Raw genomic sequence first — 69,011 nt, 5'->3', positions numbered from 1 at the left:
CTTACCTCGCCAAGTGGAAGCGCTTTGCCCTCTGGTGCGACCAGAGAGGTATCAACCCTTTCTCGGCCCCCATCCAAACTGTCCTCGACTACCTTTGGTACCTGAAAGGTCAAGGTCTTGCAATCTCGTCCCTCAGGGTGCACCTGGCAGCGCTGTCAGCATTTCGACCAGCTATAGGAGGTCGCTCGATCTTCTCCAACCCGATGGTATCACGATTCCTTAAAGGGTTAGACCGTCTCTACCCGCAGGTGCGTCCTCCTGCTCCGACATGGGATCTGAACCTGGTCCTCGCCCAGCTCATGGGCCCACCCTTCGAGCCCCTCGCTACGTGCTCTCTCCTCCATCTTACCTGGAAGGTGGCCTTCCTCGTGGCGATCACATCCGCCAGACGGGTCTCAGAGCTCCGCGCCCTGACGGCGGGTCCCCCGTATACCGTCTTCCACGGGGACAAGGTGCAGCTCCGACCACACCCGGCCTTCCTCCCCAAGGTGGTGTCGGCCTTCCATCTCAACCAGGAGATCTTCCTCCCGGTCTTCTTCCCGAAGCCGCATGCCTCGCCTCGGGAACAGCAGCTGCATACCCTCGACGTCCGCAGAGCACTCGCGTTCTACATCGACCGCACGAAGCCTTTTCGGCGTTCGTCCCAGCTGTTTGTGGCAATAGCTGACCGCATGAAAGGCGAGCCAGTTTCCTCGCAACGGATTTCTTTCTGGGTGACGTCCTGCATCAGAACGTGTTACGAGCTTGCTCGCGTTCCCCCGTGCCGACTCACCGCACACTCGACGAGGGCACACGCCTCATCGGCCGCTTTCCTGGCCCATGTCCCCATCCAGGACATCTGTAGAGCGGCCACCTGGTCTTCAGTCCATACCTTCGCGTCCCACTATGCGTTGGTGCACCAGTCTCGAGACGACGCAGCCTTCGGCTCTGCGGTATTACACTCCGCCACGTCTCATTCCGACCCCACCGCCTAGGTAAGGCTTGGGAATCACCTACATGGAATGGATAGGAGCAATCACTCGAAGAAGAAAAGACGGTTACTCACCTGTAGTAACTGGTGTTCTTCGAGATGTGTTGCTCCTATCCATTCCAATCCCGCCCTCCTTCCCCACTGTCGGAATAGCCGGCAAGAAGGAACTGAGGAGCGGACGGGCCGGCTGGGGTATATATCCGCCGCCATGGCGACGCCACTCCAGGGGGCGCCAGCCGGCCCGCCGGAGTTGCTAGGCTAAAAATGTTCCGAAGAGCCGTGCACGCGCAGCGCGCACACCTACATGGAATGGATAGGAGCAACACATCTCGAAGAACACCAGTTACTACAGGTGAGTAACCGTCTTTTCTGCGTCCTATTCTCTGCCCTCACCCAGCCAGCCATTCTCCCCCCCCACCAGGCCTGGATCAGAGCTGGTGCCCCGTAGAGGGGAAAGGCCACGTATCACTGTGTGGTGTTGCTGTGATCCCAATTTCAGGTGAGTCCTCCTGACCCAGGCTGGCTCTCACCTGTAATAGCCGCAGGACACCTCATGGCTCACGAAGCTGTATTTGTCCATCCGGGTGTGGTCTACCACGAAACTGGCCAGTTTGGAATGTGATCCGGCCAGCGCCACCTGGACATTAACTTTGGGCTTCACAGGCACATCCAGCCCCACCTTCCAGTCATTCTGCACCACGGACGCTGCTGACTCCATCATGCCCATCGCCGACTGCTGCACCGAGTCACTCAGCTTCCGGCCACACGAGACGTGGACCCGCCAGTCCACCACAGCCAGCGGCAGCCTCTGCCACTGCCCTCCCTGCAGTGGGTTCTGGCACAGGGTGCAGGTGCCGTCCTCGTGCTGCCAGAGGCTGCTGTCCACCAGATAGGCCCCCTTCCTGGCCATTGTGGTCACATCGATGCCCTCCCCAGCCAGGCTGTGCCTGGGCACGAAGGCCGTGTGCTTGTCACATTCATTTTCCGTGCTTGTGTGACAATGGGAGGAGGCCCCAGGGAAGATGAAGAGGAGGAGCGGGATGAAGGCACCAAAACTGGGCATGGCTGATGCGATAGGTACCCCCACCCTGGAGGGGCTGTCGGCTGCTGAACCCTCCTAGAGGGAGAGAGACAGAGAGATCCAGAATTAGTGACATCCACCAACCACCCACGACATCAGCCATATTTTATTGCACACCTACGAAAACTTTGGGCCTCATTTGCATGTTTGACTACAGATTACCTAATTTGCATCAATTCCCTCCCCTCTCTATTTCCCAGATGTTGTAATACCAGCACTAACTACGAGGAGGAGGTAGAGTTTCACATGCCCACTCTACAGCGCGCAATACCATGGGTCATTGCAATGCCTCAATGGGGCCACTAGAGGGAGGTGCCATGTGGACAGAGTCCTTGTGGCGGCTTTTATAGCCAGCGAGAGCAGCGGGAGCTTGGGTCACGCTTGGCGTGACTTGCTGCACCGTAGCAACTGCCGGGGCCCCCTTGTGGCCACGCTGAGTGGTGGATTTGGTCGTGTTTAACTACTGACGGAGGGTCATTTTCTGGGGTTTCTCATGGTCTGCATCAGCCCCAGCGTCTGGTGCTGGCAAGTTTGCACTGCGGCTGTCAGGGAAAGACAGCAGGAAATGCTACCGCCCCGGAACAGATCCTGGGGCCATCTAACCCTGTATCTTGCTCCATCCATTTTGTCCTGGATCACGCCCATGGGCCTATCTAGCCCAATATCCTTCCCCCTTCCTGCCACCAAGAGTAAACCCATAGAAATACAGAATCATAGACCTGGAAGGGACCTCAGGAGGTCGTCTAGTCCAGTCCCCTGCACTGTAGGCAGGACTAAGTATTGTCTAAACCATCCCTGACAGGGGTTTGACCAAACTGCTCTTAAAAATCCCCAGTGATGGAGATTCCACAACCTCCCTAGAGAATTTATTCCAGTGCTTAACCACCCTGACAGTTAGGAATTTTTTCCTAATGTCCAACCTAAACTGCCCTTGTTGCAATTTAAGCTCATTGCTTTTTGTTCTATTCGCAGAGGTTAAGAAGAACAATTTTTCTCCCTTCTCCTTCGAATAAACTTTCATGTACATTAAAACTGTTATGTTTCCCCGCTCAGTCTTCTCTTTTGCAGACTAAACAAACCCATTGTTTTCAATCTTCCCTCACAGCTCATGTTTTCTAGACTTTTCATCATTTTTGTTGCTCTTCTCTGCACTTTCTCCAATTTGTCCAAATCCTTCCTGAAATGTGGCATCCAGAACTGCACACAATACTCCAGTTGGGGCCTAATCAGTACGGAGTAGAGCAGAAGAATCACTTCTCGTGTCTTGCTTACAATGCTCCTGCTGATACAGCCCAGAATGATGTTTGCTTGTTTTGCAACAGCATTACACTGTTGACTCATATTTAGCTTGTGATCCACTCTGACCCCCAGATCCCTTTCTGCAGTTCTCCTTCCTAGGCAGCCATTTCCCATTGTGTGTGTGCAACTGATTGTTCCTGCCTAAGTGGAGCACTTTGCATTTCTCCTTACTGAATTTCATCCTAGTTACTTCAGACCATTTTTCCAGTTTGTCCACAGCATTTTGAATTTTCATCTTATCCTCCAAAGCACTTGCAACCCCCCTCCTAGCTTGGTATTGTCCGCAAACTTTATCAGTGTCCTCTCTATGACATGATCTACATCACTGGTGAAGATTTTGAACAGAACTGGACCCAGAACCGATCCCTGCGGGACCCCACTTGTTATGTCCTTCCAGCCTGACTGTGAACCACTGGTATCGACTCTCTGGGAACGATTTTCCAACCAGTTATGTACCCACCTTATAAAAGCTCCATTTCCCTAGTTTGTTTATGAGAAGGTCATTCAAGACAGTATCAAAGCCTTACCAAAACCTTACTAAAGGGACCATCTAGTGTGATATCCTGTTCTTTCTTCCGCCACAGATGCTTTGAGAACCTCACACTTCTCTGTGCGTCCACCACAGATGCTTTGAGAACCTCACAGCGTCCCCACCACAAGGGATGCTGTGTTAAAAGTAGGTTTCAATTGTGTTCTACTTGGGTTGGAGCTGTACAGCAATGCTGGCTGTGGGGCAAGAACGGCTGACAGCTCTGTATCCTGTCATGGTGGAGGCTCGGACTGGGAGGGGACAGTAAATGTTTGAACTCAGCCCAGCAGAACGAGGCAGGAAAAATTCACTTGAATATTGACTGCTGGGTTCTGCCCAGCCCCCAACCCCCTACAAGCTCATCCCTGGGCTTCCTTCCCCCGTGCTGCCCCACTGCTTTGTTGCCAATAGAAAATCAAACAGCCTGAAATTTCAAGATGCCCCTGATATGAAAGGTATCAACTACATCAATTAATTATCAAAAGCTGAGTGGCAGCGTGGTCTAAGGTGCCACAAGTACTCCTGTTCTGTTTGAGTTCTATTGTCGCTCTGGCAAGGGAGTGGGGTGAAGTGGGGTAGAGGATGGGGGGCAGGGAGTCAGGACTCCTGGGTTCTATTGTTGCTCTGGCAGGGGAGTGGGGTGAAGCGGGTTAGAGGATGGGGGGCAGGGAGTCAGGACTCCTGGGTTCTATTGTTGCTCTGGCAGGGGAGTGGGGTGAAGCGGGGTAGAGGATGGGGGGCAGGGAGTCAGGACTCCTGGGTTCTATTGTCACTCTGGCAGGGGAGTGGGATTGAGTGGGTTAGAGCAGGAGGGATTGGGGACCATGATCTAGGTTCGGGTCTGTGCAGCACCTGGTGTGACAGGGCCCCCAATCTCAATGGAGGGGGGGTCTGTCCAGGGCCCAGCATTAGGGGCCCCCGATCTCAATTGGGATGAGTTTGCGCAGCACCCAGAGCGACGGGATCCCTGATCTCGGTCAGGGACTGAGCAGCACCCGGCGCGATGGGGTCCCTGATCTCGGTCGGGGTCCGTGCAGCGCCCGGCGCGATGGGGTCCCTGATCTCGGTCGAGGTCTGTGCAGCACCCGGTGTGATGGGGGCCCTGATCTCGGTTGGCGTCTGAGCAGACCCACCCATCACTCACCTGCCTCTGGTATATTTCGGCTGAGGAATATTTTGGCTCTCAGGCCTGCCGGCGTCCCGGGCTGGGCTGTGTCTCTGCTGGGAGAGACGCGCTTTGAAGGTGGATCACAGCACCACAAAAGGTCTCCTGTGTTCTGAGTGTCTCAGCCGTCACCACGCTCCCCCCAGCGCTGAGCTCCTGCCCCCTTTACACCCCCAGCCACAGCCATTGGGCAGGAAGCTGTGGCCAGCAATTGTTCCACCTCTGTGGTGGATCAAACACACCTACTGTGGGTCTCGACCCAGAGTATGAGGAGCTAGAGAGGCTGAAAAGGAACACACAGTGAGACAAGCCCCTATTAACTGGGGCCAGAACTGCGTGCCTGGGGAGTGCACCCCATGCTGAGCCCCCCACCCTGCAGCACAGCACCTCCTAGTGCCACACTGGGGCCACCACCTCGTTTCCCAGGGACCCCACTCTAAATACAGAGAAACCCCATCAATAGCAATGGAGTCAGGCCAGGGTTCTGATCCCTGTGTAACATGTGGCAGAACATTCCGTGCCCGTATTGGCCTTACCAGCCATTTGCGGACACACCTTGGACAGCTCACAACCTGATAGATGTTAAGGTCTTCTTCGAAAACGATGGATGAACATCATCAAATCCAGAGCAAGCCCAATGCCCTGGCTCTGTGTCCAGAGTCCCACAGCCCCCAGAGCACCCCCTGTGCTGCCCCCATCAGGGGATTCTGCTCAGTAAATTTCCTAAATTTACATACACAAATGACACATGCGTCCATACAGGATAATCCTATTCAGAAAATCATGTCTTTTCCAATGACCCCTCACATGACTTCTCTTGTACAAAATGCATCATCATTGTGCCATAATCAGATCATCATAATATGACGATGACAAATATGGGGTGCAGTGTCCCAGCCCTGGGTCCAGCTAGGCCGGGATCCTATCCCAACCCCGCCACCCCTGATCAGACCCATGGTCCCATTTGGCCTGGTATCCTTCCCCCTCTGTGCCACCCTGGATTACACCCATGGACCCCTCAAGCCTGCTCTCCTGCCCCCGAGCAGATCGACGGGCCGATATAGCCTGGTAGTTTGCCCCTCCGTGTACTCTGATTCGGGAGGCAGGCCTGTGTCTCTGACATGCTGTTTGTGGGTCGCAGGGGCTGACATTGAAGATGTGAAACTCTCTTTGATCAAGCGCTGTTCACACCGGCCCTTATTGTCGGTAAAACTTCTTGTTCGAGGTGTTGTTTTTTTCACACCCTGGAACAACAAAAGTTTTACGCACAAAAGTGCTGTGTAGACAAAGCCAGAGTCATATAAGATTATAGACAGATACGAGGGCGTATGGGGATAGATAGATAGATAGATAGATAGAAGGGTGTATGGGGATAGATAGATACACATGATTGATCTGTAAATATGTTATGTGGACAGATAGCTAGAACTTCTTAACACATTAAACATTTCATATCTCTGGGGTCTAGGGCTGGGAGAAAGAAACAATTTAACAGATCTCACAGGGAAGCTTTCCACCTCTCCAGTGAGTGCTAATGGAAAAGGTTTAATGTTTGAGGTGAGGTGGGAGGCAGGAGCCCTGGGTTCTCTCCCGATGAGAAAGGCCCAGGTTTGGATGGAGACGCAGCTCTGACTGGCCCGACAGTGGGTGTGACATGGAGCTCTGGGGTCTCCTGCCACAACCCAATCACTGCTGTCGCAGGCACTGTCTCCCTGCCCCGGCGCCGAGTAGCTGCAGTGCGGGGAAGACTGTGGTCAGAACCGCTCTTCCTGCCACTAGAAACTCAGACGTGCGGCTCTAGCGCTGCCCGATGCTACAGCCTGAGTCACAGGGGCTACATGTGCCAGGCAGGGGGGGCCATGACTCTAGGGGAGGGGCTACGGGAATCCGGTCCCCGTTCTGCCACGTCCCCCAGGCCCCCTTGTCTCCTGGCCTCTGCTCCATGTTTCCACCCGACTGCTTCCCAGCGCTGGGATGGGCTACGTCCCAGCTCCGTACCGGTCTGGGCCGCGTGGCTCCCAGTATCCTGACCTCGGCCCCATGACCTTAGCGTTCAGCCCCTCGGAGCAGAGGTATATTACAGAGGGGACCATGCTGCACTGGGATCTCCTGCCTCCCAGCCCCATCTTGACCCGGACTTTGTGGCTCCTCACTTCCCGATCTGGGTTCTGGGATGTATTTTTCTACACGTACCCCCCTCCCCCACCACCACAACTGGTCCATGGTTCTATGAGGAGAGCAACACTACGAGATGCCTGCGTTGGCCCCCGTGTCTCATCCGTGTCACCATGTCCTTATCGCCCCCTTCATCTCGGCTCCACCACCTGCCATGGGGCTGCCACTTGTGCCCATCCCGCTGTCCCTGCCGGGGTGCTGGAGGAACTAGCTGATTCATGCTCTGCCTCTCCTAGCCCCAGGGCTCTGGGGTACGGGGATGGGCTGGGGCCACGGGGGCAGCAGGATGGAGGGGGGCCGTGCCAGCCAGGGCCTTGCTCTGAAGCCACTGGGTCTGTGGTGGGGCAGAAGGAGGCTGTGGAAAGATCCTCTCCTCTCCACCGTGCATCACAACCGCACTCCCACCGGCTCTCTCTCCACCTCTGCACCAGGATCCCAGCCTCCAGGCCAGGGGCAGGTCAGGAGCTCAGAGCCTCCTCCGCCCCCCCCCCCCCACCATACCTGCCATGCACTGTCAGAACTGACCTGCAAGATGCATTTTAGCTGATCAAGTGTTTGGGGGCTGCACGAGTCCAGGCTGCCACCTGCTGGAGGGAATCGGAGCTGCACCATTAGAGGAGAAGTATCAGAGGGGTAGCCGTGTTAGTCTGGTTCTGTAGAAGCAGCAAAGAATCCTGTGGCACCTTATAGACTAACAGACGTTTTGCAGCATGAGCTTTCGTGGGTGAATACCCACTTCTTCGGATGCAAGTGGTGGAAATTTCCTGGGGCAGGTATATATAAGCAAGCAAGAAGCAAGCTAGAGATAACGAGGTTAGATCAATCAGGGTGGATGAGGCCCTGTTCTAGCAGTTGAGGTGTGAAAACCAAGGGAGGAGAAACTGGTTCTGTAATTGGCAAGCCATTCACAGTCTTTGTTTAGTCCTGAGCTGATGGTGTCAAATTTGCAGATGAACTGAAGCTCAGCAGTTTCTCTTTGAAGTCTGGTCCTAAAGTTTTTTTGCTGTAGGATGGAGGAGAACTATTAGAGGAGAACTATTCCTCTAATTCCCCAGCCTGCGGAGCCAGCCATGTCGTGGGGTCAGATCGGAACCAGCGCCCCCTAGAGGGGAAACGCTCTGTGTCCCATTCCCCAGCCTCCTGAGGCGGCCAATCTCCCTGCCCCAGAGCCAGGTCAGAGCTGAATCTCCTTAGAGGGAAAATTTCTCTTATCCCCTCCTGGATCCCTTGGCAATAGCAGTGTCTTGCAAATATCAGCTGTGGGATATTAATGCCACCTAAGAACGCTGCCCATCTCCCTGTATCTCTTTCCCACCCACCCCACTCTGTGCCCAACGGAAGCCACTCCCTTTGGTTGGTGTTAGCCACCTTACACCAGATTCCCCATTGCAGCAAATCCATCCATTTATTTAGCTCCCTTGTCCAGCTCTGCCTTGCTCCTGCCCAGCCCAGAGCTCTCCCTTGTGTTCCCAAGCAGGTACTGCAACCGCTCATTTCTACTCTACATCTGGTTCCAGCCCCCTGAGGTTGGAAGAATGACAAGACTTGCTGCTTAGAAATTTGCTTTCACAAACATTTATTGAAGCAAGGAGATACATTTGCAAAGATCCAGAGAGCTGGAATCCTCCCAGAAGCAAATCATTTTGTGGTGGAGATGCAAAGCTGCATGGCAGTTTAACAGGCTGGATATATTTAACTTACAGTCAGTAGGGTTCAGAGTTAACCCTCATTACCAGTTAACAGCACCATGGAGCTATTAGTCTAGGCTCTCACAGATGCAAATAGGGGTGAGCCAGGAAGATACCTTAATCCCAGAATTAGGGGGAATTTTCCCTTTCCAGTGTGATCCCAATGCAGTGCCATCTCCCTGAGCCGGCTGACAGCCTGAACTGATAGCCCTGTGGCATGTCCTCGTGGGTGTTAACTCTGAATCCTACCAATGGCAAGTGATATAACATTATCTCTGTTGATCATCTGAGCATGGAACATCCAGCTGGATGGTGAGTGGGGCCTGCACTGTCAGGATAAGATAATTTACCCCAAAGCTGCTGGATAATTGTGGGTGGATGGATACGTGGGGTGAGGGATTATTTGCACTGCCAGCACATATTGGTTGACTGGATGTACTTGACATTGATTGGTTGGTTGGTTGCACTGGATACACATGTTGGTTAGATGTACCTAAGACATTAGTTGGGTGGATACACCAGATGCACTAGGTACATACACTGGTTGGTTGGCTGGATGGATGCATTGGATGCATTGGTTGGCAGGTTGCCTGGATATGCTAAATACATTTTTGATTGGCTGGTTACAGTGGACATCCTAAACACATTAATTGGCTGGCTGGCTTTTTACACTGGATGCTCTAGATAAATTCAGTGGTTGTTTGAATACACTGGATACATTCATTCATCGGTTGGTTTGTTGCATACCTTAGATGCACTAGATATATGCATTGGTTGGTTGGAGGGATGGATAGGGTGGATGCACTGCTACATTCTTTCATAGGTTGGTTGGATACATTGGATACACTAAATCCAGTTGGCAGTTTACTGATTGAATAGGTTAGATAAACTAAATGCAACAATTTGTTGGTTGGTTGGCTGGCAGTTGGCTGGATGGGGTGGGGGGGGGATAGGTTGGATGCAGTAGGTACATAGTTTGGTATGTTGGTTAGGTGGATACATTGGATGGCTGGAATCATTGGACACACTGGTCTGATGGATCCGGAATGGGCGGTTCATGGTGGGATGTTTTCCCAGAGGGAGCTGTGAGGATGATGGGCCCACAGGAGCAGAGAGTCTCTTATGGGCATTGGAGACACCGATTCCCGAGCAGGAGTGACAGCATGAAGCTCAGTAGCATCAGCAGAGTAGGAACTAGGAAATGCTCTGGGGGACAGGGAGTGCTAGTGACCAATGCACACCCACGCCCCTCTCCAATCCGGGGCTCACCAGAAGGCCTCCGCCTCTTTCCCCTTGGCTGTGCTCTGCTGCGGTGGCTGGGAGACATAGTCGAAGCAGCTCCGGCCCCCGAGGTGGGGCCCACAGCGCAGTCTGTACTGGAACCAGATGCGGCCGTGGTTCAGGTAGCAATCCTTCTGGTGGGGCCCCCCGGCCTCCAGCGGGATGTCGCAGCCTCCCAGCAGGTCATCGTTCCACTTGTTGTCCTCGTCCCAGACCTCTATGTGGATCTTGCTGGTGCTGGTGAGGTGGACAGTACTGAAGTCCAAATGGACGTTCCAGACGGGATTGTTGTTGTTCCAGATGGTGCCGGTCTGAATCTCCCGTCTCTCAAAGAAGACCTTGACGAAGGCATCCGTAGCGGTAACGTAGTCCCCCCACAGGCCACTGGCCTTCTTCACTGTCACCATCAGCTTCCCCAGGCCGCGCTCCCGCGAGCAGCACATGGTGTTGGTCATGGCATCCCCGGGGCAGACACAGGAGCAGGGGTCGTGGGCGCTGCGTTGAGTCCCCGGGGGGCAGCTTTGGGTGCAATTCCTCACCAGGGTCCTCTCAAGGATGTACTCACTGACTGCCCGCCTCAGCGCCTCCCGCTTTGGGTCGTCCTGCTGCACCAGGATGTGGATGGGGTGCAGCGAATAGGACACCAGGCCAGGGTTGCCTTTGAGACTCTCAATCCAGGTCGAGAAGACCTTGGCATCACTGCCAGAGAACAGCACATCAGTCGAGCTCTCTCCTCCCTCCACCTCCACGTGGCGCTCCCGATACGTCTCATGGAAGCTCCCCCGGACCTTCCCCTTCTTCTTCTCCTCCTCGCACTTGCTGTTCCCACCCTTGACAGAGCCCGCTCCGATACTCACACCCGCCTCCACGCTCAAGCAGTCCTTGATCTCGTCGTCAGTCAAGCTGCTCATTGCTGCTTCGCAGACCCTCACGGCCGTCACGTCCCGCGCCCGGCCCCCCAGCTGCAGCTGGGACATATAGTGGGTGCCGTAGTTGTTGATTAGCTGCTGGTACTCCACCTTCGATTTGCTGTCGTACTGATCCGGGAGGTTCTTCAGTGCCAGAGTGAAATGGCTGGTGAGCGGGGGCGTCTCGCTGACCCGGAACCTGGTCAGGGACACAAGGTGAGGAGTGAGCATGGCCTGGTGAGTCAGCTGAGATCATTAGCTCTGCATCCTAAGGCCCCAGACAACCCAGAAGAAAAGGTCTAAGCAGGTGGCTCCTAGTCAATGCAGCCACCCAGTTTGCTGAACCTCACAACCTTCCTGGGGATATGCCAGCTGCTCGATAGTTCTGACCACAGCAGGTCGCTGGGCTGTCCTGACACACAGGAGAAGAAAATCCCCCATAGCTGGCCAGCCCTGATGTCAGCTGGTGCCCCCTAGAGGGGAAAGGCCCCATGTCCCATTCCCCGCTTCCCTAAACCATCTAGTCTCCTGTCCTGGGGCCGGATGGGAACCAGGGCCCACTAGAGGGGAAGGGCCCTGTATCTCTGTGTGGCGTTGCTGTGATCCCAACTCCAGATGAGCCCTCCTGACCCAGGCTGGCTCTCACCTGTAATAGCCGCAGGACACCTCATGGCTCACAAAGCTGTATTTGTCCATCCGCGTGTGGTCTACCACGAAACTGGCCAGTTTGGAATGTGATCCAGCCAGAGCCACCTGGACATTAACCGTGGGCTTCACAGGCACGTCCAGCCCCACCTTCCAGTCGTTCTGCACCGGGGTTGCTGCCGACTCCATCATGCCCATCGCCGACTGCTGCACTGAGCCGCTCAGCTTCCGGCTGCACGAGATGTGGACTCGCCAGTCCACCGCAGCCAGCGGCAGCCTCTGCCACTGCTCTCCCTGCAGTGGGTTCCGACACAGGGTGCAGGTGCCGTCCTCGTGCTGCCAGAGGCTGCTGTTCACCAGATTGGCCCCCTTCTTGGCCATTGTGGTCACATCGATGCCCTTTCCTATCAAGCTGTGCCCGGGCATGAAGGCCGTGTGCTTCTCGCATTCATTGGCCGTGCCTGTGTGACAGTGGGAGGAGGCCCCCCGGAAGATGAAGAGGAGGAGCGGGATGAAGGCACCAAATGTGGGCATGGCTGATGCGATGGGTTGCCCCAAGGGGCCGTCGGCCTCTGAACCCTCCTAGAGGGAGAGACACAGAGAGATCCAGAATTAGTGACAATCCAGTGGCAGGCAGTTCCATTGGTTAGCTCTGTTGCAGAGACAGAGACATCCACTTACCATCCATGACATCAGCCATGTTCTATAGCACAACTACGAAAACTCTGGGCTCTAGGAACTCTGGTGCCATTACACAAATGACCTGGTGCCTCATTTGCATGTTTGACTACAGATTACCTAATATTCATCAATTCCCTCCAGTCTCTATTTCCCAGATGTTGTAATACCAGCACTAACTACGAGGAGGAGATATAGATTCACATGCCAACTCTACAGCGTGCAATATAATAATGGGTCATTGCAGTTCCTTAATGGGACCACTAGAGGGCGGTGCAATGTGGACACGTGGCTTAGAATTAGTGAGCCGAGGGAGTGGCTGGGTGTGGCCACTAGGGGGCACTGTGAACAGAATCCGTGGCTTGTACTTAGTGGGCTGATGCAGTGTCTGGGTCTGGCCATTAGGGGGCCAGTCCAAAGCCACACACAACCCGTGGCTTGCGAGTGGTGGCTTTCATAGCCAGCGAGAGCTGCGGGAGCTTGGGCCCAGGGCCGGTGCAACCATTTAGGCGACCTAGGCGGTCGCCTATGGCACCGGGATTTGGGGGGCGCTGGGATTTGGGGGAGCACCATTTTCTTCGGTGGCGACCATGGCGGCTGGATCTTCAGCCTCCCCGGTCGCCGCCGGCATTTAGGAGGAGGGAGCTGGGGCAGGGGAGGGCCGCCTGCAGCAAGTAAGAGGGGGGCGGCAGGCAGGGGAACTCCCCGCCCCAGCTCACCCCTGCTCCGCCTCCTCCCCGAGCACGCCGTGGCTGCTTCACCTCTCCCGCCTCCCAGGCTTGTGGCGCCAGTCAGCTTAGGCACCGCAAGCCTGGGAGGCGGGAGAGGTGAAGCAGCCACGGCGTGCTTGTGCGCGGAGCAGGGGTGAGCTGGGGTGGGGGGGGGGCGCCTCAGCGTGGATGGGGAAGCTGCTGCCTAGGGCGCAAAACATCCTTGCACTGGCCCTGCTTGGGCTACGTTTGGCGTGACTGGCCTCGCCGTAGCATCTGCCGGGGCCCCCTTGTGGTGGATTTGGTCATGTTTAACCGCTGACGGAGGGTCATTTTCTGGGGTTTCTCCTGGTCAGCATCAGCCCCAGCATCTGGTGCTGCCACCTTTACACTGAGGCGGTTGGGGGAAAACAGCAGGAAACCCTACTGCCCCGAACAGACCCTGGGCCCATCTCACCTGGTATCCTGCCCTCTCCCTTCTGCCCTGGATCAGGCCCATGGGCCCATCAAGCCCGGTATCCTGCCCCATCCCTGCCACCCGAGAACAGACCCATGGGCCCATATGCTCTGCTATCCTGTCCCCTTCCTTCCGCCCCAGATGCTTTGACCACCTCACCCGTCTCTGTGTGTCCCTCCCTGTACTAACCACAAGGGATGCTGTGTTAAAAATAGGTTTGAACTGTGTTCAGCTTGGCTTGGAGCTGTACGGCAATGCTGGCTGTGGGGCAGGAAAGGCTGACAGCTCTGCATCCTGTGACAGTAGCAGGCTCGGTCTGGGAGGGGACCGTAAATGTTTGAATTCACCCCAGCAGAACGAGGCAGGAAAAATGCACTTGAATATTGACTGCTGGGTTCTGCCCAGCCCCCAACCCCCTGCAAGCCGAGCCTTGGGGTTCCCTGCCTCCCCCCTGCTCTGGCAGAGCTCCTCAGTCCTGACCTGCTGCCCCACTGCTTTGATGCCAATAGAAACTCAAACAGCCTGAAATGCCAAGATGCCCCTGATATGAAAGGTATCAACTATGTCAATAAGCTGAGTAGCAACTTGGTGTAGTGGACAGAGCACAGGTTTGGGAGTCAGGACCCCTGGGTTCTATTGTCGCTCTGGCAGGGGAGTGGGGTGAAGTGGGGTAGAGGATGGGGGGGCAGGGAGTCAGGACTCCTGGGTTCTATTGTTGCTCTGGCAGGGGAGTGGGGTGAAGTGGGGTAGAGGATGGGGGGGGGGCAGGAAGTCAGGACTCCTGGGTTCTATTGTCGCACTGGGAGGGGAGTGGGATTGAGTGGGTTAGAGCAGGAGGGACTGGGGACCATGATCTAGGTTCACGTCTGTGCAGCACCCGGTGTGACAGGGCCCCCAGTCTCAATGTGGGGGGATCTGTGCAGTGCCCAGCATTAGGGGCCCCCGATCTCAGGTGGGATGGGTCTGTGCAGCACCCAGAGTGATGAGGTCCTCAGTCCCAGCCAGGGTTTGTTCTACACCCAGTGCGATGGGGCCCTGATCTCGGTCGGGGTCGGTGCAGCACCCGGCGCGATGGGGTCCCTGATCTCGGTCGGGGTCGGTGCAGCGCCTGGCGCGATGGGGCCCTGATCTCAGTCAGGGACTGAGCAGCACCCGGCGCGATGGGGTCCCTGATCTCGGTCGGGGTCGGTGCAGCGCCCGGCGCGATGGGGTCCCTGATCTCGGTCGGGGTCGGTGCAGCGCCCGGCCCGATGGGGTCCCTGATCTCGGTCGGGGTCGGTGCAGCGCCCGGCGCGATGGGGCCCTGATCTCGGTCGGAGTCCGTGCAGCGCCCGGCGCGATGGGGCCCTGATCTCGGTCGGGGTCCGTGCAGCGCCCGGCGCGATGGGGCCCTGATCTCGGTCGGGGTCCGTGCAGCGCCCGGCGCGATGGGGCCCTGATCTCGGTCGGGGTCCGTGCAGCGCCCGGCGCGAAGGGGTCCGGATCTCGGTCGGGGTCGGTGCAGCGCCCGGCGCGATGGGGTCCCTGATCTCGGTCGGGGTCTGTGCAGCGCCCGGCGCGATGGGGTCCCTGATCTCGGTCGGGGTCTGTGCAGCGCCCGGCGCGATGGGGTCCCTGATCTCGGTCGGGGTCGGTGCAGCGCCCGGCACGATGGGGTCCCTGATCTCGGTCGGGGTCGGTGCAGCGCCCGGCGCGATGGGGTCCCTGATCTCGGTCGGGGTCGGTGCAGCGCCCGGTGCGATGGGGCCCTGATCTCGGTCGGGGTCGGTGCAGCGCCCGGTGCGATGGGGTCCCTGATCTCAGCTGGGGTCTGAGCAGCCCCACCAATCACTCACCTGCCTCAGGAACTGGGCTGAGGAATATTTCGGCTCCGGGGCCTGTCGGCGTCCCGGGCTGGGCTGTGTCTCTGCTGGGAGAGACGCGCTTTGAAGGTGGATCACAGCACCACAAAAGGTCTCCTGCGTTCTCAGTGTCTCAGCCGTCACCACGCTCCCCCCAGCGCCGAGCTCCTGCCCCCTTTACACCCCCAGCCACAGCCATTGGGCAGGAAGCTGTGGCCAGCAATTGTTCCACCCCCGAGCTGGATCAAACGCGCCTCCTGTGGGTCTCGACCCAGAGTATGAGGAGCTAGAGAGGCTGCAAAGTAAACCCCAGTGAGAGAAACCCAGCACTGCCTGCCCGGGGAGAGTGTCCCCTATTGAGCCCTGAGCCTGCAGCAGAGAACCCCCTAGTGCCACACTGGGGCATTGGGGCCAGCACTGCCTGCCCGGGGAGAGCACCCCCTGCTGATCCCATGCTGCTCCCTGCAGCACAGCGCCCCCTAGTGCCGCACTGGGGCATTGGGGCCAGCACTGCCTGCGCGGGGAGAGCGCCGCCTGTTGAGCCCCCCCACCCTACAGCACAGCACCCCCTAGTGCCGCACTGGGGCCACCACTGAGTGCCTCCGGACCCCACCGTAAATGCAGAGAAACCCCTCCAATGCCAGTGGAGTCAGGCCAGGGTTCTGATCCCTGGGTAAATCCAGAGCAAGCCCAAGGCCCTGGCCCTGTGGGGCAGGCTGAGGGGGAGGTGAGGAAATTGGGCACGGGGTGGGGGGGGGAAGGAGGATGACCCTGGGTTGCCGTAGAGCAGGTTTGACGTGTCCTCCTCTCTTTCTGTTCTCCGTTTTGTCATATCCACCCTTCCATGCCCCGAGACCCCAACCCCAGAGTCCCACAGCCCCCCAATGCACCCCCCCCCATCAGGGGATTCTGCTCACTCCTTCACCCCCTGCTGGTAGGACCCCTACCCCCTGCATCCCCCTTATTCTTCCAGGGGTCACTCCCATTTCCTGCACCCCCATATGTTCCACCAGGGGTCTCCCTCACTCCATCCCAGCGTGCCCCCCCCATCTGCTTTTCTGTCTCCTTCCCACCCCAGGTCCAGCCCCCAGCACAAGACTCCTAGATTCTGGCCTGATTTGAGATGGGAGTGGGGTCTAGTGGGTTAGAGCAGGGGGGCTGGGAGCCAGGACTCCTGGGTTCTCTCCCTGGCTCCGGGAGGGGAGTGGGGTCTAGTGGGTTAGAGCAGGGGGCGCTGGGAGCCAGGACTCCTGGGTTCTCTCCCCAGCTCCGGGAGGGGAGTGGGGTCTTGGGATTAGAGCAGGGGGCGCTGGGAGCCAGGACTCCTGCGTTCTATCCCCGGCCCTGGGAGGGGAGTGGGGGCTGGTGGGTTAGAGCAGGGAGGGGCTGGGAGCCAGGACTCCTGGGTTCTCTCCCCGGCCCTGGGAGGGGAGTGGGGGCTGGTGGGTTAGAGCAGGGAGGGGCTGGGAGCCAGGACTCCTGGGTTCTCTCCCCGGCCCTGGGAGGGGAGTGGGGGCTGGTGGTTAGAGCAGAGAGGAGCTGGGAGCCAGGACTCCTGGGTTCTCTCCCTGGCCCTGGGAGGAGAGGAATCACAGCAAGTCCCGAGGCTACAAAAAGAGAGATTTATTTCATTGTCTTTTCACACCGGCACGAGGCCGATTTACAAAGAAGCTTTTGCCGGCGGTTACCACGAGCTTCCCTGAACTGCAGTTCAACCCTCTCGGCCCCACAAACCCGTCCAGCTCCCCTGCGCCCGCACGCCACGCCCAGCAGCCCATCAACCCATTGCTCTCACGGGTCGCTCCAATTCTCTCCAGCAGGGGGCAGCGCCGACCCCCTCGCCCCCCCACAGGTTTCTAGGCACGCGGACAGTGCATCACCAGTCAGCCATGCCCGATGGGGCGGGGCCTGGGAGTAGAGAGCCACGCCCCCTGGGAAAAGGAGGGGCCAGTACAGCCACACCCCCTGGAGAGGGAGGGGCATTGAACCACATGCTGCCCTCCTGTCATAATCTCCCCAGCCTCCTACCCCTCCCTAAAAGGAGCAGAGGGACAAAGGGAGGAGGCGGCCCACCTCCCTTGGGGAACAATAAGCAACCCCCTATGGGGGCTGAGGAGATGGAGAGGCGGGGGATGAGATTGGCAGATAGCCACGCCCTTAGAGGGAAGGGGAGGAGCCTGGGAGCACAGACCACACCCCCATGATGGCTGAGGAGGTAAGGAGCCCGAGGGGATCAGCAGGCTATGCCCACCTGCGGGGGGGGGTTACCAAAGAGCCACACCTCCCAGAAGGGGGAGGGGCCCCAGCGGCACACAGCCACGCCCCCTAAGGAGGGAGGGGCCCCAGCGGCACACAGCCACGCCCCCTAAGGAGGGAGGGGCTCAGGAGGACTGGCTCAGTCCTTCCGGCAGGCAGCCGTCAGGCCCGTCGGGGGGGTGGGCGGCCTCGGCAAGGGGTGGGCCGGGGGCGGGGCCGTGGGTGCGCAGGTGCTTGCGGAGGTCGGCGGCGCCGAGGAAGGCCTTGCCGCAGCGCTGGCAGCCGTGGGGCCGCACCCCGGAGTGGATGCGCTCGTGCTTGCGCAGGCCGGCGCGGTCGGAGAAGCCCTTGCCGCACTCGGGGCAGGGGAAGGGGCGCAGGCTGGGGTGGAGCCGCTCGTGCTTGCGCAGGTCGTAGGGCGAGGAGAAGGTCTCCCCGCATTCGGCACAAGTGAGCGCCCCGGGGGCCACCTCCGGGTGCTCCCCCCGCTGGTGGCGCCGCAACGCCGCAGCCTCGCCGAAGGCGGCCCCGCAGAGCCGGCAGATGTGCCGGGCCACAGCTCCCGCTTCCTCCTCCTCCTCCTCCTCCTCCTCCCCGCCCCGCCGCTCGCCGTGGGTCCGCTCGTGCTTGCGGAGGCTGGAGGAGACCACGAAGGTCTTGCCGCAGCGGCCGCACTTGAAGGGCCGCTCGCCCGAGTGCACCCGGTAGTGCTTGGTGAGGCTGGCCCGCTCGGCGAAGCTCTTCCCGCACTCCCCGCACTGGAACGGCCGCTCGCCCGAGTGCACCAGCTGGTGCCGCTTGAGATCCCAGGAGGCCACGAAGGTCTTGTCGCACTGCAGGCACTTGTAGGGCCGCTCGCCGGTGTGGATCCGCTGGTGCATGGCCAGGTCGGCCGGCTGGCGAAAAGCCTTGCTGCACTTGTCGCACTGGTACGGCTTGACGCCCTGGTGGGCCCGCTGGTGGCGCCGGAAGCTGGAGGGATCCGAGAACATGCGGCCGCACTGCGGGCAGAGGAACGGCTTCTCCCCGGAGTGGGTGCGCTGGTGGCTCTGGTAGGACGAGAGCTGGGTGAAGCCTTTGCCGCACTGGCCGCAGCAGTAGGGTTTCTGCTCCGCGTGGATGCGCTGGTGGCAGGTGAGCGAGGAGGAGCGGGAGAAGGCTTTGCCGCAGTCGGAGCACAGGAAGGGCTTCTCCCCGGTGTGGCTGCGCTCGTGGTTCTTCAGGTCCTTCAGCTCGGCGTAGGTCTTCTGGCAGGCGCTGCACTGGTAGGGGCGCAGGCCGGCGTGGATGCGCCGGTGCTTGCGGAAGACCGAGGGGTCGGCGAAGGCTTTGCCGCACTCGCCGCAGGTGTAGGGCTTCTCGCCCGTGTGGGCCCGCTGGTGGATCTTCAGCTTGGAGAGCGTGCCGTAGCCCTTGGCGCAGTGGGAGCAGCGGAAGGGCAGGTCGCCGGTGTGCCGGGCCATGTGGACGCGCAGGCACACCGGCTGCATGAAGGCCTTGCCGCACTCCTGGCAGATGAAGGGCTTCTCGCCCGTGTGGCTGCGTCCGTGGCTGCGCAGCTCCGGCGCCGTCTTGTAGGCCTTAGAGCACTGCAGGCACTGGAAGGGGCGCTCGGCCGAGTGGCTCAGCTGGTGCTTGTGCAGCTGCGAGCGGTCGGGGAACTCCTTGGTGCAGCTGGGGCAGGTGTGCTTGGCCGTGGCGGTGCCCCCGCCAGCGTGGCACTTGGCGTGGCGGAGCACCCGGGGCACGCTGGGGAAGGTCTTGCCACACGGCAGGCACTTGTAGCGCCGGCCGCACTTGGCATAGATGGCAGCCTCTTCTTTCTCCTCCTCTTCCTCCGAGTCACCCTCCAGCTTCACCACAATGCTCGCTTCCGGCTCCTCCATCTTTGCAGGGGAGGGACAGGGGGCTGCTCTCTGAAAGAGAAGGCAGGGCAGGGTTACAAGGAGGGGTCCGTAGTGAGATCAATCCCCCTTTGGATACGGTATGATGGCTGGGATGTGCATGAGGGAAAAATCCCACTACTTCCACCAATGTGTCCATTGAGCTGCCTACAGACTGAACTAGCACTGAATAATCCTGCTCTTGCTATGAGTGCAGCTGTTGGGCTCCCTATAGACTAAACTAGAAAGGTATAATCCCACCTCTAGCTGCTCTAGGGCTGCCTGTAGACTAAACTAGCAAAATATAATCCCACTGCTAACACCAATGGAGTCATACAGGAGGGGAAGGACAGACCAGCCATTAGGGCACTAACTGAAGGCTCAGGAGGTCTGGATTCATTACTCTGTCACAGATTCCTTGTGTGATCTTGGCGACATCACTTGTACTCTCTGGGCCTCAGTTTCCCCATTTGTAAAACGAGGTTAATAACAGTTCCTATGTCCCAGCGGGGCTGTGAGCATAAATAGCTAAAAGACTGTGAGGTGCTAAGATATTACGGCAATATGAGCCAAATAAGTATCTAAAAGAGGAAGACACTAAACCAGGAAAGTATAATTCCACCACTAGCCTGCACAGAACCTAGATTCAGATACTTATAATCCCATCAGCCCCTGCATGTAGAACAGGTCAATAGTTTATCATCCCACTACTGACACCAACGGGTCAACTGGGAGCACTCAAATGCTGCAGACAAAAGGGACATGGTTACACAGACGGCAGACCAGGTATTTATACACTCCCGTGGCTGCGAGTCTATTGTGTTCAAATGGAGAGCCAGACATTTGTTTTGCTACTCCAAGGAGCAATATCCTTAAAATCCAAGTAACATCATAGATCTGTTTTTCAAGGTCATCTATTTGCCTTTTCTTTTTCGGTCAAACACTGTAATGAGGCCACAAAAGGTCTCATGACTTTTGTAGGACCTACAATATTTCCGGATTTAGCCAGCCAGCAGAAGGTGCCCACATCGACGGGGCACGGTAATAGACAGAGGAGTCTCCTCTCAGCATCTTGGATTCTTTAACTAATGTCCTCTGCAGTTAAACTGAGTTTTAAAGATGCTCTGTACTGATGATAAAGCCCCAAGGTTTCCTGGGCACAAATCAATTTGCCAAAGGGCTCAGGGGCATTAAAGTTCCGAGCTCGGGTCTATTTCCACTTCGTGGCTTTTTGCCTCTCATCAGCCAGCCCTGCTATTTCCTGCTAATCTCAATGGACCCAGCCTTTCCTCCAATATCAGCGCCGATGTCTAGATTCCAAAGCCAGAAGGAACTATTGTGATCATCTAGTCTGACCTGGATAACACAGGCCAGAGAACACCCCCCTAGAATAATTCATCCATCCATCTTACTTTAAAAAGGGTCAGTGACAGAGAATCCACCATGACCCTCGATAAACTGTTCCAATGGCTAATTACCCTCCCCGTTAAAAATGTCCAGCTGCTTTCCAGTCTGAATTTGTCTCCAGCTTCCAGCCATTGGCTCACGGTAGACCTCCCTCTGCTAGCTCGAAGAGCCTGTTATTAAATATTTGTTCCCCGTGTAGATACTTGTAGACTGCAATCAAGTTGCCCCTGAACTTTCTCTTTGTTAAGACGAAGAGATTGAGCAATTTGAGTCTATCCCCAATAAGGCAGGTTTGCTAATCCTTTAATCTCAAGGCACTTTTCTGACCCCGTCTCCAATTTATCAACATCCTTCTTGAACGGTGGGCACCAGAGCTATAATAATAATAATAATAATAATAATTGGAGATATACCAATCTCCTAGAACTGGAAGGGATCTTGAAAGGTCATTGAGTCCAGCCCCCCTGCCTTCACTAGCAGGACCAATTTTTGCCCCAGATCCCTAAGTGGCCCCCTCAAGGATTGAACTCACAACCCTGGGTTTAGTAGGCCAATGCTCAAACCACTGAGCCATCCCTCAGGATTCCAGCAGAGGTCACCAGAGCTGGACACAGGATTCCGGCAGCGGTCGCACCGGGCCAAACAGAGGTAGAATAACCTCCCTCTTCCTATTCGAGATTCCCCTATCTATGCATCCCAGAACTGCATTAACTCTCTTGGCTACGGCAGGAGCTCCTGTTCCACTGAACAGGAAAGCAACATTTTTTCAGAGTCACTGCTTTCCAGGATGGAGTCCCCCCAACGTGGCAAGTAAAGCCCAAATTCTCTGTTCCTAGATGGATCCATTTACACTGAGCCGTATCAAAACACGTATTGTTTGCCTGAGCCCAGCTTACCAAGTGAGCCAGATCACTCCATATCAGTGACCTGGCCTCTTTATGATTTACCACTCCTCTAACGTTGGTGCTAGCTGCAAACCTGATCAGAGATAACTGTATGTTTTTTCGCAGGTCATTGATAAAAAATATTAACTAGCATAAGGCCAAGAACCGACTCCTGCAAGACCACGTTGGGACCACAACCGCTCAATGATGATTCCCCGTTTACAGTTACATTTGGAAACCTATCAGTTAGCCAGTTTTTAATCCACTTAATGGGGGCCGTGTAAATTGTATCGCACTCTAGTTTTTTTAATCCAACGTCGTATGGTACCATGTCAAATGCCTTACAGAAGTCTAAGGATGTTACATCAACACCATTACCTTTATCAACCAAATCTGTAATCTTATAAAAAAAAATCAAGTTAGTTTGACAGGAGCTATTTTCCGTAAATCCCTGGTGATCTGCATTAATTATATTACACTCCTTTCATGCTTTATTAATCCAGCCACTATCTTGCCCAGGATAATGTCAGGATTACCCGGATCATCCAGGTTACCCTTTTAAAAAAAACTGGCACTACATTAGCGGTCTTCTGTTCTTCTGGCACTTCCCCAGTGCTCCAAGACTTGCTGAAAAACCAACATTTCGAGACTGCAGAGGAAATGCAGACACTAGAGCCCCTTTGGTTTAGTAGCCCTGAGCAGGAGAAGCAAACAGGGAGTCAGGTGCACAGATTTCTTTGTTGCAACGAGCACGCAGACATGCAGCAAACATGGGGTGCGGGGCATGGATTGTTTAGTTGCACCGATGAGCAAAGCTAACCGGGTCTCTTTAGGACCAAGAATTGCAAGGGTTAGGGGGGCCAGAGACCTCGGACAGCCCCAGAGGGCAGCAGTTTGCAGGTATTTGCCATTCTGGAGAGTAGCATCCCCTCTCCCTCCGAGGAATTTTGTGCATCATTTCTTGCTTTGCATTGGACCTGCCGGGAGGCAGAAAGCAATTGCAAAGGGACTGTCTTTAGGACCGGAGGAGGCGAGACCGGTGCGCCGAGGGGGGGGGGGGGGAGTGTCATCCTGCAGAGACAGGGAAAGAACAGCGCAAGGAAGCAGAGATGGGCCGCATTTCTGCGTGGGTTTGCACGGCTCCAATTGCAAAGCAAAATGGCTGTAGCTAGGACCAGGGGAAGGTGGGAAATGCAACCCACAGGGGGCTAGTAGGTAGGACGGGACTGCCAAGGGGAACTCGCCTCTCTTTGTGCATTCGAGCTTGGAGGAAAATACCGAGCGGGGCGTCAGTTGCATATGTTGCAACACAAGCCAAGCAACATGGCCCGGGGGTGGGGGGGAGAAGAGAGATGTGCAAGGCGAGGCCTTTTGCAAAGGGAAAGCCCCCCTTCCAAAGCAATCATTGCATGGCTCCGCGCTTGCAAAATGGCTGGTTTTAGGACCAAGGGAGGAGACGCCGCCCCAAGGAGGCAATGCAAAGGAGAGAGATGCTGGAAAAGAGTATGCAAAAAAAAAAAAGGGAGGGGGGAAGAAGGGGGTATTCATCGTCTCCTTCTCCGCGCTGAAATATCGAGAGTTTGCAAACGAAAGTCGCCTCGCGAGCCGTGCAAAGGCAGCGAGGGCTCGCGGCAGGGCGCTGGCTCTTGTCGCTTGCAAAATGGTTCTCTCTAGGACCACGGGAGGAGACGCCCCCCCCCCCGCCTGCCGGGGAAGGGTTTGCAGCGAGGCTGCCCCAGCGTGCACCCGAGGCGGACAAGCCGCCTGGCCACCCAGGCTGTCTGCCGGGGCTGGCTGCGCCGGGCCGGCTACCGGGGCTGGTTGGCACCGGGCTGGCAAGGAGCAGGGCTGGTTGCAAAATGGCTGGGTCTAGGACCGGGGGGAGAGGCTCTCCCCTAGGAAGGGGGGGCAGTTTGCAAAGGAGATTTTGCCCCCCCAGGAGCTGGCGTGAATGCACGGTTCGGGCGGGCTTGCAATGGACTAACCTCCGCCTTACCTGGCTTCTGCCTCTCTTTTGCTGCTGCTGGAGCGGCTGTTCCCCACTCCCGGCTGGAGCGGAATGAGTCAGCCCCTAGGACCCTGAGGGAGGAGAAGACAACAGTAGAGGAGGGGGGGCGTGGGGGGGGGAGAAATGCAAAGTAAAGGAGCCGCTTAAAGGGATATTAACACCCCCCCTCCATAGCCCAGCAGGCCTCCTGCCCTGGGGGATTGATTGCCTCCAGGCTGGGGGGGCTGCTACACCCCCAGGGCCTGGCGGGTGGGGTGGAGGAGGGCAGTTGATGGCAAAGGTAGGAACCTTGCTTCCCGGTGGGCTGTTGGGGGGCGAGAAGAGGTTGGGAGGCGCACCGCAGGAAGTGTGGCACGCCATGCACAGCACGGAGGAGGGCGGGTGGGTGTGGCCATAACCGGAAGTGTGGCACGCAGATCATCCAATAGGAGAGGGGGTGGTGGTGGGGGTGGTACAAACTATCTTATAGGGGACACACCCCCAGCAAGGGGACTGACGGGGATATTGCACAGGGAGGGAGTGGGATAGAACCCAGGAGTCCTGGGTCCCAGCCGCTCTAACCACTAGACCCCACTCCCCTCCCAGAGCTGGGGAGAGAACCCAGGAGTCCTGACTCCCAGCCCCTCCTGCTCTCACGCACTAGACCCCCCCCCCCCACTCCAGTACCAGAGCTGGAGAGAGAACCCAGGAGTCCTGACTCCCAGCCCCTTCTGCTCTCACCCACTAGACTCCCTCCCTCCCTCCAGTCCCAGAGCTGGGGAGAGAACCCAGGAGTCCTGACTCCCAGCCTCTCCTGCTCTCACCCACTAGACCCCACTCCCCTCCCAGAGCTGGGGAGAGAACCCAGGAGTCCTGGCTCCCAGCCTCTCCTGCTCTCACCCACTAGACCCCACTCCCCAGTCCCGGAGCTGGGAGAGAACCCAGGAGTCCTGACACATTGAGGGGGAAGGATTTGACTGTATCATAACGCTGTTGGGGGGTGGGGGTCGGTTTTTCTCTGTGCCCTTTGGATGAAAGTTGCAGGGATTTGGCTTGGAGGCGGGGGGGGGGAGGGTAACTTGGCCCCAGGAGCAGCGTGTGGGGGACCCCTTTACAAGGGGCACCCCCGGAAGTGCAGCCCCATGCCCAGGCAGGGGGGGGCGGGCCTCTCGGGAAGCCTTTCCCCGCTGCACATTTCCTGTTTCCTAGCAACAAAAGGAAGTATTTGTTGTGCCCGAGCCTGGGTGACTCTTGCCGCCCCGGCCCCCCGGCGGAGGGGGCAGCAGGGCCTGGGGGGGGGGTTGCAGACGCCCCCCGCCCCCCCGCAGCAGGGCAGCGCCGGGGGCTACAGGGGCCGGGCCCCGCTCGCCGCGTGGGGCGGAGCAGCGCCGCCCCCACGGGCTGGGGGGCGAGAGTCCCACCCCCACGGGGGGGCCGCGGAGTTGCCTTGCCCGCCTGGAGCCCCCCCCCCGCAGGGAAACCAGCCCCCCGGCGGGCAGGTGTCTCGTCTCTTCCAGGGGAGCGGGGAGCCCCCCCCGGCGCGAGCCCCCCCCCCCGGCTCGGCCCCCCCCTGCGTTGGAAGAACGGGGGGTTCGCCCGGCCCGGGCGTTCCTGCCGCCACCGAACTGGGGTTCGCGCCCCCGGGGCTCTGCCTCCAGCCTCGCCGACCCCTGCGAGCGCCGCTCTCCAGCAGCTGCGGTGGGGGGGTCCCGCCCCGGGGATGTGGCGCCCGCCTCTCGGACACCCCCTGGATCCGGAGCCTCGGGGCTGGAGCCCCTGGGAGCGGCTGTAGCCAGCACGTCGGGGGACAGCAGCCGGGAGCGCCCCCCTTCCAGCCTGGATCCAGACCCCGCTGGGATCCAGCACTGAAGACTGAACTCCACCAAAAGTCTGTGCCGGCCCCTCCCCTGGGGGGATAAGGCACCCCGGGGAGCCCTGTAATTTTGGGGCTACACATTTCCTCTCTCCCTTGTACCCTGAAGATCCTGGGTTTGCCTCCGCGTCTGGCTGTCGCTTGGGGTGTGACTCCCTCCCTGGAAACTGCTTCAGCTCCCCTGCCCTGGCCTGGGTGTCGCCTCTGGGATGCTGTTCTGGACCCTGGAGGTAAGAGGCTGGTTTTGGGGGGTGCTGGGTTGTACTAGGGGGGGGTCAGGGCCCATCGGTGTCCTAAAGCCTCATGAAGTCTTTTAAAACACTTTTTCCTGTTGTGCTTATGAAGTGGGTGGAGATTGTTGTTCTCGTTTTATGAATGGATAAACCCTGGCGCAGAGACGGGGACTTGCCTGAGGTTGCAAAAGAAGTGTGTCTCAGAGCTGGGGACCCAGGAGTCCTGGCTCCCAGCCCCTCTCTGCTCTAACCCACTGGACCCCACTCCCCTCCCAGAGCTGGGGAGAGAACCCAGGAGTCCTGGCTCCCAGCCCCCTCTGCTCTAATCCACTAGACCCCACTCCCCTCCCAGAGCTGGGGAGTGAACCCAGGAGTCCTGGCTCCCAGCCCCCTCTGCTCTAATCCACTAGACCCCACTCCCCTTCCAAAGCCGGGGTTAAATCCCAGACGTCTTGCTAATTCCATCCTCCCTCCCTGCAATTTTAAATTAGATGCAATTGTTTCTCACCCTTCCTTAGCTAAAAATTGTGTGGAGTGGCTGTGTGTCCTATATGCCGTGTCCCGCCCTAGAAGCAGCTGCATTGCAATACAGGATGAGTAATCCCCAGGCAGCATCATTATGTGGCTGTTACCCATCTGACCCTCCCCAGAGTGGCAGCATCTCAGTGCCAGGCGAATCATCCCTGTGCTGCATTGCTGTGCAGCTGTTCCCCTGCTAGCCCACCCCAGAGGCAGCCGCATCTCAGCGTTGAGTGAAATGTATTATCCCCAAAAACACGCCTTAGCTGTCCTTTTCTCTCCCAAGGTTGTGGAGTGGCCTAATTTACCTGCTCGCTATGAGCACGATCAAGTCACGTTGGAGGCTAGAAACTTTGAAAGCCTGTTTTGTTTTTTTTTAAAAGGCTCCCAATTATAAAGAGTGACTGAATGGAAAACAGCCACCCACCCACACCCGCCGGTTGACCCGCCCTGAGAGATTGCTGTTTCTTTAGCAAACTGTGGGCCATTGACAACTCACAAGTCTTAAAGTTCCCCCAACAGATTGCGTGTCGTGCCGCCAAAAATTCTTCTCCGGGGCTTCCACTACTTATGCGTCATCTCCAGCCCATGGTGGTTTTTGCTTGTGGGGGCAGAAAACATCGATTGTTAATTTTGCCTTGTCACATAAATCCTGTGTGTTTGGTGCTGTCCCCTGCTAGAGGGAATCAGGGCCCCCAAGGTGTGTGTGTTTTCCCACCCTGATGTTTTGTTGATCTTTAACATGTGGAGCCTACTACAGGTGTTCAGAACCTCAGAAGTAATATATGGAGATAGGCCTATCTCACAGAGCTGGAAGGTCATTGAGCCCAGCCCCCTGCCTTCACTAGCAGCACCAAGTACTGATTTTGCCCCAGACCCCTAAGTGGCCCCTTCAAGGTTTGAACTCACAACCACTGGGCTATCCCTGCCCCCAAGAAATGGCTTGATGGTGCTCAGAAATAGGCCTGGGTGATGTTACATTTTTTTAGGGGCAAAGGTTGCAAATTAATCAAGTGGTTTTTTCCTCTGCTGCATCTGAGTTATATTAGCACTGTATTTACCTCTTTACAGGTGGCAATATGGAGTCATGCCCTTTTCTAATTACTGTAATTAAAGCAGTGTGCCTTAAGTTAGCCGTGCCCTAGTCGAGGTGAAGACACTTATTGCAGGTGTTAATGATAGCCTTACTAAACATGAGTTGGTATCTGTTTTCCCCATGTAATGATGGGGAAACTGAGGTGTGGGGAAAGGAATGACTTATCTTGTTTGGTCATAGAACATCAGGGTTGGAAGAGACCTTAGGAGGTCATCTAGCCCAACCTCCTGTTCAAAGCAGGACCCATCCCCCAGACAGATTTTTGTCCTAGGTCCCTAAGTGGCCCCCTCAAGGATTGAGCTCACAACCCTGGGTTTAGCAGGCCAATGCTCAAACCACTGAGCGATCCCTCCCCTGCTTGGGGGGTGAGTGACTCAGTGGTCAAAGACACAGAGTATAGAACTCAGGCGTCCTGACTCCCAAGCTCCACTAACCCCGAGAGCAGCAGTTCTCAGCCAGGGCTCTGAGGTCCCCCGGGAGGGGCTGCGAGGAGATTTCGGGGGATCCACCAAGCAGAGCCAGCATTAGAGTCACTGGGGCTCAGGGCAGAAAGCCGAAGCCCCACCACTCAGGGCTGAAGCAACGTTGCTTCACGGGGCTCTCTGTGGCGTGGGGCCTCGGGCAACTGCCCTATTTGCTACCCCCTAACGCCAGCCCTGGCTTTTATATGCAGAAAAACTGTTGTGGTGGCGCAGGTGAGCTGTGGAGTTTTTATAGCATGTTGGGTGGGGGCCTTAGAGAGAAAAAGGTTGAGAACCCCTGTACTGGAGTCCAGTCCCCTCTCAGGGCCAGCCATGGAACCCAGGAGTCCTGACTCCCAGCTGCCCCTCCCCCTGCCATGCACCCTAACCCACTAGACCCCATGCCGCTCCCAGAGCTGGGGATAGAACCCAGGAGTCCTGGTTCCTTTTGGGAGAGAACTGAGTGTTCGTGACAGTGAGGGGTGTAGATCCCTGACCGGGGCGCGCACAGTTCTGCCAGTGCCCCTCAGTCTCGTTCTGCAGACCCCTGCAATGCCAGCCCTGGGCTCCCCCGCCGCTCTGCTAGTGCCCCTCAGTCCTGCCCTGCAGCCCCAGGCTTTTCTTAAACCGAGTGCTCATCCAAAACATGACACGAGCGAGGAAGCCGGGGACGGAGGCCTGCTGACTGTTTCATTTGTAACCTGTGCTCGGCCTGGAGCTAGTCCGCAGCGGGGACAGCCTGGTTCCTTTGCGTCCCGGAGAGAGCTGTCCGTGACTGGTGGTCTGCCAGGCAGGCCGGCCGGCTTCGTTTTCCCTTCTCAGACACACTGAGACATCAGATGTTTGTCTTCAGTTTCTTACATGCTGTTTTATGTAGAACAAGACTCCTAGGTTCTATCCATAGCCCTGGGAGGGGAGTGGGGTCTAGTGGTTAGAGCAGAGGGTCTGGCAGCTAGGACTCCTGGGTTCTGTCCCCAGCCCTGGGAGGGGAGTGGGGTTGAGTCGGTTGGAGGAGGGCTGGGAACCAGGATTCCTGGGTTCTCTCCCTGGCTCTGCTGTGTGGCATTTGCTGTCTGATATCCTTCCACCCATCAGGGTATCAAACAGCATAGCCCAGGGTAACCCCGTCTGGTCCCCGTTTCTGTGCCTCCTTGGGCTTAGCTCCCCTGGTCTGGAGAGGATGAAGCCATGGGTCCGGCAGCAGCCGGATGTGAGCTTGTATGTACGACATTCATTTGGCGCCGTTTTAACCCCTCTTCCCTTGCTTGTGTCCCCACAGCTGCCGCCTTGGGATGCCATAAGGAGCCAGAGAAGGAGGAGGAAGAAGAAACAGGAGGGGATGCAGGCTCGTTGCGCCGGAAACGGAGCTTTCTGGGCTGCCGGCCCGGCCCTGTGAAGCCGGCGGAGACAGTGCCCTCCCGCCGTCCGATGTGAGCGATGGAAGAGCCCAGCTGCGAGCCGAGCCAGCCGCAGCGGGAGGAGCGGCCCTTCAAATGCGGGCAGTGCCAGCGTAGCTACCGCCACGCCGGCAGCCTGGTCAACCACCGGCGCACCCACGAGGTGGGACTCTTCACCTGCCTGCTGTGTCGCAAGGAGTTCTCCAACCCCATGGCCCTGAAGAATCACCTCCGCATCCACACCGAGGAGAGGCGCCACCGGTGCCCGGACTGCGGCCGCAGCTTCCGCATCGCCTCCCAGCTGGCCAGCCATCGCCATTCGGCCCATGGCCAGAAGAGGGAGGAGGACGGGGAGAACAACTTCCAGCAAGGGCAGGACTCCTCGTCGTCAGAGGCCGACGTTTTCCCTGCGCTAGAGGGCGGCGGCGCCGGGACGTTGCTGAGCAACCTGGAGAAATACATCGCCGAATCGGTGGTGCCGGCCGATTTCTCCCAGCTGGAATTCCCCGGCAAAGCGGAGGAAGGCCAGGAGGCCCCTGGCGTGCCGGCAGAGGAGCGGCGCTATAAATGCAACCAGTGCGATAAGGCCTACAAGCACGCGGGCAGCCTCACCAACCACAAGCAGAGCCACACCTTGGGCGTCTACCAGTGCGCCGTCTGCTTCAAGGAGTTCTCCAACCTCATGGCGCTCAAGAACCACTCCCGGCTGCACTCGGAGTACCGCCCCTACAAGTGCCCGGTGTGCTGCAAGGCTTTCCGCCTGCCCAGCGAGCTGCTGAGCCACCAGAAGGCCCACGAGAAAGCCCGGTGGGCCGGGAGAGCCCCCTCGGAGGGCTCGGAACACAGCGTCTCGGAGGAGGACTCCATTGAGACTTCGGCCAAGCTGGATATCTACCAGCCGCCGGCAGCTGCCTTCGGAGAGGGCACCCCCTGCAGTTTGAAGGACGGGGCGAAGGCTGGGGGCGGGGACCGGGGCAATCCGGATGGGGAGCTGTGCGTGAGGTGTGGGGGAAGCTTCGCCGATGAGGAAGAGCTGAGGAACCACAGCTGCCTCTACCCAGAGGAGGAGGAGGAGGAGGAAGAGGAGAAAGAGGATGGGGGTGGCTTGGCCCAACCCACGATGGATTCGGAGGGAGCCTGGGAGGCCAGCGGTAAGGACGGAGACCAAGCACGGCCCTACCGGTGCGGGGAGTGCGGCCGGACCTACCGCCATGCTGGCAGCCTCATCAACCACAAGAAAAGCCACCAGACGGGCGTCTACAGCTGCAACTTCTGCTGCAAGCAGCTCTTCAACCTGGCGGCCCTCAAGAACCACCTGCGGATACACCTCAAATCCAAGCCGGCCTCCCGGCCCGGCCTCCAGTACTCCTGCCCCCCGGCGCCCGAAGAGGCCGCTTGCCACCTCTACCAGAGCCCCGCAGAGCCAGCTGGTGGGGAGAGGGCCACGGAGCCGCCGGGCCGTGGGGAAGCAAGTGGAGGAGATGCTCTCAAAGAGGAGGAGACCGGTTGTGTGGAGGAGGAAGAGGACGGGGCATCAGAGGAGCGGCCTTACCGCTGCGGGGAGTGCGGCCGGACCTACCGGCACCGGGGTAGCCTGGTCAACCACCGGCACACCCACCGGACGGGCGTCTACCAGTGCTCCCTGTGCCCTAAGCAGTACTCCAACCTGATGGCCCTACGCAACCACGTCCGCATGCATTTCCGAGCGGCGCGCGGCAAGGAGCGGGGGAGTTACGCCTGCACCAGCTGCGGAGAGAGCTTTGAGGAGGAGGCAGAGTTCCAGTGGCACCAGCTGCGCCATGCAGCCGGGGATGCCGCCCCCTGCCCCCAGGAGGGGAAGGAGGAGGAGGAGGAACCGGGCAGTGTCCACACGCGGGAGGCGGCGCTGCTGCTGGCCATCAAGCGAGATGTGGAGGAATTGGAGGCGGCGGGGCCGGCGCCGGGGATGTCTCACATCTGTGGCTGCTGCGGGATGATCTTCCACGACCTGGGCAGTTTGCAGAGCCACGCCCTGGCGCACGGCGACGGGGAAAAAACTGGCACGGGAGAGGGTGAGGCGGAGCTGCCGGGCAGACGGGTGTACAGCTGTGAACTCTGTGGCAAGTCCTACCGCCACTCGGGCAGCCTGATCAACCACAAACAGACGCACCAGACGGGGGATTTTGAGTGCTCGCTCTGTGCCAAACGCTTCTCCAATGTGGCTGCCTTCAAGAGCCACTTACGTGGACACCAGAAGCCAAGGAAGGGCCGGGCGGAGGAGGAAGAGGAAGGGAGTGTGGCAGAGGCGGAGCCCAGAGATGCCCCTGACGGCACGATGCAGCCGGACGGAAGTGGAGATGTCGGGCGTGGTGGCCCGGAGAGTACCCGGGTTGGCGAGGAGGGGACGCTGGGCAAGGAGGAGTCCCAGCGGAGCTACAATCTGCGGGGAGGCAGCGCGGTGAACGGCTGGCAACACCCGAAAGAGGAGGAGGAGGCCGAAGCGTCACCGTCCAGCAGCCACAACTCTCAGCCCTACCCGTGCGAAATCCTCGACCACAAGCACAGCCAGCAGCTGGGCATATACCAGTGTTCTCTGTGCCCGAAGGAGTACTCAAACCTGGAGGCACTGAAGAGTCACTTCCGTGGCCATGCCACGGCCCAGCAGCCGGGCGCCAGCACCGAGGAACGTCCCTTCCTTTGCAGCCTCTGCGGCATGATCTTCCCAGGCGAGACGGACCTGCAGCACCACCATGGCCTGGCTCATGACAGGGAGGGGGAGCCTCGGGAAGGCAGCTTGGAGGCCGGCAAGGATGCCGCTTTCCCCGGGTTCCAGCAGGAGGCGGAGGGGCGCCCAGATGAGCGCGACGGGGAGGAAGAGATGCTCCTCTCCCATATCTGTGGCTACTGCGGGCAGACGTTTGACGACATGGCAAGCCTTGAAGAGCACAGCCTGGGCCACCGAGAGGAGAAGGAAGCGGCGCTGGCTGATACCACCATCCAGCTGCGGCTGGGACCGCGTCCGGAGCTGCCGGAAGAGCAGAAGTCCGGCCTGACGCCCCCAGACAGCCGTCCCTATGCCTGTAGGCAATGTGGGAAAACCTACCGGCACGGCGGCAGCCTGGTCAACCACAAGAAGACCCACCAGGTGGGAGATTACCAGTGTGGCGTCTGCTCTCGGCAGTACCCCAATCTGTCCGCCTACCGCAACCATCTCCGTAATCACCCCAAGTGTAAGCTGAATGACAGCCGGCCGCCCGGCAACGGGGACGGTGTAGGGAAGGAGACAGCGCTCCCGCACGGCAGGGAGGGAGGAGAGGCGGCTGCGGCCCCAGCTCCCGGAAAACAGGACCCAAGGGCCAGCGATGGCGAGGAGTGCAAGCTGCATGTGTGTGACGTCTGTGGGGAGCTGTGCCAGGGGGCAGCGGGGCTGGAGGCACACTGTGCCGCTCAGCACCCGGAGGAGGAGGAGGAGGAAGAGCTGGTCAGTGTTGCCGAGGAGGAGGGCGGCAGCGGCGGCAGTGGGGAGGAAGGTGCCGCATCAGAGCGCCCCTTCTGCTGCGAGCAGTGCGGCCGGAGCTACAAGCACGCGGGCAGCCTGATCAACCACAAGCAGACCCACAAGACGGGCCTCTTCCGCTGCGCCATCTGCCAGAAGCTCTTCTACAACCTCATGGCCCTGAAGAACCACAACCGCATCCACTTTGAGACCAAGCGCTACAAGTGCACCCAGTGCCCCAAGGCCTTCCGCCTCCAGAAGCAGCTTGCCAGCCACCAGCGTGTCCACCGCGAGAGGAGACCGCCACTGCCCGCCTCGTCCTCCAGAAAGTTGGCTCACGCCAAGAGAGCAGGCAAGGCCCACGCCGACAGTGGCGGGGTCTCGGAGCCGCCCGCTGCCTCCAAGAAGGACCCCGAGGAGCGGCCATACCGGTGTGAGCAATGTGGGCGGACCTACCGCCATGCCGGCAGCCTTCTCAACCACCGCAAGAGCCACAAGACCGGCCATTACTGCTGCCCCGTCTGCCCCCGGGCCTACCCTAACCTCATGGCCCTCAAGAACCACCAGCGCATCCACTTCGAGGTCAAGCGCCACCGCTGCCCCGACTGCGGCAAAGCCTTCAAATGGCAGAGGCAGCTGGTGAGGCACCAGCTGATCCATGCCCAGCGCCGGCCTCGTCCTGGCAGCAGGAGCTCCCCTGGCCGCCCCTTATTGGAGGGCAATAGCCTTGTCCGGAGCAAGACGGCACGAGAATGGCGGGCCGCCCGGAGGGAACAGGGCAGCAGCCACATTGACGCCTCAGGTGGCCACAGTGACGGTGGCCATCTTGGCACTACCTCAGGTGGCCATGTTGATGGTACCTCAGGCCCTCATGTTGACAGCAGCCATGTTGGCAGTGCATCAGTTGGTACCTCAGGTGGCCATGTTGGTGGTGCCTCAGGCAGCCATGTTGATAGCAGCTCTGTTGGCGGTACCTCAGGCAGCCATGTGGGCAGTGCATCAGTTGGTGCCTCAGGCGGCCATGTTGACACTGGCACCCAAACCCCAGTGGGTGTCACTCAGGTGCCCCTTGGCCCTTTCCAGTGCCCGGTCTGCCCCAAGCAATTTCCCACCCCATCAGCCCTCAAGAACCATGGCCGGGTCCACACTAAGAAGCGTTTTGAGTGCTCGGAGTGCGGCAAGGCCTACCGGGCCTCTCGGGACTTGGTCCAGCACCTGTGGCGGCACCAGGCCGAGGCAGAGGCTGGGTCCACTCCTGGCACCAACGGCCTGGTGGACCAGCGCCCCTACAAGTGCGACCGTTGCGAGCGGACGTACCGCCACGCTGGCAGCCTCCTCCACCACAAGAAGGTCCACACCACCGGTCTCTACCGCTGTCCCGCCTGCCTGAAGGAGTTCCACAACCTCCTGGCCCTCACCTACCACCTCCGCACCCACTCGGACAAGAAAGGCCGCCGCTGTCCGGACTGTGGCCAGGCCTTCCGGACTTCCAGCCGGCTGGCCAGCCATGCCAAGGCCTGCCACGGCCAGGCCGGCTACGCCAAAGCCAGCCACGCTGCCACAGGAGGGGCTCAGGGGCCTGAGGCGGGCTCCTGCCAGGACGCGGGGGTGGATGGCAGTGCCACTGCTGCCATGGGGCAAGTTAGCTGAGGGTCGTGCGAATGACTGTGCGAATGTGTGGGTGGGTGGGGGACGAGAGGGGATGGAGAGATGGAGGTGGGGAGTCAATGTCTATCGTTGTCCTAGCACCAAATCATTAGGAAGGGGAGGAATTTTCAGAGGCACAAATGGAGGTGGCTGGGAGAGGTGCCCAGTCTGCCAGTGGGAGAGAGGCAGTTTGTGGGTGCCATGGAACAATCAGTGAGGGAGGTTTTGGGGTGGACCCCAGTTCTCCAATGGGTGGGTGAGGGGAAGCGGTGTTCGTTTGATTCTCTGCTGCCTTTTGTGCCTCTGAGAACTTTCCCTTTAACCCTGTGTTACCTTGTTTCGGCCCCTAATTCAGGAGAGATCTTAAGCACCCGCTTTACTCTAAGCACGTGCTTAAATCCAATTGATTACAATCAAGTTTTTAATCAGCTTGGCCGTAATTCTCAATAGATTCCACTGAAATTGGTTCAGATGGGGCTTCAGTGATCTCCTGCACAGGAGCCTGAACGTTGTGGTTTTAAAAACAAAACCACACAACATGGGTGCCATGTTTTTATTTTGGTTTGGTTTGGTTTGGTTTTTCGACGTCTGTAGAATTTAATTTTCTGGTTTGTTTTGACCAATTCCCAGCTCCTTTTTAAATGGTGTCTGTTACTGGAGAAGAAGGACATTTTAAAAATTGCTTTCATTTGAAAAAATAATAATTTTGCCCCTAAAAATTGACACGTGGAAAAAAATCGTCTCCTTTTTTACCTCCCCCCCCCCCCAAAATTGGCTAAGATGCCCCCCTGCAAAAAGTCTAAATATATTTAATTTCAAATATCTGTAATTTAACAAAAACTTTTAAAAATAGACACATTTTGTCTGAGACTGTTTTTGTTGTGTTTTTTTTGGAAGAGGGAGAGAATTATAATTATATATGGAAATTTTAAATTTCCTCCTCAATCAGCAAAAGTTGGTCTTAAAACAAACAAACTTTTTTGTAAAAGAGGAAACAAAGTACTAAAAAGGCACACTTTTTGTACTGAGAGCAAATTGCCTTAATTATAATAATTTTCCTCCCAAAATAAAAACAAAAAAAAATTTTAAAAAGAGAAGTAAATTTCTGTATAAGGCAAAAAGGAAAATACAAATTTTAAACCCCCCGGAAAAGAATCAAATCTGAATTTTAAACCAACTTTTCCCTTGTGAACAACACACATTTGAAACCATTTGCTTAGAGACTCCTTTTGGGGGGGGGGGGGAAACAGCCCAGAAAACAGTACCAGTCTTTCAAGAGAGAAAAATGTTGGGGTGTTTTCAACTGAGGTATTGAATTGTGATCGTAGAAAAAATGTCCTCCTTCGTGGGTTGGGATAAAAGATAGTTATACCTCCCAGAAATAGTTATCACTGTGCTACTGATCCAAGATGTATGAATATTTTTTATTGTCCTCTGGTGCAGAATATGTAAGTGTATTGCAGAAATCCTGACGGTACTCAGATCTCTCTCATAAAGCAGTCTTCTCTTTTAGAAACGCCAACACTTAAATTTTTCCTGTGTTTGTCTCGGTACGTGGAACGGTTTTAAAAGAAGATTCTGCGCCCCCCCCCCCACTCCAACCACAAAACCAAAATCCCAGCCCCCTCCAATCTAACCCATTAGACTCCCCTCCCAGAGATGGGGATAGAACCCAGGAGTCCTGACTCCCAGCCCCTCTCCATCCCTCGCTCTAACCATTAGTCCTTGCTCCCCTCCTGGAACCTTGTTAATATTTAAGTGACCCTTGTTCTTCCCCCAGCTGTAATTTGGTGGCTCTGCTGTGTGGAATAAAAACCAATAAATCTGAGGGTTTCCTGCCCCTTTACATTCAGCTCTGTTATTTGTAAGTAGCTAAAGTTTGAGCTCCTTGCAGCGCTGATCTCTGGGCTCTATCCTGCCTTCGCCACAGACTAAGCTTAGACCCAGACTGGAGAATGCCCTGACTCAGTTTCCCCAGCCCTTTAGCTACCTACTTCCTGGTGGAGTAAAGCTTTTAAAGTAGCTAGCTTGATTGATCTGTGCCTGTACAGCATCTTGCACGGTGGTCCTGGCGCACAGCCGGGCTTCTCGGTGCTGTAGTGATAGAAATAATGGAAAGGCAGCATGCGGTAGACTCACTTCTGCCCCCTTGTGTGCTGCTGGTGGTGGCGGTACGTGAAAAGCAGTTTCCACCTATCTAATGAGACACAGATTGTTTTATGATGATGATTTTAAAATGTTGCTGCCCAGGAGAACTGAGCCTGGATTTGGGCCTCTGAATCTTGGGCGTCTCTTTCAAAACTCCTGCCGTCAATGATAAACCTGGTTTTATCTAATGGGAAGTGGAGACCAAGTCCTGCCCCCCGATAGCCCTTTATTGAGCCTTTGCACCCACTCACCAGCTGGCCCTGGGATTCCACCCAACCATCCACCTCGAGAGAGAGGGCTGGTTTGATACCCCCGTGCATCTGTGTGATCTGTGATACGCTTATAAATTCGGCAAAGCCCCGGTGCTTGTTTTATAAACAAGCATCTCGGCTTCCTGTTCGCTCTGTCTCTCTCTCTCTCTTCTGTTTTTCGTTTTGAAATACAGCCCAGCCCACACGATAGCAACGATATTTGCTCTCCGGATCCCAGCCGAGATTTCTCATTGCAAGGCAGGTCTTATAAAGGTGGCATTAAGTTTCTTAGGGTCTTGTCTAAACACGAAAAATATTGTTTTATATTCCATCCCTGTTGGAAAATTTTAGAAGGAAGCTAAATTAGTCTGTTTTTCATTTTTCAGGAGGGCTGGGGGGTTAACTTTCTGCTGAAAATTCATTTTTTTTTGGCAAAAGTTCTATTTTTTTTTTTAAAGCTGAAAACGGAATAGTTTTGATTTAGAAATGCTTCCGCAGTGCCTGCTGGGAGGTGTAGTTCAGGGCCCTCATCTTCCTCTTCTCTCTTATAGGCTGACCAGGAAGCCCAGCCTATATTTCCTATGATGCACCATGGTCGTTCCTCTGGACTTGCTGCAGTGTATCATGGGAATTGTAGTTTGATTACTTCAGGCTCTCCATTCTCCTGGCAGTCTGCACTCCCTGGTTGAATTATATTTCCCATGATGGAACACCTCTGCAAGATGGGAGAACATGGTGCATCGTGGGAGATGTAGACCACTCATGTAACATGGCTTCCGGAAGCAAATGAGAGCATGAGATGCCTGAGCTATACCTCCCATGATGCACACAGTCTCCAGTCTGGGAGAGGGAAGCAGTGCATCATGGGAGGCCCTGGCCATGGTGCATCATGGGAAAGGTAGTCCGATTTGAGCAGCGTGATCCATAGACGAGAATAGGGACATGAGGTAATGGACCTATGCCTCCCATGAGGCAGTGCTGGGCTCTCTCCAAATAGCAATATATATATATATATATATATAATTTTTTTGGACAACCACTTGAAAATTTCTGGGGAAAACTGATCCTTTTTTCTAAAAACCCAATTTTCTACCAAAAAAACCCCCAGTGCAGATGACACGTTTTCACCTGATGTAGTTAATATAGGAGTGTCCCCAGCATGGATGAAGTTGTACTGGCATAAAGATGCTTCTCCCAGTGTAGCTATTCTCGTACAGGAAGGGCATTAAGCTACACCAATACAAGACACATTTATACCAGTGTAACTGGCTCCATATTGGATTGTCCTGCTGGAACTATATCAGGGAAGAAATTGCCCCCTGACTGCCAAGGTAATACCAGGACAAAATTTGTAGCTGGACAAACAGCCCCTCTTAACCGAAACCCTCATCATTCTTTGATCGTCGCTTGTCTCAGAGCGGCTACTAGAAATATTTCTGCAGAGGGGATGAGAGGCGAAAGACATGGCGGCCTCAGCGTAGTTAGCTCTCCTTAGCTAAGTTTATCTGATCTAGTGGGGAAGGGGAATTTTCCCTTTAAAAAGTCTTCTTGCCTCCGAGCGCAGAGGTGGGTCCACTGCTCAAGTTGCTATCGAGTGCGTTGGGCTTTTATTTCCAGCCGATCGTTAGTGAAATTCGGGGACAAAGTTTGTATAAGAAGAAAATGTTGGTTAGACTTTTGTGTGCGGCGGGGGCGGCGTAGGGAAATGCGTTGTATTTAAGATGTTTTGTTTTTTATTAATTAACTAAAAATCTCACCGAGAAAAAACTCGACCCCACTCAGACCAGATCATTTTGTTGTTGTTACGTACTCGGTCAGAGTCTGAACCCGGGGGCTCCTGAAAGCACGGAGACAAAGGTCCTGCAGCTACGTTGGAAGCGTTTTGGTTTAGTTCTGTGGGCAACCTTTGTACCAGTATAATAATACCTAGCGCTTTCCAGCAGCGGCTCCCAACTCGCTTTGTGGAGGAGGTTGGTGGTGGTATCCCCATTTGGCAGAAGGGTAAACTGAGGCTGGCGTGTCACATCAGGCCACTGGCGGAGCTGGGAATAGAATCCAAGTCTGGCAGTAGACTGCTACAACCACTAGTCCCCCTGCCATACCTATATATACACACGTGTAGCAATCCCTACCTGCTTAAAAATCATGAGTTTTTATTTAAAAAAAAAAGTGAAGGGCCGGGGGGGTGGGAATCTTCATGTGCCTTGGGGGTAGGGGGGTCATTGTTTTGCCCCAAGGTTGAGAGCCAGCCCCACACCTTGTTAAAGCTCAGGTTCTTGTGAGTTAATCCCATGGACTCCTGGAGCTGGGCTGTGTGCAGGCCTCATGATTTAAACCTGCCCTGGGCTGTTTCCCTTTCTACAGTTCACAGTGTGCTCGAGTGGCGTTCGAGGGAGCTTAAAGTTAAGCAGAGACCTGATGGTTTGTGGGATCCCTGCCTGAAAGCAGCGGTGGCCTTGACTTCCTCTACTAGAACCTTTTTATCCTGTGTTTGTAATGGGGTAGGTCTACGCAGCCCCCCTCAAACACCCTTTGTTGTGCCAGATGCTGCATGGACACCCCCCCCCCCCCGACTAAGATCTAGGCCTCCACCCCAACCGAGATCCTGGCTTCTGTTGTGCCAGGTCTTGCACAGAGACAGCGCTGGGAGTCCAGAAAACAGGCCACTCTCAGTTTCCCCCACTGTAAAACAGACGCCTAGCAATTTGGAAGGATTTGCCCAACATCACAGGCAGTGAGGTATGGAACCCAGGAGCCCTCCCCTCTTCTGACCCACCAGACCCCACCCTCTCCCGGTGCCAGGGATAGTACCCAGGAGTCCTGGCACCCAGCCCCCTGCCTTAACAAGGCCCATCCCTCCCCTCTCGGATATCTCTTCCATTCAGCCCTGACTTCATGGCCCTCTCCTTTGCTTCCCAAAAGTCCAGTGTTAGGGCTCCCACGGCTTTGGGGGGACGCTTCCCGCCAAGCCCTGATGGGACCATTGTTAGCAGCTAGTGTGACCTGTATGGCACAGGCCGGAGACCCTCACTCCTGAGTCATTGCTGGTGGCTGGGGTAGGACATCTCTGCCCCCTTTTCTCTCATTACTCTCTTGCTGTCCATGGGTCTCTCTAGCCCCTTCCCCTGGAGCTGGAACGTGGATTTGCTTGGGTCCCCGCTGCCCCCGCCCAGTGGCTGGAATTACGTGTCTGTCTTGTCTCTTTCCCCACTGAACATTCTGCTCTCCTGGGGCGAGGATGCCTGTGGAAGGGCTAGTAGAGGAATACGAACCCGAACAACTTCCGCTGACTCTGTGGGAGCGACGGGAGTAGAGGTCACGGGGAACTAGTAATTAGTGCCCTGGCAAGATCTTTATTTGCAAAGCCAGGACCTCTTTGAATGCAAAGGGCATCAGACAGCGCAGGGGGGGCCTGGTGGGTGCTGCCCAGGAAGAAGGTGGAGCAGTGATTCTGAAGGCCAGATCCACCTCCCCCCGTGCCAGGGGCACTGTGTGTCCCCCATTCACCCCCACCATTCTATTTCTTTCTCTCTGGAAGATCAGTCATTCAGGTGTCAACAGTTTCAAGGTATGTGAGGCAGGAGCAGAACCCTGGTTTCAGGGGGAATAAACACCAAAAACCAAACACCAATGATGCAATCTCAACCTGATGAAAAACTGTTTTTTTGTGGGAGGCTGTATCTTGGGATCCCCTTGGTCAAATGATCCCAAAGTTGGACCATGAATCCTACCCATTCCCCCATGAGGCACCACACATTTCAGAGCAACCTGAGTAAACGTGAGGATTTTAGAGCAATTTGAAGAGTGGCCCTTCAAACAGAAAGCTGTTCTCCAACTTAACCATACCAGACCTGGCACTGCACTATAATACTTGAGGGACTGAGCAGTGCTGAGATGGGGGTGTTTTTAGGCTGGAAGGGGTTAATTTCTTCCATCAACTCGTTCTTTGATCTACAATTTCAGAGCTGGTTGAAATTAATGTCTTTGCTGGCCAGAAGCCAGGGGTTCTCTGTGTGTCTCCCATTTCTCCCTTCCGGATTTTCCAATTTGATCCAAGATTAGTAGGGTTCTGCCAACCGATGTCTAGAACGTTCCCTGAAATGTAGGAATTGAATGGATGGGGTGTTCAAAAGATACTGTGTTACCTCCCAACAAACAGATGTGACAGTGAGTGTCGAACCAACAATGTTACCTCCTACTGGAGACAGAGGCCCTGGTTTTCCACACACCCAGAGATGAATAAGCCAGGAAACCTTATTCACTCACCCCATTCTAGCTTGGTCCCTTCACCTCCAGCCAATGACCCATTCAGTGCAATTCACCAGAGAGCCACCAGCTATCAGGAAAAGCAAATTGGATGCTGCAGCCCAGATCCACCAACCCAATGGCTCACTGCCATTTGCCGATTTCCCTGTCCCTGTGTGTGGCTGGAGGATATGGATTCCAGCAGGAGGTGACTTATGGACCACCAGGGGTCAATGTGGGAGGGTCTCCAGATTTCTCCCAGAAGGCACCTGGGAAATGTTATAAACCACCCACCACCATCAGGGAAATGACCCTGCCATATTTCTACCTCTCGGTGGGAAGAAGCCCACGGTACAGCTATACTATAAGCATGGCTGGTAGTGTTCCCTGTAGCAAAGGTTGCCTGATATGTTCCATTATGATGCCCTGTTTTCAGCTGGGGACTGGAATGTGTCGTGAAGAAGAAGCTGGGAGGGGGGAGACTGGGACGGTGCAGGGACATATTAGAAGAGATGGGTCAGAACGGGTCAAGCTGGAAGATGGGTGGACAGATGGATCTATGACATGACCAATAAAGCACGCTTCCCTCAGAATCAGAGACAGAACCCCGAATTCCTGAGTTTCACCTGTCCTATGCTGTCAGCAAATAGCTATGAAACCCACTGGCAAAGTATGTCCCTCACTCACCTGTGGTGGCCGGTCCCCATGGAGGATGACAACCCATTACTGCTATCAGTTACTTGGTTAGATTAACCAGTAGAGATGTGTGCGGGGCATCTAAAGGTTCAAGGCCTGCTGGGGAGTTAGGGAGGTGTCAATATGATGTCACACAATGGAACTGTTTTGTTTTTCAATTTATTTTTTTTAAGCCTAGGCCAGGGTTCTCAAACTGGGGGTTGGGACCCTTCACGGGGTCGCAAGGTCATTACATAGGGGGTCACAAGCTGTCAACCTCCACCCCAAACCCCGCTTGCCTCCGGCATTTATAATGGTGTTAAATATATTAAACAGTATGTTTAACTTATTGGGGGGGGTCGCACTCAGAGGCTTGCGATGTGAAAGGGGTCGCCCTTTGGAAATCAAGGACCCTAATTTATAGATTCATAGATTCTAGGACTGGAAGGAACTTCGAGAATTAAAGACCGTATCATAATGCAGACAGGCAGCCTCTATTCCAGGTTAAAGGCCTCTCGAATGCTCTGCAGAGCCTGCTCCTTGGTTATTTTCTTCCACTCAGGGGGGAGATTGGCAGGCTGCACATTGTACTCTCTGGCAAACTGGTGATTGAACTTTGTGAATATGAACTTCCAATAATCGGAGGCGCTGATGCTGGGGTCCGGTTGGATGCACCAGGTGGGGTAGAATTGGCGATAATCTTTGTAGGGATGCCATTTAAATGCCGTGTTCAGGTTTTTAAATGATTTACTAGAAGCTACATCAGAGGAGCACAAAGAATACACAAGCCTGTCAGTTGTCTCATAACTGTAGCCCCCCAGCCCTTTAGGCCGATGCACTGATGCAAAATGCTGCTTGTGGTCGCTGCCTCCTGCTTCACAGGGGACTTTACAGAACGGACACTGCTTCCCACAGCCGAACACGTGCTTGAAGATCTCATCCTGGGGCTTGAACTGGAGCTGTGTGAAGACCATCTCCCCACCCAGCTCTTCCCATCCCAAGAGGATGCTTTCTTCCACCTGGGGGAGGAAGGTCTGGATGTCGGCTGAGAACTGCCTGACACTGGCTGTGTTTTTGAAGAGGATCACCTCCAAATTGTCCTTGGAGATGACCAGCTCTTTGCACATCACTTGGCAAAATTGCTCCAAGAACTCAGATATGGTGAGGGTGTCTTGGCACTCAGAGCTCTCCAGAGCGTCCCGGATTTTCTTCATTATCGTGGCTAGAACCATTCTCTCCAGTTCTCCCAAGCCCCCAGTCTCTCTGTAGTGGCTGATCAGACATGTCTGGATCCAGGCCTTTACAAACCCTTCATAGTTGCTGACGTATTTCATGTAGTTATTGAAGTCCATCTCCTCCAGCAGTTTCTTCTGCACAGTGAACTGGAAGAAGCTCCGGCTGCCATACTCGATGGACTCTCCACTGCTGAGAAAGTCGTCCACGATCTCAATCCCGAGTCTTTTCTTCATATATTCCCATAAAGCAGGTATCAAACACTGGTGGCTGAAATCAAAAGCTCTCTTCTGGCAGGCATCCTTCTCATAGTAAAGGTCTCTGAAGGTGGAGAAATACTGAGGTCTCAGCTCCTCCAGGCGACACTGAGGGTCGTTCTTCTTGAGAAAGTCTTCGTGCATCTTCTGGAAGGTGCTGGCCGCTTCCCCCAGGATGTGAAGCTTTAAATCGACTTCAAAGGAAGCACTGATGCGAATCTTCCCAGTGACGTTCTCCTGGAGCCTCTGGTTGATCATCCACAGCAATTCCCTGCAGTAGGTCTGGTCGTAATCCCCTTGGGAGTGGACCTTCTGCCCAACATACTTCCTACACTCCTCCATCAGGGACTTTGTGAACTCTTCCAATTCACGCGTACATTGCTGCGTTATAAACTCCACAGCTGCTTTGTGCCAAGCCAAGTCCAGATACTCCTTCTTCATGCAGAACGGTTTGCTTTGATAGGTCAACAAGCTCTGGGCTTTATGGAGCATCTGCTTGACCAAACTCCCTCTGTTCTCCAGGTCCTTGCACAGCTGGTAGTGGATGTCTTTATGAATTTGGCGTAGGGGTAAGCTCTCCAGTGGCAGCTCTGATAAGGTTTCCTTCCACATCTTGGCAAACTCCCTTTTCAGTTCATAGGGCTTTAGCGCCTTGTCCCTTTCCCTGCAGTCCCGCAAGAGCCCATCCACCTTCCCTTCAATGGTTTTCATGTACCTGGTCTGCAGTTGGTCTATCTTGCTCCGATCTTTCTGGATACGAATGGCCTCTTCAGACTTGCAGAGCAGATGGCTCTCCAGTTCGTGTCGGAGAAATGTCACGCTTCGGTGAAAGTCTTCTCTGTATTTCTCTACCAGGTGTAGATTTCCAGCTCCACTCTCAAAGTAGCTCTGAAGACTCTGCAGCATCTTCTGCTCCCCACTGTGCAGAATCTGGTGAATTTCCAGCCTTAGTTTCTCAAAGGTGCCTGGACCCAGATCATCTGGGGATTGGTTCTGGATGGTGGTTTCTGTTTTGGACATCCAGAGATGTATCTCCTTGCGGAAATCCCACTCCCACTCCGCGTACATCACAGACAGCTGAGTATAGGCTTCAGCAACCAGGCTGTTTCTGAAACTGAAGATGAAGTTCTCGTGTTTCACGGCGTTCCAGAGGCTCCTCACCCATTTGATGAACTGGGGAACGTTCTTGGAGGCTCTGCGAGGGGATCGGTGTCTCATAAATTCCAACAGATATTTCTTCAGCTCACACACGCTCTCGCTGTATCCCATATTCACTGGCGCCATGGGAGGGACTCCATGCCACAGCCCAGGGATGTACCAACTGTGCTTCTCCGGATCATAGTCCATGATGTCAGAAAATTTCATCACCCTGCTTTGTTTTTCCAACCTCGCTGCAGCTTTGGTCATTTCATCCAGCTGCTCCAGGAGGTGTTTCCTGTCCCTCATGTTTTGTTCATGCGCAGACACATCACTGACATTCTGATGCACAAACTGGCAGTTGGGTTTGTGCCCGATTTCCTCCATTCTCAGAAATGCATGGACCACAATTTGCAGAACATCCTTCATTTCGGTGGCGTTCTCCATGGCCATGTTAACGATGGTTATGTCACTCAGTCCAATCACCAGTGTGGCCAGCTCATTGTCGTGTTCATAACTGTCCTCCAGCTTGGCCAGTTCAGGGGCTTTCAGTCCTTCTGTGTCTATCACCAGGATGAAATCACAGCCCAGTTCCTGCTGAAAGTTCTCTGCCACTTTAATGAGGGACATGAAGGCTCCTCGCGTACATCGGCCACTGCTCACTGCAAACTGCAGGCCGAACATGGTGTTGAGGAGGGTGGATTTCCCAGTGCTCTGCACTCCCAGCACTGTTATAACCACCATTCTGGACCTTCCCCCCAGCTTGGCATGGAGCTCTGTCAGAACATCTGTCACCCATTGCAATGGGATGTTGGCTGCATCTCCATCAATCAGCTCCATGGGAAACCCTTCCAGCATCAGGTCAGCTGCTATGCCTGGGAGACAAACAAATTGTCTTTGGATGTTCCCCAAGTTCCTTTCTTTCACCATCGAGCATTCAGCCTCGTAAAATTGCCCCAACTCGCGCAGGAAATGCTCCACCCCTAAGGAGCTGGCAGAGATTAGTTCATCTAGTTCTGCCAGCTGTTGTGTGTCATCCCCTAGAGTGCGACATTTCTCTTTATACTCAGCCCGGAGGCTAGAGAGGTTCCCCCTGGCGATGTGATCCAGGTGGAACTTCATCCATTTCAGGAAGTGATGTTTCTCGGCTGGACACAGTTGTCCTATCCCACTAATAAATTTAACCATCCCACTGGTGAGGTCACACTGGTTCTGCTGCCTGCGTAGCTCCAACCACCTTTCTCTCAGCTGGGATCTATAGTCTTCCGGAGAGACGTCCCGTTGGCCTTTCATCCGGCACAGCTCTTTCTCCACTTTAGCCAAGTTCTTCCACAGATCCCCTTGGAGCCTCAGCATTTCCCTCTTGTACTTTGCCATGTCCTGTATTTCAGAGGTGATTTCTTGAACGTGCTCCAAGGCGGTCCAACATTCTCCATCATCTTCATCCACCTGGATCCCTAGCTCCCGCGCCGTCACAGCCATGTGTTGGATGCTTGTGCTCTTGGGAGAGGAGCTCATGATGCCCTGTAGGGTGGATCGCAGCTTTTTCACCAGCTCTGCACTGTTGTTGCTCTGCTCTTTCACCAGAAGTTGTGATTTTTTCATATCCAGCAGTGGGGCTAATATATTGAGGAATCCCAGCGTTTTCTTGGCTTTCCCAGCCTGACTGTTAAGGATGAAGTAGTATTTAGTGGCTGATCCCTGCAGAGATGATAACAGTGCATATTCTTTCTCACTGATGCTCTCAGTAACTATGAACACTGCTGAGGAGACCTCTGTTAAAAAGCTGAACTGCGGCCAGTGCGACTCAATGTCTCCCCGCAGGTTTGTAACTGCGATGGGCTCTGGGAAAAGATCCAAATTCTCCCTCCCAGCAGGAAAATACCAGGAAATCTCGACCAGCCCATCTGCGATTTCCCGAGGGACATTCCCAGAATCCATGTCGCGGTGAATAAAGAAATCGTGGTGCTGCTGGGAGGGGCTGAGAACCTCATTGAGGAGTTTGGACTTGGAGAAGCTGCAGCTCCCCAGCCGCACAAAGGAAATGGTTGGCATTGACGTGAGCACCAGGCTCTCCGCTCTGAACCCTCTGCTGTCTGCCAGGGAGTGCGGCCTCCACTTCCTCACAATGTCCCTCATGGCCCACAGCATTAGGGTGCACTTGGGGGTGTCGAGGGCGGGTAGCAGCAGAGGGAGGGCAAACTGGCACATGGACATTTTGGACAGGATCTCCTGCTGCAGGAAACTGTCTGAGCAAAGCAGCACGGCACAGAGAACATCAAGGGGATGTAGAGAGGCCCTAGACTTGTCTTCCCTTAGAGAAAACACATCCCCACTCACCCTACCCTCCTCATCCTCACTTGTGTCCTCATCAGATGTCCCCTGTCCAAGGCTTGTGCTTCTGGCTGTCCCGTTCAGAGCCATGAGCTTTCTCAGGAAGTGCCAAGGCAAATCTCCCAAGACGTAAGGAGTCCAGTCCTTCAGGCTTTCCGGGCTGATTTCCAGGAGATCCCTCAGCCTCAGTTTCCCATTTCTGAACTTCCTGAGTCTCAGCTTGGACAAGACGGTCTTCACGGCTCCTCTTCTCCCTGCAGATGTAATAGAAGGTGTCACCACCCGGGATGGCATCACAGCTCAGGGCCAGCTGCACCTTGGCCTCCTTTCAGTCTCACTTTTCCCAAGATTTAGGCCTCAGGCCTTCACCTCCCTGGGGTGGAATCTCCCCACGCTCCCACTCACAGACCAAGGAAATATCTACAGACCCCAGCTGTGATTTCTCTGGGCCTGAGCCGTGCAAGACGCAGCTCTAGGTGCTGAGACCAGTGTGTGAATACAGAGATGAACACCAGCCTTTTCCCAACGCCGGATCGTTTAATATCAACGGAGGGGACCAAAGTCTAAGGGCTGGACAGGAAACAGGAAGCAGGACTGACTCAGCTATGGGCGTGGAATACACTGAGCAGCCACTGTGGTGCTCTTGCTACCGGGCTTAAATAGGGACCTGTGAGCCCTTTGTCCAATCAGGGAACACAAGTCATTAGGGTGGGTTTATTGGGCCCAGCTGAGCTCACTGGGTTGCTAGGTGACCGTGCCCAGAGCCAGCTGGGTTCCTGAGACTGGAGAGTTGCCTGTGTTTCCATTGGCCCAGAAACAATTAATTTCCCCCCGGAATTTTCTTTCATGGAGGATTTTGCAATTTGGGGGATTTGTTCCAAATCGGGGGGGGAATCCCAAATTTAGAAATCTCAGAATCCTCCACAAAATGTACTTTCCATTCCCCGCCCAGCTCTCTAAATAGTATTTATAACACAATCCTGGCATCTTCCACATGCTTGACAGATGGACAATACACCCAAGGGTAGGCTGTAGCTTGGGTGCAGGTGTAAAGAGATGGAGACACTGGATGGAACAGTCACAGGAATGTGGAGAGCCCTAACTGACTCCCTCATTGGTCAACTCATCAAGTGGCCAAGGTTGGAATGGGTCATGGAGACCCAGCTCCTGTTTCACCACCAGGGCAGAGGGACCTGGGTTGGGAGAGGGGCAATGGGGGATGTTGTTTGGACTCTACCTGCATGAACTTTGTTGGGAGAGGTCTCTGGAACCTCAGTTCCACTCCTGTCCACAGACACAGAATCTTCTGGTGTCTCGGCTCTGCTCTTCTCCACCGACGCACCAGCTCCTGGTGTCTCAGCTCCATTCCTCTCCACTGATGAGGCAATTCCTGGTGACTCGGCTCTGCTCTCTGGCATGGAGACATCCAAGTCTGGGATCACTCCATCTAAGGATCCAGAAGAGAAGCCTGCTCAGATACCTTAGACCTTCCCACTAGCCCGTATCCCACAGTCCCATGTTAGGTGGGGTGAGGGTACTGGACTGACAGAGCATGAAGCAAGGCAGAGCCATGGAATGAGGGTTGTGTCTGCAGCCCAGACACCACGGTGATGGGAGCCCTGAACTGAAGCATTGGCATGGGAGCCAGCAAACAGAGCTGAAAACATGGGAATTTGTGTGGAAATTTGTAAGCTGAATTTCGGGGAGAGGGTGGGGTGTTCTGTCATTGTTTTGGTGTTTGTTTAGTTGGGTTTTTTCCTTTTGTTTTTGTTTTCCTTGACAGCAGCTTAGGCAGGAGGGCTATGACAGATACAGAGGCAGCACTGGTAGTGACCCAAGAAGTGGAAGAAATGGTGAAGATGACGGGATGTGGAAGTTGTGAGAGGTATGTTATCCTGGAGCGGGTACCCGAAGAGAGCTTCATTTGGATGAAGTGCTGCCTAACAGAGCTGATGGAAGAGACGATCTGAGGTTTGGAGATGCAGATGGATGCTATGGTGGAGTTTCAAAGGGGATTCGAGCAGATGATGGAGGGAAGGCAAGAGGAGGCTGAAAGGAAAAGTCAAGACTGGCAGGTGGAAGCTCAACTGGAGGGTAGGCTGCTGGATGAGGAAAGTGGCCACTGGAACCATGTGACTACAAGAGCTAGGTGGAGGAAAAGACCAGCTAGTGAAGGAGAAATAGAGCTCAGGACCAGGTTTCCTGAGTTGGAATATGAGAAGGGGCACAGCAGGCAGTAACAGAAGGTGGTAGAACAAGGATGAAGAGAAGAACTTGCTAGTCCTACATGAAGAGGGAAAGAGTCAACGGAGATTAGCCAGAATTCGGAGCCCCAGGAGGATAGAGGATGACTCTCCAAAGATTGCAAGAGCGAAGAAGAGACAAGAGGACTTGCAGCTAGAAAGAACAGGAAGAAGGCCAGAGCATCACACCAACATAAGGAAGAGGCAAGTCTACTAAGAAGAACAGACAGTCCTATCAGCTGAGCTGATCCTGAGAGCAGAGGGGTGTGCCCTATGCCAAGAGCTAAAATACAGGATGTGGACCTGAGACTGAAGAGTATCCTAATGGGAGCAGGAAAGAATCCACTGACTCTCCTTCACGTGGGAACAAATGATACGGCTAGATTCTCACTGGAATGCATCAAGGGTGACTATGCCAGGCTGGGGAAGACGTGTAAAGTAATGGAGGCTCAGGTGATCATCAGTGGGATTCTACCTGTCCCTAAAGAAGGAGACCAAAGGCGGGACAAGATTATGATGAGCAACAGATGGTTCAAGCAGTGGGATGTTTGGGGTGTTTGCCCACTGGGAGGCATTCACGGACAGAGGACTGTTCTCATGGGATGGACTCGACCTGAGTAGGGAGGGAAACAGACTTCTGGGATGGAGGTTGGCACATCTGATTAAAAGACCTCTGAACTAGGAACTCGGGGGAGTTGCTAAGGTAATCTCCATGTCTGATTCTAATATTGACCAGGAGGAAAATCAAGAAAGGGGAATACAGCAATGGACGAGGGAACAGCAGTGGGTAGGAGAATGGACATTAAGAGGAAAGCCAGTGCCAGTAACAATGATGCTAACAGGTAGGTGATACTGGCAGTAGAATGACTGTACCTATATCAGGTGAGGAATCTGTGCGAAGCCAAGGAATAACAACTAAAATGTGTGTACACCAATGCAAGGAGTCTGGGTAACAAAATGGAGGAACTTGAACTACTGGTAAAGGAAGTGAAAGCAGATATTATACGGATCACAGAAACATGGTAGACTAGTAGTCATGACTGGATTACGGGTACTAAAGGGTATGTGCTATCTCACAGATTTCTTCACCAAACCATCGCCGAACCTGCAAGAGATGATGCCATTTTAGATATGGCACTGGTGAATAGTCAGGCAACTCACATGACAGCTGGTTCGATCTTGGTTCGAGTTTAAACTAAATAAGCAAAAATAGGTCTGCAACTAGGGTCCTTGATTTCCAAAGGGCAAACGTTAAGAAATAAAGGGAATTAGTTAGGGAAGTGGGCTGAACCAAAGAACTCAAGGATCTGAATGTGAGGGAGGCTTGGAATTACTATCTGGAGCCTGCTTCCCAAGAAAAGGGGGAAAAATTGTAGGGAAGGATTGGAGACCTAGCTAGGGGAGAAAGCATCTGACACAGGTGATTAAGAGAAAGCAGAAAGCCTACAAGGAATGGAAGAGGGGATGGATCAGCAAGGGAACAGCTTAATCAGACTAAATTGGGATGGGTTTGGATAATCACCATCCAAAAATATTAAAGGAACTGGCACATGAAATTGCAAGCACAACTGCAAGGATTTTCAATGAATCTGTAAACTCAGGAGTCGTACCCTATGACTGGGGAATTGCTAAGGTAGTACCTAAGGGAAAAACACGTGAGCTAGGAAACTGTCAGTTAAACAAAACTTGTATGCAGGGTCTGGAACAAATTTTGAAAGAAAGCTGTTAAGGACAGAGACGTAAATGGTAATTGGGTTAAAATATACCATGGTTTTACAAAAGGTAGCACGTGCCAGACCAACCCGATCTCTTTATTTCAGATAACTGATTATCTAGACAAAGGAAATGCACTAGATCTAATCTACCTGGAATTCAGTAAGGCATTTGATACAGTTTCACGTGGGAAATTATTAGTTAAATTAGAGAAGATGGGGATTGATTTGAGAATTTAAAGTCGGATGAGGAACTGGTTAAAGGGGAGACTACAATGGGTGGTACTGAAAGGCGAATTGTTGGGCTGGAGGGAGGTTACTAGTGAAGTTCCTCAAGGATCGGTCTTGGGACCAATCTTATTAAACATTTTTATTAATGACCTTGGCAAAAGAGTGCTAATAAAATTTGGGCCTGACACAAAGTTGGGAGGTATTGCCACTCCGGGGGAGTACCAGAATATCATATAAGAAGATCTGGATGATGTTGAAAACTGGAAGCAAGGATTTTTTTCCCAGGGTCAGATTGGCAGAGACCCTGTTTTGTTTTGTTTTTGCCTTTCTCTGCAGCATGGAGCACAGATCACTTGCTGGTTTAAACTAGTGCAAATGGTGGATTTTCTGTAACATGAAGTCTTTAAATCATGATTTGAGGATGTCAGTAACTCAGGCAGAAGTTAAGGGTCTATTACAGGAGTGGGTGGGTGAGTTTCTGTGGCCTGCAATTTGCAGGAGATGAGACCTGATGATCTGATGATCCCTTCTGGCCTTAAAGTCTATGAGACATGTACAGCTAATTTCATTCCATTCATCACGGATCAAACCTCTAACCCTGTGTGGAACTGAACCAAACCAGGCCCAAATCCTTCCCAGAGGATCCCTCCAATCTTGCTTCCCAAATCTGTTCTCCTGAAATCCCATCCACCAAACTGCAGTAAGACTAGGACCCAGGAGCCCAGACTCTGTGTCCCCCTCCCTAACACTACAGACTCCCTTGCCTTAGGTGGGAATAGAACCCTGGAATCCTGATTCCCAGTCCCCGACTGCTGTATCCTACTAGCCCATAGTTTTCCCCTTCCATCCTTGAAGAGCTTCCAAGAGGTCTCAGTGGGATCTGAGGATAGACCCTACCTTCAATATTCCCTTTTCCTGCAGCGGTTTTTCCTTCTTCTCCATGGCTGGGGATATTTCCAGACCCTACAAAGCAAAACAAGTGAAAGTTTCTTAGCCTCACCTAGGAGCCTAAGAACTGGGCCATAGACTTTGTCTAGCCTAGGGCTTCAAGGGGCAGCCTTAGATTCTTGCTTCATCTCAGGAACCCCTTTGAGAACTGCAGGCTCCCTGGAGTTCTAGCTTAGCCCCTGCTGGAATGATAGAGGAGGAGCCAAGCTCGTAGCTGGAGCCACTGAAATTGATCTCAAGGTTTTAAGCAATGTGAAGTGGCTTCTGGTTGAGTTGACCTGGTTCAATGGAGCTAATTAGCGGAAGCACCTTTTTCCATCTCAGGATGTTCACAGGCAATCGTTTCCCTTTGGGTTCATGCAACCTTCTGCTCTTGCAAGGGTCCAAACACACAGGAACTAGACCTTTCCTGCATCTGAAATCTAGCACGGCTTTCCCCCGTCCCTCTCCATCCAGCCCCGAGGAGAACCCCCCAGAGATTCTGTGCCCAGTGCAGGACAACCATAAACACTTCTTAAGCATTGCCCTACAGGGCAAGTCTAGAGACCTGTCCTGTACCTTCGAAATCTGCTCTCTTGGAGGACACAGCAGCTGCATCCTTCTCTGAGGATCTGGCACCTCCTGGACTCTCTGGATCATTCTTTGAGGGTAAAGCAGTTCCTGGATTTTCAGGTTCATCCTTTATTGGGGTTGTTGCAGAATTTGGTGTCACCACTCCCTTCCCTGAGGACAACATGGTTTCTGGCTTCTCAGGTTCTTCCAGCTTCTCTGGATCATTCTTCTCTGAAGACGTGGCATCTTCTGAGTTCTGTGGATCAATCTCCCCTGACGATGGGCTACCATCTGGATTTCCTAGATCATTCTCCTCATGAGGTGGAGTGTTTTCTGGATTTTCTAGATCATTCTTCTCTAGGGATGTGGCACCTCCTGGGTTCTCTAGCTCATTTGTGCCCAAGGTTACAGCAGCTTCTGGGTTTTCTGCTTCGTTCTTCTCGGAGAATGCGCCACCTTCCAGACTCTCTGCATCATTTGTCTGAGTTACGCACCCTGCAAAGGGACAACAAATAGACACCTCATCAGTGCTTTACAGATTTCTTTGCAATTCCGGGAACTTCTTTGGACAAGAGAGATGTGTCTCCATGGCCCGCTAAAGCCCTTGGCCACTCCCCAGAGGCTGCTGGCTGCTGCCCTGCATGTTAGTTAGATCAGCAGTGAAGAAAAAGGTTAAAATAGTGAGAGAAATCCTGTGGTCTACAGCAAAAGGGCATTACACTGGAGGCTGACAAGTTTTTTAGGGCAAGGGTCAGAACGGGGATTTGGGGCTAAATCCTCAGGTTTCCAGTATGGCTGTCAATTAATCGCAGTTAACTCATGCGATTAACTCAAACAATTAATTGTGATTAGTTGCACTTATAACAATAGGATACCAACTGAAATGTATTAAATATTTTTGGATGTTTTTCTATGTTTTCAATATTGATTTCAATTACAACACAGAATACGAAGTGCACAGTGCTCACTTTTATATTATTATTTTTTATTACAAATATATGCACTTTAAAAATGATAAATAAAAGAAAGTATTTTTCAATTCACCTCATACAAGTAGAAGTGCAAACTCTTTATTGTGAAAGTGTAACTTACAAATGGAGATTTTTTTTTTTTTGGTTACATAACTGCACTCAAAAACAAAACTGTGTCAAACTTTAGAGCCTACAAGTCCACTCGGTTCTACTTCTTATTCTGACAATCACTACCTCTGGATTGGTAGTTGAAGCATGAAAGGACATATGAATCTTTAGCACATCTAGCACGTAAATATCTTGCAATGCCAGCTACAATAGTGCCATGTGAATACCTGTTCTCACTTTCAGGTGACATTGTAAACAAGAAGCAGGCAGCATTATCGCCTGCAAATTGTAACCAACCTTGTTTATCAGAGTAATTGGCTGAACAAGAAGTAGGACTGAGTGGACTCATAGGCTTTAAAGTTTTACATTGTTTTATTTTTGAATGCAGGTTTTTTTGTACATAATTCTACATTTGTAAGTTCAACTTTCATGGTAAAGAGATTGCACTACAGTACTTGTATTTTTCAATTCACCTCATACAATTTTTTTTGTTTTTTACAGTGCAAATATTTGTAATAAAAATAAATATAAAGTGAGCACTGTAGACTTTATATTCTTTGTTGTAAAGGAAAGTAGTTTATTTGACAATGTAGTAAATGTCCAAATATATTTAAAATAAATGGTATTCTATTGTTAACAGCACGATTAATCGCATGATTAATTGCGACTAAGTTTTTTAATCGCGATTAATTTTTTAAATTGCTCGACAGCCCTAATTTCAAGGAATGTTACAGACATGCTGAGGTTGATCTGTTAGGAAAGCCCCAGGCGGCTAAGCGGAAAAAAAAATAAAAAAGATAAAGCCGATCGGCTGCAGTTCGGCAGCACCTCAATCGCGCCGCTTCTTTCTTCTGTGGCAATTCGGCGGCGGGTTCTTCGCTCCCTCTCTTCCTTTTTGGCGGCACTTCGGCAGCAGCAGCTCAAAGAGGAAGAGAGGGACTTAGGGACCCGCCGCCGAATTGCTGCCGAAGACCCTGACGTGCCACCCCTTTCCATCGGCCGCCCCAAGCACCTGCTTCCTTCGCTGGTGCCTGGAGCCAGCCCTGCCCAGGAGACCTGACTCCTAGCCCCTGCCCCCTGCTCTAACCATTGGCCCAACCTGTCACCAATATGCAGCTACGTCGCTATATCTCCTGGCTACATTTTACATCTCTTCTATGGAATCCTGCCAAGAAGTGAAATGACTCAGAAAGCCCCAACTCACGGCGTCCTGGGGGCTGTAAATCCGGCGGGAAGTCTGGGAACAGGCTCTGCAGACACTCCAGGAACTGCTCACAGCCGCGCTCCCCCTTCCTCTGGATCTTTATCAGCAGCCTTCGGATCCTCTCCCTGGGCTCCGCAAGCTTCTCCAAGGCCTCGTACTCCTCCTCGGTGACTATCCCCAGCGAGGCCACTTCGTCCAAGACGGGGTCGGGGGTTGTGAGAAGGAGGGCGATGAGTCGCTCCCGGCCCTGGCGGATCGTCTCAAAGGCCATTAGGACCAGGTCCCCGGGGCTGGGCAAGGGATTTGGAGAGAAACAACTTCAGATTGTGTTTGTAACTCCCGAAAAATCACATGCAACTCATCCACTGCAGCACAGAGCCCTCTAGCACCGCACGGGGGTATTGGGACCAGCCCTGGCTGCCAGGGGAGAGCGCCCCCTACTGAGCCCTGCTCCCTGCAACACAGCGCCCCCTAGTGCCGCACTGGGGCATTGGGACCAGCCCTGGCTGCCAGGGGAGAGCGCCCCCTGCTGAGCCCTGCTCCCTGCAGCACAGCGCCCCCTAGTGCCGCACTGGGGCATTGGGGCCAGCCCTGGCTGCCAGAGGAGAGCGCCCCCTACTGAGGCCCTGCCTCGCTCCCTGAAGCCCAGCGCCCCCTAGTGCCACACTGGGGCAATGGGGCCAGCCCTGACCACCAAGGGAGAGTGCCCCCTGCTGAGCCCTGCTCCTTGCTCCCTGCAGCACAGCGCCCCCTAGCACTGCACTGGGGCATTGGGGCCAGCCCTGGCTGCCAGGGGAGAGCGCCCCTTACTGAGCCCTGCAGCACCGCGCCCCCTAGCGCCGCACTGGGGCATTGGGGCCAGCCCTGGCTGCCAGGGGAGAGCGCCTCTGTCCATAGGATAACATGGGGGTGAGGCTGGGGCGGGTCCCAGGCAGGAGGCTGGTTTTCCAGATGCTCCCTGCTGGGCACCCTCCCCAGCAGGGGCGGCTCTACCTTTTTGGCCGCCCCAAGCAGTCATGCGCGGGAGGAGCCCCGGAGCCGCTGGTCCCGCGTGGCTCGGCTGGACCTCCCGCAGCTGCGGACGGTTCGCGGGTCCGGCGGCTCCGCTTGAGCTGCCGCGGTCCAGCCGAGCCGCGGGACGAGCACCCCCTCCGCAGTCATGCCTGCGGCAGGTCCAGTCGTCCCGGGGCTCCGGTGGACCTCCCGCAGGCATGACTGCAGCAGGTCCCCCGGCCCAGCCTGCCGCCCCCCCCCTTGCAGGGGACGGGCCGCTCCTCGGCTCGCAGCGGCAGGATGAGCTGGGGCCCCAGCCTTTTCCCGCCCCCTAGATTTTGCTGCCCTAGGCACCAGCTTGTTTTGCTGGTGCCTAGAGCCGCCCCTGCTCCCCAGCCCACTCCCGGATCCCACAACCCCCTCCCTGGCCCCCTCCAGCCCCAGGGCCCTGCACCCCAGCGGGCACTGCTGGACGGAACTCACGGCTCAGGGGAAGAAGTGGCCCCTTCTCTCCCGCAGCCGGCTTGTGTCAGGCTCTGTTTAGACGGCCGGGTACCAAGGAAACGAAACTGAAAGCGGAGCTGGGCGCAGGCTGGAGCCGCTGACTGGTCCTGCCTTTCCCCCTGGGCTTCCCTCCCTCCAGCCGCTGCCAGCCTCCTGCCCCATGGGCTGAGCCCTCCTGCAGGGTGGGGCCCCCTCTCTGGATGGCCCTAGCGTGACCAGGTGTCCTGGTTTTATAGGGACACTCCAGATTTTTGTGTCTCTTTCTTATATAGGCTCCTATTACCCCCCCACCTCCTGTCCGGATTTTTCACATTTGCTGCCTGGTCACCCTAGATGGCCCCCTCCAGCCTGGGTGTCCTGGTGGAACAGCTGCTTCAGCCAGATGCAGTTCCCCAGCTCAGGGCAGGGGGACCCACCCGTGGGAATCCTCTGCCCGAGGCTACACAGGTGTGTGTGTGTTGGGGGGAGAGCAGGTGGGCTGGGGCAGAGGTTCTCAACCTTTTGTTGTTGGTGGCAGGCTCCTTGTCCAGTGCAGTGTCAATCAGCCACCCCCACCCCCAGCCGAGAAACCGATTGACAAAAGTAGATGTGGGCTTCATAGAAGCACTGACCCTTAGTGATGCTTTAAGACACAGACTAGAACAGCACTCACACGGGTCAGGGATACGGAGGTGCCTGCTTCTTACAGCAGAGCGTCTCTACTCTTGGTGTGATGGGTGACAAGCAAACGTGTAAATCGTTCTCCACTCCGGCAGAGAATGATGCTTCACCCATCTATGAATCTGTGGTGTTGGGAGAGGTCGCGACCCGTTCCGGGCTTCTGTAACCGTAACCGGGTCCGCCACAGCAACGTTGGCCCAAACTGGCAAGGTGTCTGTCCCTGAACCTTAACTGGCAGTGTGCGGGCACGGGCTAGTTGCAGCTATTTCACGGACTCCCTGTGCGGTCTCTAAGGGCCCCCTTGGCTCCGCGGACCCCAGTTTGAGAACGCCCATCTAGTGCCCTGGGGTCTGTTCAGCGCCGGGCATGATGGGCACCTGATCTTGGTCGGGGTCTGGGCAGCGCTCGACTGGAGGGGTCCCTGATCCTGGCTGGGGTCTCCATGCTGCCCCGATTGAAAAAAATGAATAACCCTAATGATTCCAAGCATCCTCACTGGGCTGCAGAGTTAAACTGTGGGGTTGAATCCCCCCTTCTTCCCTGCAGCAGTTCCCATTTCCCCTCCCCTGGTGCTTCCACTCCCACCCCCACTAGCATGATCAGCTGGGGAAGAGTGACAATTGCTATTGTTACATGTCATCATTAGACTCCAGAGTCAACATAGGTTGACACTATACATAGGAACACTCCTCACTTCCCTGTGTCAGCTCCCAGTTGCCTCCACCACACATGGGCTCCACTCCCACCCCTCTGCTGAGCCCGTCAGCAATGACAGAGTGAAAACTGATATTTTAAAGGGTTGTCATTAGGCTTCAGAATCAACAGGAGTTAAATTATAGACATGAATCCTTGTTCAGTGTCTCCACAGCAACTTCCAACTACCCCTCCCTGCATTGGTGTCACCCCCATGCCTTTCTCCTGCCTCATCGACCAAAATGATCAGCAATTCAATTTACACCGATGTGCCTGGTGACATCCTTAGTTTCAAGTGTGAACAATCCAATGGAGAGAAATGTGGCCAGGTCTCTGCTCAGAGCTACTGAGGTGCTGCAGAATCTAATTATGCCACACTGCCCTCAAAGAAACATCAGCCAGGCTGGGTGTTGGAGAGCAGGGGAGTTCTCTTGTGCTTATGGCCCGGGATCCCAGGACTCCTAGGTTCAATTCCCAACAACCTGTGTGACCATTGGCAAGTCATTGAATCATGCTGTGCCTCAGTTTCCCCTCCCTAACCTGGATCTGTCTTGTCTGTTTAGATTGTGAGTTATGCGGGTGAGGGCCTGGCTCCTACAGAGCTCAGGGCCCCCATTGTGTGTGTGCTGATCTCAGTGACCCCGGGGTAAATCCAGAGTGACCCCACTGATGCCAGTGGAGTCAGGGCTGGGTTCTGAGCTCAGTGACCCCAACAAACTGTGTCTTTCTTGCCAGCAGCGACTGAGGAATTTGCCCTCTATGTGCAATCGCCGAGCTGTGAGTCAGAAATCCTGCGCTTGCCCTTCTGCCTGCTTCTCCGCTGTCTGGCATCGCGATGCCCCGTCCCCTCCCGACGTCACAGGTGGGAGCGCTGTGTAGGGAAACCGAAGTGTGAATTGGAAATGTGTTATTCTCCCTTCACCCACTGGCCCTCTCTCACCATGTGCTGGCTCATTACAGCACCTCAAGTCACAGGCGCCAACTTTCCCTGGCGCCGGTGGGTGCTCACCCCCCCACACACTCCTGGCCCAGCCCCAACTCCACCTTTCCATGCCAGAGTTTGGTCCTGGCAGGCACCACCAGAATCGGAGACCTCCTGGACGATGACCAGGGGGATGGATGGATCCTCTGGCACTCGGCTGGCACATGGGGCTCTCCACCCGTTATACCTCCTGGCATGTACTCCAGGAAGTGAGGGCAGCCTTGTCACGTCTTGAGTTTTCCTTGAGTGGGTCCTGTGGGAGGGTGCTCCTCGCTCACCCCAGACCTAGTTATTGGGCTCCTGCCCTGCGAGAACCCCCGTCATGCGATCTGGCTTTGCAACCTGCAACCAGTTTGTTTCCGAACCGTGTCTAGGACACACCTATTGATGTTCGTGCTCCATACCTTTCATTTCCTCACACTTGTGTCCCAGCCTGATACCAAGTGGTGTGACCTCCTACCAACTGTGGACGGTGAGGAACCCCAGTGCGCCTGTAACGAGAGGCCGGGACTCGACGTGACCCACAGCCTTTCTGTGTATGGATCTAGCCCAACCCGCAGCCGTCTTGTATGTTCAGCCACCATAAATTGGAAACAAAAACTATAGAGTCAGGAGGATTCGGCTTTGATGTAGGTGGACAGATAGAAAATATGAATAAATATACATGGGGGTATGTCTAGCTCATAGAGCTGGAAGGGGTCTTGGGTCACTGAGTCCAGTCCCCTGCCTTCACTAGCAGGACCAAATACCATCCCTGACACTTTCGTTTTGTGTTTCCACAGATTCCTAAATGGCCCCCTCAAGGATTGAACTCACAACTCTGTATTTAGCAGGCCAGCGTGCAAACCACTGAGCTATCAGCTGCAGCATTACTAGCTCCATATTCACCAAGTCGGGAGACTGGACAAGCTAACCTTGCATGTCTGCAGCTTCTTCCTGATCATAAAAAGTATGAGGTTTCGCCATTGCCAGCGTACCCCACTAACGAAGCACAAAGACAAGTGGACCTTGAGAACTTTTCATTAACTCTGAAAAGCTAAGGAGTGGGCTGTGCTAGGCCTGTGAACCCCTGTAGAGTATAAATAATTGGTTGGAGTTTCTTGCCTAGCTGTGCTTTAAGTAAAAGAGTTGGTTAAGGCAAAGATAAGAGAGAGTCTCATTTTAACTATATAATGAGTCTCACGGAGTGTGGGGGAGTCAGGGCCCTGCACCCCCCATTCCTGCGATTCATCGTGACTCTCAGCCAGCCGGTAAAACAGAAGGTTTATTAGACAACAGGAACAGAGTCTCAAACAGAGTTTGTAGGTACAGTCAGGTCCATCTTGGGGGGGTGGGGAGCCCAGATCCAGATCCAGGTTCTGGGCCTCCTCCCCATCTCCCCAGCCAGCTCTCAACTGAGCCCCGCCCCCTCCAGCCCCTCCTCTGGCCTTTGTCTCTGGGCCAGGAGGCACCTGATCTCTTTGTTCTCCAACACCTTCAATTGGCACTTCATAGGGGAGGGGCCCAGGCCATCGGTTGCCAGGAGACAGGGTTTTGGCCATTCTCTGTGCAGAGGGCATCACCCTGCCCTCTAGGGCTCTGCAACAATCACACCCCCTAGTCCCACTTCAGAAATGCATAGGGGAAACTGAGGCACCCACACCGTATTCAGAGAAAACAAGAACATTCCCACTTCGTCAGGATGAGGGTCAGAAAACAAACTCACTGGAACCAACTCCAGGATGCAGCTCAAGACCAAAGGTGCTAGAACTTTTTAACCCCTGCACGACCAGACTGTGTAGAAGCCTAGACCACAGGACCACAGGCCATCGGGAGACAGCTGTCTGCTTTATTGGGAGCGGTGGGCAGAAGATGCTTTGGGTGAGGGCTCTGTTGATTTGTTGTTAATAAATACTTGTACATGCTTAAGGCTATTGACGGTGTGAAGGCTCTTCCACTGGGAAATGGCTTCGCAGACCTGCAGAGCCCTGAGTCCGCCAGGAATGGGGGTTTGCCCTGAGCCCAAGGACGGGTAGAGCCCTGAGCCCACGGAGGGGTAAAGTTGGGTCCCAGGAGGGCGTTTGGATCAAATTGCTTGAGTCTCACCCAGTGAAGAATAACAAAATACCCGAAGACGCGGCGCGACTGAAGGGCTCTCAGCCGCCAAAATGCCGCCGAAGACCCGGACCGCTGCCGGGTGAGTACAAGCACCGCAGCTCCCCCGAATCCTCAGGGCGGCCCTGGCGAGCCATGCGATCAAGGCAGCCTAGGGACAGCTGCCAGTCATTTGTCAAGTTAACTGTTAGTCCAGGAAATGAAACTGGAGGCTTCTCAATTGCCGCGAGGGGTGGTTAAAGATCATTTGGCATTACAGGGCTTGGCGTCGGAAGCAGAGTTAACAGACCACCTTGAGAGACAGAAGCTGGGACTTGGTCGCAAGGGAGTGGAGAAAAAAAGCGTTTCCAAGTGAAAAACGGAGAGTGAGCGGGTTAAGATCTAGAATTAATGCGTCGACAGGTGGAGTTGCCCAGGAACAGTTAACTGCAGCCTGAATGTCAACCCTGTCATCCATGTAGGGTGACCAGACAGCAAGTGTGAGAAATCGGGACGGGGGTGGGGGGTAATAGGAGCCTATATAAGAAAAAGCCCCAAATATCGGGACTGTCCCTATAAAATCGGGACATCTGGTCACCCTACATCCATTGACATACAAACCAAAGCAACAGCCGCTGGGGGAACAAATTCAGGGTTTGCAAGAGCCGGTGACAACCCTCACTTTCTTCCCAGACCCTGGATAAAAACTAGGGGTAAACCCAGGGAGCCCCATTCTTCCTTCAGAGCTAACTACATCTTCTTCTTCCTTCCCTCACCTTGTTTCGCTCATATCCTGGGCTCAACCGGACTCCAGCGATGGCAAAGAACTACAGATGGGACCATCACGGTGCTGTTACACCGACTGCATAAACCTTCCTCTGTTACACGTGTTTCCTGCAGAATCCCGTGGATTTGGTAGTAACCAAACGAGATCTGCTTGGGTCTGTATTGAATTTTCTTTTATAGCATCTCGCTTAGCAGAGCAGAGAGAGACCTTTTGTTTTCTACTTAGGATAACGGGACAAGCAGAATGATGGTCCATTCCCCCCCGTGGCTGGCTGATACTTGTAAATTATTTTTTTTAAAGTCTCTATGTTGTAATATTTTATTTAAGTTGGAACGATTGTCTTTTTTTATCTTTCAAAAGACAAAAAATGAGGGTTTTGTTTCGGGTTTGTTTTTCTTTAGGTCAGACTGTGCTGGACTTTCAGATCTAAGAAAATTAATTTCAAAGAAAAAGCAGTGGCTGTTTTTTGTTTAAAACAAACCCATAACTACGTGGGAGATGGCCTGTAGGGGTGAAGGGAGGGTTGTGGGAAAATATAGGGATGAATCCTGATCTCAGTGACCCCGGTGTAAATCTGGAGTGACCCGGATTCAAGTCACTAGAAGCGGGTCAATGAATTCCATCATGGAGTGTTTTAGCTAGAAATTACTATCCCAAATTGTTTGAGGATGTGTGTGAACTGTCTGGGGAAGGGGACATGAGGGGACATGACCCCTCCGGTGGGTGTTGGCTCCAATCTGGCCCCAGGGCAGGGGGCTGGCTGGCTGGCTCAGGAGGGGCAGGGAATGGGACAGGGCCCTTTCCCCTGTAGAGGGCGCCGGCTCCTTGTACTTAGAATTTCCCCGCCCCCCCCCCATTGTCCTCCACATCCAAGACTTTCCGCATTTCCAGCCAATTGGCAGGGGGCTCCCCTACCCACAATGCTTTGCAGCCAGCCTACAGTGTGAGTAGTTCGGTCAATGTCCCCGGGCCCTGCATGTCAAAGCGATGACCGGCCAGGGGTGCAGTAGAACAAGGCCAGCGTAAGATCCTTTGCTCCCCTGCAGGGCTAATTACCCAGGTGCTGAGGATGTGAATGGCTGGGAGGGGCAGTGGGGGGCAGGGGTTTGAGGCTGGGAGTCAGGACTCCTGGGTTCTATCTCCAGCCCTGGGAGGAGAGTGGGGGCTAATGGGTTGGAGCAGAAGGGGCTGGCTCAGTGCCAGGGCTCTCGGGTTCTGTCCTTGGCTCTGGGATTTGGGCTAATGCATTAGAGCCGGGGGCTTAGAAGCCAGATCTCCTGGGTTCTAGCCTGGGCTCCGGGAAGGGAGTGGGGGCTGGTGGTTAGAACAGGGGGTGCTGGGAGCCAGGACTCCTAGATTCTATCTCTGGCTCTACCACAGATGCCGTGTGTGATCAGAGAGGGCACTGCATCTCTCTGGGCCTCAGTTTCCCCATGTATAAAATGGAGACGATAGAACTTTGTCTGTTTAGACTGTGAGCTGGTTGGGGCAGGGTCTGGTTTCCAGATACACCTGTGCAGCACTAGGCATAACTGGAGCCCTGATCACCCCTCCCCTCCGTCAATCATCTTTAGGCAGAGCCCACCCCAGTGCTGAAAACAGGGGGAGCCCTGGCCATCTGTGTGTGTGTAGGTCTCTTCACCCCATGGGGACCCCTCTGAGTTGACCCCAGGCTGCCTGATGCACCCCCCTTTACAGAGTCCAAGCACCCCAAGGTCCGAGGCAGGGCGTGTTGGGGGGCTGAGATCCAAGTGCCAAGACTCAGCTACCCTCTGGATCTGCCAAGGCAGGGGCTACTTCTCCATCAGGGTTATGCCCCTGTGACAACGGTAGGGGGAGAGCTCAGCTGGGGCCTCTGCAACCCCATGCCAGGGGCTCTGTGTGTCCCCCCCATTCCTCCTCACCATTCTATTTCTTTCTCTCTGGAAGATCAGTCATTCAGGTGTCAACATTTTCAGGGTATTTGGGGCAGGAGCAGAACCCTAGTTTCAGGAAAATAACCACCCAAAACCAAATATCAATGGTGCACTCTCTCATCATGACAAAACACTGTTTTTTTGGAGAGGGTTGTATCTCAAGATCGCTTTGGTCAACTGACCTCACATTTGGACCATTCATCCCACCCCGTTCCCCCACAAGGCACAGCAAATTTCAAAGCAATCTGATTAAAGGTGAGGATTTTAGAGCACTTTGAAGAGTGGCCCTTCAAACAGAAAGCTGTTCTCCAACTTAACCATAGCAGAGTTGGCACAGCACTATAATATTTGGGGGATTGAGCATCGTTGAGATGGGGAGGAGGGTGGTGGTAGGCTGGAAGTGGTTAATTTCTGCCATCAACTGGTTCTTTGATCTACAGATAATTCCAGAGACGGTTGAAGTTGATGGCTCTGCTGACCAGAAGCCAGGGACTCTATCTCCCATTTCTCCCTTCCAGGTTTTCTAATTTTCCCCCACACCAGTAGGGTTCTGCCCATCAATGCCTGGAACATTCCTGGAAATGTAGGAATTGATCAGCAGGGGTGTTCAAAAGATATCATGTTACCTCCCAACATCCAGCCAGCCAGGCCTGAGGGTGAGTTTAGAGCCTCACTGCATTCAGCCAACAACGTTACCTCCTGCCAGAGACAGATGCCCTGGTCCACCCTGCACCCAGAGCTGGATACACCAGGGAAACCTTTATTGATACCCACCACCATTCCAGCTTGGTTGTTCGACCACCAGCCAATGACCCACCTAGGGTGACCAGACAGCAAGTGTGAAAAATCGGGATGGGGTGGAGGGTAACAGGAGCCTATATATGAAAAAGACCCCAAAATCGGGACTATCCCTATAAAATCGGGACATCTGGTCACCCTAGACCCACCCAATGCAACTCAACAGAGAGCCAACAGCCATAAGGAGGAGCAAACTGGATGCCGCCCCTGGATCCACCAACCCAACAGCTCAGGACCTTGGGGCCACTTGCTGATTTCGCTGCCCCCCCATGCACAAGCGGGAGGATCGGGATTTCGGCAGGAAGTGGCTCATGACCCAGCAGGGGGCAACGTGGGTGTGGGATTCTTTAGATTTGTCCCACAAGGCACCTGGGATATATAATAAATGACCCACCTACCATCAGGGAAAGGACTGTAGCCAAGTATAGAATATAGTACTTTGAGCTGATGTAAACGAGACTGGGGCCAGGCTGAATAATCAAAAATACAGAGAAACCGGAGAATGGGAAAGTGCGAGGCTGCAGCGCCATCTAGCGGCCACAGGAGAGATTGCCCCCTTCTGGACCTGTGCGCACTGGTTCTCCGGTTAACATGGAGAGCCGGATAATGGCGGGTCAGATAAACAGGGTTCTACTGTATAGGCAGGGCTGCTAGCACTCCCAGGCGTTCAGGCTGATTGACACTTCCATTTATAAAGCTCTATTTTCAGCTGGGGACTTGGTGATGTAGCAAAGGAGAAGCTGGTAGTGGGGAGACTGGGGATGGTGTGGGGACATGTTAGAAGGAACGGGTCAAAGGGGGTCAAGATGGGGGGGAGGGAAATGGACAGATCGGTCTATGACAGGACCGCCAGAGCAAACTCCGCTCCGAACCAGGGACAGAAACCAGCAGTCCTGGGTCCCACCATTCCTCTACTTCAGCAAATATCTATGAAATCCACTGGCAAAATGTGTCCCTCGCTCCCCTCCTGCTGGCCAGTCCCCAGGGAGAATGACAACTTACTAGTGCTATCAGTTACTTGGTTAGCTTAACCGGTGGAGGTGTGTGCGGGGGATTGAAATGTTCAAGGCCTGCTGGGGAGCTATAGAGGCGTCAATATGATGCCACACAATGGAATTGCTTTGTTTTTCCATTTATTTTTTTAAACCTAGGCAATTACATACAAAGAACTACATTAAAGGAGCCTTCAGGTGGCAAATTCAAGCCCTGGGAAGTTACAAAATGGCAGGGTTAAGGCTGATGGTGCCCTGTTGTGAAGTTAAAGACTGTATCATAATGCAGAGAGCCAGCCTCTATTCCATGTTAAAGGCCTCTCGGATGCTCTGCAGAGCCTGCTCCTTGGTTATTTTCTTCCATTCTATGGGGAGGTCGGCAGGCTCTGCATTGTACTTTTTGGCAAAGTGGTGATTGAACTTTCTGAATATGAACTTCCAATAATCAGAGGCGCTGATGCTGGGGTCCGGTTGGATGCGCCAGGTGGGGTAGAATTGGCGATAATCTTTGTAGGGATGCCATTGGAAGGCTGTGTGCAGATTTCTAAATACCATTGAAGAAACCACGTCAGAGGAGCATAAAGAATATGTAAGTCTCTTGCTTATCTCATCCTTGCATCTCCCCAGCCCTTGAGGCCGATGCACTGATGCAAAATGCTCCTTGTGGTCGCTGCCTCCTGCTTCACAGGGGACTTTACAGAACGGACACTGCTTCCCACAGCCGAACACTCGCTTGAAGATCTCATCCTGGGGCTTGAACTGGAGCTGTGTGAAGACCATCTCCCCGCTCAGCTCTTCCCACTCTGAGAGGATGCTTTCTTCCACCTGGGCAAGGAAGGTCTGGATGTCGACTGAGAACTGCCTGATGCTGGCTGTGTTCTTGAAGAGGATCACCTCCAAATTGTCCTTGGAGAGGACCAGCTCCTTGCACATCGCTTGGCAGAAATGGTCCAGGAATTCAGAGACGGTGAGGGCATCTTTGTGCTCAGAACTCTCCAGAGCATCCCGGATTTTCTTCATTATTGTGGCTAGAACTGCTTTCTCCAGCTCCCTCAAGCCCCCAGTCTCTCTGTAGTGATCAAACAGGCGTGTCTGGATCCAGGATTTGACAAACTCCTCATAGTTACTGATGTATTTCACATAGTTATTGAAGTCCATCTCCTCCAGCAGCTTCTTCTGCACGGTGAACTGGAAGAAGCTCCGGCTGCCGTACTCAATGGACTCTCCACTGCTGAGAAAGTCGTCCACTATCTCAATCCCGAGTCTTTTCTTCATATATTCCCACAGGGCGGGTTTCAGACACCGGTCACAGAAATCAAAAGCTCTCTTCTGGCAGGCATCCTTCTCATAGTAAAGGTCTCTGAAGGTGGAGAAATACTGAGGTCTCAGCTCCTCCAAGCGACGCTGAGGGTCGTTCTTCTGGAGAAAGGCTTCGTGCATCTTCTGGAAGGCGCTGGCTGCTTCCCCCAGGATGTGAAGCTTCAAGTCGACTTCGAAAGAAGCGCTGGTGCACATCTTCCCAGCGACTTTCTGCTGGAGCCTCTCATTGATCATCCACAGCAATTCCCCGCAGTAGGTCTGGTCGTAATCCCCTTGGGAGTGGACCTTCTGCCCAATGTACCTCCTACACTCCTCCACCAGGGCCTTTGTGAACTCTTCCAATTCACGTGAACATTGCTGCGTTATAAACTCCACAGCTGCTTTGTACCAAGCCAAGTCCAGATACTCCTTCTTCATGCAGAACGGTTTGCTTTGATAGGTCAACAAGTTCTGGGCTTTATGGAGCATCTGCTTGACCAAACTCCCTCTGTTCTCCAGGTCCTTGCACAGCTGGTAGTGGATGTCTTTATGAATTTGGCGTAGGGGTAAGCTCTCCAATGGCAGCTCCGCTAAGGTTTCCTTCCACATCTTGGCAAACTCCCTTTCCAGTTCCTTGGGCTTTAGCGCCTTGTCCCTCTCCCTGCAGTCCCGCAAGAGCCCATCCACCTTCCCTTCAATGGTTTTCATGTACCTGGTCTGCAGTTGGTCTATCTTGCTCCGACCTTTCTGGATACGAATGGCCTCTTCAGACTTGCAGAGCAGATGGCTCTCCAGTTCGTGTCGGAGAAATGTCACGCTTCGGTGAAAGTCTTCTCTGTATTTCTCTACCAGGTGTAGATTTCCAGCTCCACTCTCAAAGTAGCTCTGAAGACTCTGCAGCATCTTCTGCTCCCCACTGTGCAGCATCTGGTGAATTTCCACCCTTAGTTTCTCAAAGGTGCCTGGACCTAGATCATCTGGGGATTGGTTCTGGATGGTGGTTTCTGCTTTGGACATCCAGAGATGCATCTCCTTGCGGAAATCCCACTCCCACTCTGCATACATCACAGAAAGCTGGGTATAGGCCTCAGCCACCAGGCTGTTTCTGAAACTGAAGATGAAGTTCTCGTGTTTCACAGCATTCCAGAGGCTTCCCACCCACTCAATGAACTGGGGAACGTTCTTGGGGGCTCTGCGAGGTGATAGATTCCTCATGAATTCAAACAGGTATTTCTTCAGTTCACACACGCTCTCGCTGTATCCCATATTCACTGGCGCCATGGGAGGGACTCCATGCCACAGCCCAGGGATGTACCAACTATGTTTCTCCGGATCATAGTCCATGATGTCAGAAAATTTCATCTCCCTGCTTTGTTTTTCCATCCTCGCTGCAGCTTTGGTCATTTCATCCAGCTGCTCCAGTAGGTGCTTCCTGTCCCTCATGTTTTGTTCATGCGCAGACACATCACTGACATTCTGATGCACAAACTGGCAGTTGGGTTTGTGCCCGATTTCCTCCATTCTGAGAAATGCATGGACCACAATTTGCAGAACATCTTTCATTTCGGTGGCGTTCTCCATGGCCATGTTAACAATGGTTATGTCACTCAGTCCAATCACCAGTGTGGCCAGCTCATTGTCATGTTCATAACTGTCCTCCAGCTTGGCCAGTTCAGGAGCTTTCAGTCCTTCTGTGTCTATCACCAGGATGAAATCACAGCCCAGTTCCTGCTGAAAGTTCTCTGCCACTTTAATGAGGGACATGAAGGCTCCTCGCGTACATCGGCCACTGCTTACTGCAAACTGCAGGCCGAACATGGTGTTGAGGAGGGTGGATTTCCCAGTGCTCTGCACACCCAGCACTGTTATAACCACCATTCTGGACCTTCCCCCCAGCTTGGCATGGAGCTCAGTCAGAACATCTGTCACCCACTGCAGTGGGATGTTGGAGGCATCCCCATCGATCAGCTCCATGGGAAACCCTTCCAGCATCAGGTCAGCTGCTATGCCTGGGAGATGGATGAATTGTCTTTGGATGTTCCCCAAGTTCCCTTCTTTCACCATTGAGCATTCAGCCTCATAAAACTGCCCCAACTCACGCATGAAATGCTCCACCCCTAAGGAGCTGGCAGAGATTATTTTGTCCAGTTCTGCCAGCTGTTGTGCGTCATCTCCTAGAGCGCAACATTTCTCTTTATACTCAGCCCGGAGCCTAGAGAGGTTCCCCCTGGCAATGTGATCCAGGTGGAACTTCATCCATTTCAGGAAGTGATGCTTCTCAGCTGGACACAGTTGTCCTATCCCACTAATAAATTTAACCATCCCGCTGGTGAGGTCACACTGGTTCTGCTGCCTGCGTAGCTCCAACCACCTTTCTCTCAGCTGGGATCTATAGTCTTCCGGAGGGACATCCTGTTGGCCTTTCATCCGGCACAGCTCTTTCTCCACTTTAGCCAAGTTCTTCCACAGATCCCCTTGGAGCTTCAGCATTTCCCTCTTGTACTTTGCCACGTCCTGTAT

General features: G+C 54.3%; 5 protein-coding genes and 1 pseudogene across 8 annotated transcripts in view; 1 reads left to right on the top strand and 5 right to left on the bottom strand.

The window, feature by feature from the left end:
* Positions 1-5,677, bottom strand: part of LOC123369767 (perforin-1-like) — a 12,224-nt gene extending 6,547 nt beyond the window's left edge. Inside the window, exons 1-2 of the mRNA XM_045015713.1 lie at positions 5,581-5,677; positions 1,501-2,087 (exon numbers count right to left, since the gene is read on the bottom strand). Coding sequence (XP_044871648.1) covers positions 1,501-2,033 — 533 coding nt within the window. The 5' untranslated portion in view covers positions 2,034-2,087; positions 5,581-5,677. The remainder of the gene's footprint in view (positions 1-1,500; positions 2,088-5,580) is intronic.
* A 4,181-nt stretch (positions 5,678-9,858) lies between these two features.
* Positions 9,859-15,626, bottom strand: LOC123369761 (annotated as a pseudogene).
* Positions 15,627-17,006: 1,380 nt separating this feature from the next.
* On the bottom strand, positions 17,007-24,176 carry LOC123369763 (zinc finger protein 668-like). Of its 3 annotated transcripts, none has more exons than XM_045015709.1 (3): positions 24,154-24,162; positions 23,843-23,936; positions 17,007-19,599 (listed from the first exon to the last, which is right to left on the bottom strand). In XM_045015709.1, exon 3 carries the CDS (start codon positions 19,567-19,569, stop codon positions 17,809-17,811), a length of 1,761 nt encoding a protein of 586 aa, XP_044871644.1. In that variant the 5' UTR covers positions 19,570-19,599; positions 23,843-23,936; positions 24,154-24,162; the 3' UTR covers positions 17,007-17,808. The 3 variants fall into 3 exon arrangements, with proteins under 3 accessions (XP_044871644.1, XP_044871643.1, XP_044871642.1); XM_045015708.1 differs by having other exon boundaries at positions 17,008-19,599; positions 23,854-23,936; positions 24,154-24,176; XM_045015707.1 differs by lacking the exon at positions 24,154-24,162 and having other exon boundaries at positions 17,008-19,599; positions 23,854-24,129.
* Positions 24,177-25,434: 1,258 nt separating this feature from the next.
* On the top strand, positions 25,435-35,012 carry LOC123369758 (zinc finger protein 646-like). The gene is made up of 2 exons (XM_045015706.1): positions 25,435-25,947; positions 29,306-35,012. Exon 2 carries the CDS (start codon positions 29,464-29,466, stop codon positions 34,546-34,548), a length of 5,085 nt encoding a protein of 1,694 aa, XP_044871641.1. The 5' UTR covers positions 25,435-25,947; positions 29,306-29,463; the 3' UTR covers positions 34,549-35,012.
* Positions 35,013-42,036: 7,024 nt separating this feature from the next.
* Positions 42,037-56,336, bottom strand: LOC123370539 (interferon-induced very large GTPase 1-like). The gene is made up of 6 exons (XM_045017211.1): positions 56,271-56,336; positions 54,795-55,084; positions 52,518-53,006; positions 51,909-51,974; positions 48,063-48,257; positions 42,037-47,079 (listed from the first exon to the last, which is right to left on the bottom strand). The coding sequence occupies exons 2-6, from the start codon at positions 55,063-55,065 to the stop codon at positions 42,359-42,361; spliced, it is 5,742 nt and encodes a 1,913-aa protein (XP_044873146.1). The 5' UTR covers positions 55,066-55,084; positions 56,271-56,336; the 3' UTR covers positions 42,037-42,358.
* Positions 56,337-64,682: 8,346 nt separating this feature from the next.
* LOC123370357 (interferon-induced very large GTPase 1-like) overlaps positions 64,683-69,011 on the bottom strand; it is an 11,129-nt gene continuing 6,800 nt past the window's right edge. For both annotated transcript variants that reach the window (XM_045016864.1, XM_045016863.1), the window contains exon 7: positions 64,683-69,011. This exon is cut by the window's right edge and continues 1,202 nt beyond it. In XM_045016864.1, the coding sequence (XP_044872799.1) occupies positions 65,493-69,011 (3,519 nt within the window). In that variant the 3' untranslated portion in view covers positions 64,683-65,492.

This window comes from Mauremys mutica, chromosome 4 (assembly GCF_020497125.1).
Source record: "Mauremys mutica isolate MM-2020 ecotype Southern chromosome 4, ASM2049712v1, whole genome shotgun sequence".
Lineage (NCBI taxonomy): Eukaryota > Metazoa > Chordata > Testudines > Geoemydidae > Mauremys > Mauremys mutica.
Note: the sequence above shows the minus strand (reverse complement) of the source record. Positions and strands in the feature narration are given on the sequence as shown.

Coding starts and splice junctions, on each gene's coding strand:
- LOC123370539 (XM_045017211.1), bottom strand. CDS start 55,065: ATGGCCTTTGAGACGATCCGCCAGGGCCGGGAGCGACTCATCGCCCTC. Junction 53,007..54,794: donor TTTACAGCCCCCAGGACGCC/GTGAGTTGGGGC, acceptor GTCCCTTTGCAG/GGTGCGTAACTCAGACAAAT. Junction 48,258..51,908: donor AGGAAAAGGGAATATTGAAG/GTAGGGTCTATC, acceptor GAGTGATCCCAG/ACTTGGATGTCTCCATGCCA.
- LOC123369758 (XM_045015706.1), top strand. CDS start 29,464: ATGGAAGAGCCCAGCTGCGAGCCGAGCCAGCCGCAGCGGGAGGAGCGG.
- LOC123369763 (XM_045015708.1), bottom strand. CDS start 19,569: ATGGAGGAGCCGGAAGCGAGCATTGTGGTGAAGCTGGAGGGTGACTCG.